The 60948-nt window shown below is 46.9% G+C and overlaps 1 protein-coding gene across 3 annotated transcripts; it reads right to left on the bottom strand.

Moving 5' to 3' along the window:
- Positions 1-26295: 26295 nt before the first annotated feature.
- Positions 26296-59818, bottom strand: PMP22 (peripheral myelin protein 22). Of its 3 annotated transcripts, none has more exons than XM_084760931.1 (5): positions 59634-59818; positions 55596-55705; positions 54177-54276; positions 35736-35876; positions 26296-27591 (listed from the first exon to the last, which is right to left on the bottom strand). In XM_084760931.1, exons 2-5 carry the CDS (start codon positions 55671-55673, stop codon positions 27428-27430), a joined length of 483 nt encoding a protein of 160 aa, XP_084617057.1. In that variant the 5' UTR covers positions 55674-55705; positions 59634-59818; the 3' UTR covers positions 26296-27427. The 3 variants fall into 3 exon arrangements, with proteins under 3 accessions (XP_084617057.1, XP_084617056.1, XP_084617058.1); XM_084760930.1 differs by lacking the exon at positions 59634-59818 and adding an exon at positions 57239-57396; XM_084760932.1 differs by lacking the exon at positions 59634-59818 and adding an exon at positions 56423-56445.
- Positions 59819-60948: the final 1130 nt, after the last annotated feature.

Here is a 60948-nt window from a genome sequence, read left to right on the forward strand (position 1 = left end):
CTGTCTGACTTTCAGCCAAATGTGTATTTCTGGGCACATTCCATAGTTAAATGCCCTGGCACCACCGAGTACTCTTATATTATTAGCTCACATTAACATCAGCATTGCTTTAAATCACAGCCTTTATGGATCTCACTTGATTCTCCCTGTTCTGTGAAAGGAACACATTTGATTGCTCTCCTTTCTCCATCCTCTAACTTGGAGTAGACCCTCTGACTACTCAATAGACACTGCAATTCGGAGATGGTGTGTGTGTGTGTGTGTGTGTGTGTGTGTGTGTGTGTGTGTGTGTGTGTGTGTGTGTTGCCCTGGGTCACTCTTGGCAATAAAAACAGAATCTGTTTTCTGGTGCCTGGCTAGAGTGCCTTGCCTAAAGACAGCATGCATGGCCAGAGCTGCTGGTTGTCCTGGCAAAAGATCAAAATGAAGCCAAGGTGAATAGTCGAAGACTCCGATGGAGAAGCAGGCTAGTCCTTTTTCAAATCCCAGCCCTTGGTGGAGTCTTGGGTAGGGGGTGTGGCTTGGAAGATGTTCAGCCAGCTTGCCAGGCTGGTGGTAAAAGGGCAGAAGTCTCAGCTCTTGATCTTCTGGGTGATGACCCTTTTAATTTACATGGGCACAAGACTGCGCCCCGAACCAGAAGGGTTTTGCCTAATTCATCATGCTCCGAGGCCGCACAATGGGACCCCTGACAAGCAGAACAGTGCAGAGTGAAAGGAAGAGACAGAGTGAGTGCTCATGAATTGCAAATACCTCATCATTAAAGGTTGCTCCCTTGCTTGGGACCATCTGCTGGATATGCCCGGGCCCAGGACCTCGGGCTAGAAACATCTGCTGCTTTAATAATTTTACCTCTTAATTAAAGCACACGAGAAGGGCAGCCCAACATCGTTATGACCCTGGACAAATCACAGTTTAGCCGTATAGATCGGAGACCGCATCCGCCTTGGTCGGGCGCGAATGAGGATACACAGGTGTGCTGCTCACCCAACACATGAGCTCCCCGCTGAGATAAAGTAAATGTGGGTTCATGCATCCCCCTCCCGTTGACATGATGGACCATTTTGGAAACACTTTGTTTTTGCAGTTTTATTGATCCTCCTCTGATGCAGCTTCCTTTAAGCTTTTGTACCCTGAGGCATTGTTGGTCAAGCAGTTAATGACCTATAAATAAACACTTTAGGGCACTAGGGGAGATGCTTTTTAAAGGCACCCCACTGGTAATCCTTTTGTACTGCAAAGAACCCTTTTGTAATGGCAACAGAGATCCTTTAATTGAACCACTTGGTAAATTCAGGTTCTTATTTCACTTTTCACACACAATATCAAAGCCACGGTGTATGGAAATGTCTACTCAACATGTAAACAGTAAGCACTAAATGAACAGTAGGCGATGCTATTATTTTTTTCATTCACAGTGCCCCCACATTTTGTTTTGGACTCAGATCACTTGTACTGCTTGCCCAGCCATTCTGGATTTGAGTCTCCATCTCCTTCCCTTCAGCCTCTAATCTCTCCTGAGTCTAGCATGCTTTATATTTCTTTGACTTGGCTGTCCACATAGCTGTCTTAAATTGGGTTCTGCACCTCAGGAAGCTGCCATGACACTGAATGTAGAAGCAAGACTCATCATCTTTGTTTGTTTGTTTGTTTGCTTGCTTGCTTGCTTGTTTACACAACCAGTTCTTATAAGTATCATTGTTCACCGGGAAAGCACAGCCGTTCTGGGGGGTGAACGGCACTGCACAAGGCACTTCCCTTTCTTCAAGGAGAGTGGAGGCAAGTAAAAGTGTATTTAAGTATCAGGCTCAATAAAATGTTATTATTAAATACTATCCATGCAGTAGAATAAAGCTGGGAACTGGCATGGGGAAGCCATATGAAGTAGTGTCAGTGAGAGCAGCATCTCCAATGGCCCGAGTCAGATCCTTGGGACACACAGGATAAGAGGAAGTAATTAGCTCTCATGAGTTGTCCCATGGCCTCCACATATGCACAGTGGCATGTGCACACATGCACAGATATGTTTAAAGGTAATGTTATCATTATCACCAGTAATAATAATAGATTGATCCCTACTCTTAGACTCTTAGTTTATGGGTATATTTGCTACTAACGTGTGCTTATTAAAGACAACATATTTAGTTTTTAGATGCAGTTAGTCTGAGTTTCTTTGCTGATGAATCAAGGCCATTTATATTTAAGGTTATTTTTGAGAGGTGTTTAGTAATCCCTGTGACTTTGTTGCATGTGTTTTCTGGCTAATTGGATTCTTCATTGTTTGTTTCTTTAGTTTTGGATATTTATTGTCTTGGGAACAATGGATTTCTTCCTTCTCTCTCTCTCTCTCTCTCTCTCTCTCTCTCTCTCTCTCTCTCTCTCTCTCTCTCCTCTCATCCATTCCTCTTGTGAATTGCTTTATTTCCTGATACTTTTTCTTGCCTCTCCATGAATAGTATTCCTTTAAGTGTCTTCTGCAGCATGCTGGCGTGGTGGTCAAGAACTGTTTCAGCCTAGCTTATCCTGAAACTTTCCATGCTTTCCTAATCTTAGAATTACAGATAAGAAATCTGATGTATTTTTCTTTGTAAGTGAGTTGGTATTTTCCCTCTTATATTCCCTCTCTCTCTCTCTCTCTCTCTCTCTCTCTCTCTCTCTCTCTCCTTCTCTCCCTCCCTCCCTCCCTCCCTACCCCTCCCTTCCTCCCTTTCTTTCTTTCATCATGGTCTCTCTATGTACCCCTGGTTGGCCTGAAATTCACTCTGTAGACCAGGTTAGCCTCAAACTCACATGATTCTCCTGCCTCTACCTCCCAAGTGCTGGGATTAAAAACGTGTGTCACCACACCCAGCTTATTATTATTTCTTTGCTTTGTGTTTTTGGTATCTTGACTATAATAATGAAGAGGGGTTTTTTTTTGGTTAGTTTTGGGTTTTTTGTTTGTTTGTTTGTTTGTTTGAACATACCTATGTGAGGTTCCAAACACCTCTTGCACCTAGATGCCTTTGTCTTTGTCTTTCTCTTCATTTGGGAACATTTACACTGTAATTTCTTTTTTTTTTTTAATTATTTTTAAAAATTATTAAATTTCACTCCTGCCAACTCTGTAGCAGAACACCTGCTGTGGTCTATCTTTCCTCTCTGACCCCATCTCCAATTGACAACGAAGATCCTCTCCTTCAGCCTTCCTTCCCCCAACTCATTGCAGTATCCCAGCCTCCAACACCAGGAGGCATTCCCCATGAACACAGAAGCAGAGCAGGCCAGGGAAACAGGGAAGCTAACTGAAGGCCTTGGCCACGCCCTCCTCTCCTCCAGACCCAACCCTCCACTCTCATCCCAACCTCAGCCACAGGACACCTGCTGCAGCCTCCCTTCCCCCTCTGCCTACATCTCCTGAGGATCTCACAGAACCTCCCTTCCTAACTTTTCCTTTTCCCTCCCTGCCAACACACAGGCTACTCTTAGACCTTCTAGCATTCAGAAAACTCTTTCTTAGGCCTCCAACATTTATAACTTGCATGTATCAACCTTGAAACACCTTGGAACGCTTTCTCAGCCCTTCTAACTTGCATGTATCAACCTTAAAACACCATCTTTGACGCTTTAAGCAATAGATGAAATTGCTGTAAGCAGTCACTGTCATTTAGCTAAAAGAATGGGAAGCCTGTTTACCTGAGGTCTGTGAGTAAGGCAAACCTGTTTGTCCTTCTAAATAAGAGGTCTAGTATCTAGTAGTTTAACTAGCTAATGAGTTGGCCAATGGACTAATACGGTAGATTACTTTAGGCTAAGGAGCTAATGGTCTGTTTTCTAGTTATCAAGCTAACATTATCTTAGCCACCAATGTGATCAGAGGCCTGAGAAGGATAAATTGCAACCTAAAGGGATCTATGTGTTAATAAAAATGACAGAGATGACTAGTTAGCCACATACCCGCAAATAGACAGTGTCCCCGTTGTCTCCTGTAGCAGCATGGCGCCATGGACAGAGACAGTCTGGTCTCAGGCACAGAGGACAGGAGGCTGTTTCTGTGGAAGGTGAATGTGGAAGAGACTGACTTCACCTTGTGTTCAGCAACATGAGACAATGACTCTCCAGGTGTCCAGTTTGTCCACAGGCTGGGCCATAGCAGAGAGTGAAAGTGGCCAGAAAACACAATACAGGCTTGAAGTCACCTACCATTGTGTCCAAGTCTTCTGAGACCGTGGGAACTACTGTTATGATCTGGGAATCTCTGTTTTTTATAATACATTTACACATGTTAAATGTCCTATTCAGCAGATCTCTGACAAGTTTGAGTGTTAGCATATTTGAGTTAAGCGATCCTTGTGTCTAGTTATCTGTTCTAAATTATACTTTGTAAACATAAAATAGAATGTTATGATCTCATTCTATGTTTGACTTCGAAATGTAATTGATCACATATCATGACTGAAAATACATTTTTGAACATGTTAAAGGGTTTGATCATTTATAATACCTTAATAATTAAAGCTAGGAGTTTAGGTTTTGTCCTTGTTAAGTTCAAGCCTTAAAAACATAAACACAGAGAGCAGAACAGTTTCCTGTATAATTAATAACATCACATTTAGAATTTCAGCTAAACATATTTTAAGACAGTGATTTACATTTTAACATTGTAAACAAATGAATGTTAATACAGTGGAACATTATAGAAAATTTAAAAACCTATTACCCAGATATGGTTGAATCCAGGTTAGCTGGTGGCAGGAGGAATTGCATTTATTTACTTGTCTATGAATTAGTACAGACATAAGTTAGAAGCGAAAGCACTTGGATCAGGATAAAAACATACCCAGTAAACAATCGTATACCCGATAAGCAATTGTAAGTTTGTTTGTTTGTTTGTTTCGAGAGAAGAAAAGAAATCAGAGACAATTTTTATTTTTAGGAGTTGGAAACAATAGATGTAGAGAAAAGAAGTCAGGTATATTTGGTTCTGTCAGCCCACGAGTAACCAAGTTAGCAAAGCTGATAGTCGCTGGTCACCAAGTGGAGGTTAACTCTGCCCTTGGCCTTCCCTGGCCCACCTTTAGGCAAGGGGGGCTCAAGCAGTAGGGGCTGCGTGCATGTGCATATCCACTGAATCGATGGCATACCTGTGGTGAGAAAGGGGAGGGGTCAGGGCAGCAGTGGGGAACTTGTGGTCTCCTTGGAACAGTGCAAATGCACAAGCTAGCCATGAAGCAGGGAGTGGCATGGGGACAGCAGTGTATGTGAGAATGTGCTTATTAGGGCAGCAGCTAGATCTTGGCATCAGTAATTAGTATCAGAATACATAGCACCAGACCAACCCCCCCTCCAACATAGATTAGACAAGAAAACAAAGTCCTCTTGTCACGTAATAATCAAAATCACTGAATGAACAGAACAGAGAATGAATATTCAAAGCTGCAAGGGAAAAGACCATGTAAAAAATAAAGGTAGACCTATTAGAATTACACCTGACCTCACAAAAGAGATGCTAAAAGCCAAAAGGCCTAGAGGGATGTGCTGAAGATGATAAGAGACCACAGCTGCCAGCCCACACTACTATACCCAGAAAATTTTTCAATCAACATCAGTGGAGAAAGTAAGATATTCTATGATAACTTCAAATTTAAACAATATCTATCTATAAATCCAACCCTACAGAAAGTTCTATAATAAAAACTACATATATATATATATATATATATATATATATATATATATATATATACACACACACACACACACACACACACACACACACACACAGGAAAATATGGGAAATAAATAATCTCACACCAGCAAATTCAAAACACACACACAAACTCATATACCAACAACATACTCAACACAATAACAGGAATCAACAATCACTGGTCATTGATATCTCTCAATATTAATGGTCTTGATTCTCAAAAAAAAAAAAGCCAATATCAGCTTAAATGGAGAGAAACTCAAAGCAATTCCACTAAAAACAGGAACAAGACAAGGTTGTCCATCTCCTCATAACAGAATAACAGAATGGATGCCAAAACAGGATCCATCCTTCTGCTCCATCTAAGAAACACTCCGCAACACCAAGAATAGACATTAACTTAGGGTGAAGGTTTAGGAAAAGATATTCCAAGAAAATAGGCCTAAGAAGCAAGCTGATATAGCCATTTTAATAACTAACAAAATAGACTTCAAACCAAAACTAATAAAGAGATATTCATCAAGGGGAAATCCACCAACATGACATTTCAATTCCTAATATCTATGCCCCAAACACAAGAGCACCCAGGTTTCAAAACAAAATAAAAAAAAAACTCTACAAGAGCTTAAGTCACACATTGACCCTCACACACTGATAGTGGGAGATTTTAATACCCCACTATCACCAATGGACATGTCTTCCAGACAAAACCAAATAGAGAAATGCTATAGCTAACAGATGTTATGACTCAAATAGACCTAACATATATTTACAGAACATTTCACCTTAACACAAATGAATATGCCTTTTTCTCAGCACCTCATGGAGATATTTCCAAAATTTACCACATACTCAAACACAAAGTCAGTCTCAACATAAAAGAAAATTGAAATAGCATCCCACATCCTGTCTGACCACCATGGATTAAAGCTGGATATCAACAACATCAGAAACAACTCATGGAAACTGAACAACTCTCTATTGAATGAAAAATGAGTCAAAAAGAAATAAAGAAAGAAATTAAAGATTTTCTAGAATACATAGTATACTCAAAATTATTAAATACTATGAAAGCTGTTCTAAGAGGCAAGTTCATAGCACTAAGTATCTACATTTAAAAAATAATAATCTGGATCAATCTCATATTAGCAACTTGACAAGCAGCACACTTAAAAGCTGTGGAACAAAAACACTGGGGGAAAAAAACAGCAAAACCAAAAACTTACACCTAAGAGGATTAGACCATAAGAAATAAACTCAGGGCTGCAATCAATAATATAGAAACAAAGGGAACAGTACAAAGAATCAATGAAACAAAGAGTAGGTTCTTTGAGAAAATCAAAAGGTAGTCAAATCCTTATCTAAACTAACTAAAAGGTGTAGAGAAAATGTCTAAATTAACAAAACCATAAGCGAAAAAGGGACATAACAACAGATACTGAGGAAATCCAGAGAACCCAAAAACATACCACCAAAGTGGTAAATCTAAAAGAAATGGATGTTTCTCTATATATACTACTTATCTAAGTTAAATCAAGATCAAGTAGGCATTTTTAAACAGACCTATAACCCCTAGTGAAATAGAACTGGTCATTAAAACCTCCCAAGCAAAACAACAATACCACCACCACCACCACCCAGCTCAAAGCCAGGTGATTTTAGCACAGAATTCTAGCAAACTTTCAAAAAAGAGCTAATGCCAACATTCCTCAAATTGTTCCACAAGATAGAAACAGAAGAAACATTGCCCAATTCATTTTATGAGGCCGCAGTTACCCTGATACCCAAACCACGTAAAAAGCCAAGAAAGAGAATTACAGACTGATTTCCCTTATGAACATAAATGCAAAAATACTCAATAAAATACTTGTGAACTGAATCTAAGAACACATCAAAAAGATCATCCACCATGATCAATAGGCTTCATCCCAGAGATACAGAGATGGCTCAATATAAAAAAAAAATCAATAAACACATAAACTCCATATAAGTAAACTGAAGGAAAAAACACAGATCATCTCATTAGATGCAGAAAAGAAAGGCCTTTGACAAAATCTAATACTACTTCATGATAAAAGTCCTAGAGATTAGGGATACAAAGGATTTATCTAAACATAATAAAAGCAGGTTATAGTAGCCTATGACCAATATCAAGTTAAATGCTTCTTCCCTTAGCCTGAGGTGGTGGAGAGCAGAAGGGGTGAGGGAGTAGATTGTGTCTCGATATTGCTAAGGCTGAAGGGCTGGGAATTCCTCATTTGCTTGGAGAAGAATTCCAGGTGCTAGCTGGACATGTCCTGGTCACCAGGCTATGTGACTTCCTTGAGAATAGCAGAGGTGGGGTCTCAAGACTTTGTGCACTGGGGTATGCAGGCACAGAACAAGGACTCCTACTGGTCTCAAGATTGATATTTTGGAGGTTTGGACACATCCTAACTTCACTCTAGCTCCAGGCCAGTTCCAGAAATTCAAAGCAATTCCACTAGAATCAGGAGGAAGACAAGGCTGCCCACTCTCTCCACACCTACTCAGTATAGTACTTGAAGTCTTAATGAAAACAATCAGACAACTAAAAGAGATCAAGGGGATACAGATTGGAAAGGAAGAAGTTCATGTATCTTTATTTGCAAATGATTTGATAGTATATATAAGTGACCCTAAAATTTCTACCAGGGATCTCGAGCAGCTGGAAATTGTCTATGCTGAGATCACACACAGGGTATTGAATGCTATAACCACTTCAGGAAATAGCCTGACAGTTTCCTCCAAAGTCAAGCTTACAAGTGTTAGAGCAGTGGTTCTCAACCTTCCTAATGCTGCAGCCCTTCAGTGAGTCCCTCATGTGGTGGCCCCCACCCATAAAATCATTTTCATTGCTACTGATAGCTGTAATCCTGCCACTGTTATGAATTGTAGTGTAAACATTTAATATGCAGGATATCTGATATAAGACCCCCCCCAAATGGGTCATTCCCTACAGACTGAGAAACACTGTGCTAACATACAGATGAATTATCTCACACTTCGCTTCACCTACAAAGGCTTATACATAATGTTCATGGCAGGTTTACTGTAAGTAACTCCACACCGAAACACACTGAGATGACCACATATTACAGATGAATGGGTAACGCAATATGTGACTAACAGGATGGAATACCACTCAGTAATTAGATAGACTGAACTACTGATAACCTCCAAAAAATGTACCTTCATGGCTGTATAACATTTATTTCAAGAAAATGCTTAGCCCCAAAGAACTTTCATTTTCACACACAACAAATACACAAACTACTGCTATTAAGCTGAAGGGGAATTAATTATGACTAAAGTTCAATTCCTGCTCCTCAGTCATGTGAGCCACCTTTCCCAACAGTTCACACATGGCTCGTGGCTACTGTGTGAGAGAACACAAATCTAAACCACCATAGAACACTCTGGAATCACAGTGCCATCTGTATTGATGTGAAAACAAGGCCCAGTCAGTTCCTTCACCACCTGCCCAGATGACTGAAGCGAAAAGCTCGGGGGCCACATCTTTTCTCTTCTCTGTGTCTTAGCGCATCATTTTTAGGAAGTTTGAAGCAGGCACCTGGGGAACAGCTGGTCCTGGTTCTTGACTCGCCCACCCTCACCACTGGAACATGCCTTGTATATGTTGTTGCTATTTCCTTAGATTAGGGGATGAGATGAGCGCTGTACCCAAACTTTACAGATAGATGGCTCGGGTTTAGACCACAGTGTTCCTATCTAACTCTCCCTAGGCCTAGGCCTGGAAGCTTCTAGCCTCCGTAAAATCTAGTCTTCTGCAAGCCCAGACCTTAAAGGATTCAGCTTCCAGCCTCCATCTGCTAATCTAAGCCTAGAATGTTTTCAGTCTCCAAGACCTACTGCTGACTAAGCTCACCTTTTCTAGTTCTTTCTGAAGTCTGGCTGTCTACTTCAACTTAGCTGTTCTGCCTCAAAACTCCTCTCCAAGATGACTGATTGAATCTGGCTTCTCTCTGCTTCTCACTGAATTGCTCTGCTTGGGGAAAAAAACTGCCTCTAAACTCCAAAAGCTGAACTGCACGAACTGAACTGTACTCAACTGAACTGCATCAGACTACACCAAACTGTACTGTGCTCCCAAACTCTACTGTGCTGTCTCAGTGAACTCCTCTCTATTCCCCCTACACTGCTTGTAAGTAGCTTCGATTTCCTGTCTGTTCTCCTGAGAGTTGGGTGTATCATGCCTGACTCATTCTGTCAAAACTTCTCTGATTTGTCACTTTGCCTCCCCTCAATTAGGTGTCATTGCTCGGGATTAAATGTGTGCCATGTATATATTCCAGCCAGGGAGATTAAAGGTGTGTGCTAAGTGTGTGTCTGTACTCCAGATGGATCACTCAGACCTAGGTCTTTGGATGTGATCCCTTTCCACAGCGCAGTCATGTTGCTAGGTTTAAATTCCTCTGCACCCCCCACCCCAGCTCCCTGAGAATGACCATGTATGTCTGTCAGTTGGTTCCCCAAGCTCAGTCTAAAGCGAAGCGCCCATGTTTAGAGGTGCTTTACAATCCTGCACAGGTTTTCTCTCTCCCACTTCAGGGAAGTTGTTACAGGACAAACTACCCCTTTGGAGCTCTTTTTGTTATTACGTTTTGAATGTAGCCAACTAACTAGTGGTTTCCACAAGACTTTTTCATACCCTTAGTTTTGCCTAGTCCACCCACCCATTATACCCCCTCTTTCCCTCACCCACAATAGCGGTATGACTTTTAAGGGTTAACTAACTGCTTTCTGTTTGGACTTGAGGCCTGTTTCACAGAAAAGACTTTTCATCCCCGGTACTATAATTTTGGTCAAGAACCTGCTATTGTTATTTTTCTAAATGGCCATGCTGCCAAAATGCCTTCTAAATATGTGTGTTTATACACATAGACCTGAGCTACTCACAGCCATGGTCAGAGAAGCTTCTTTACGCCATGGGCATATGTCAATGGAGAGATGAATAAACTGGTCAAGGTTCTGAGAACACGAGACAGAGTGGTCATCCCTAAACAGGGCAGCTATACCAGCCACCCGCCAAGGCTGAGGGAGGGGATGTGGCAGAAGAGGAGGCAAGAAGAACCTAAGCTCTGAAGGATGGGAAAGAATGATGTAAATACCTGTCTTATAAACATGACACGTGCTTCAAACGATGACATCACAGCAGCTGTGGTGGCCTACGCCAGCCCTGCACAACATCAAGCCAGCCAAAAGCCTGACGTAAGTTGTAAAATAATCTCCAGGCCCCACCCCTACGGAGACGCTATTAGCAGTGGATACTTCCTGAGGGAAAGAATGAGAATCGTTCTTGTTTGGGAATGTGGTGGCTTTTCCATGTTCCAGTTGCTGATGGGATGATGTGCCAAAGCGGGGTTGCATAGAAAAATGACAATGGTGTCGTGATGGCCTCAGTGACTGCACACACTGAATCAAGGGCGTTAAGACACACATTTGATGTCCTGTTTTTCCACCTGTTAGTAGGCTTTAAAAAAAAAATAAGCAAATCTAGAACATGTTAGCACAGACTTGAATGACAAGACAAACTGCAGTTTTGACGATAGATGGCAAAATTCCAGGAATGTCATTAAATCAGAATAAGCCTTGTTGTTCTTACCCAAGACAGCGTCCCCTGCAATGAACCTTTACTATAGCAACCACGTTATCTGGAGGCTTGTTGTGTGGATGGACAATCTGTAGACAAAGTTCAGATATTTCTGGTTTTAAGGCATGCCTATGGTGATAAAACTTTTTTTTTTTTTTTGGTGCTGGAGAGATGGTTCAAAGATCTCTAGCTGCTCTTCCAGAAAATCAGGGTTCGATCCCCAGCTCCTATATGACAACTCAAAATTATCTTTAACTCTAGTTCAAGGGGATCTGACACTCTCTTCTAGACTCCTTCTAGACTCTGTGGGCATTGTAGGTATGTGTTGCCCAGACATATATGCAGGCAAAACACCCATGCACACAAAATAATAGAATAAAACCAATTTTAAACCCTCTTAGTTATACCAATACATTCTCAATAAACAAGCCTTACCTACATGCTCACAAACTCCTTTACAGTTCTAGCCTCTAACTGCCACAACATCCATCTCCAGCCCCTTGGTGGGACCCCTCCCAGATTTATCCTAATTTTGGGTGAAAAGCCTGAACAAAAACCCACCAATCCCTAAGCTTCCCTCAAGCTCAGGACTTGAAATCCCACCAATCCTCACTCTGGCAATCTCTGCCCTAGAAAGTCCCACCCCCTAAAAATCCTATATAAAGGGCTATTTTTGCCCAGTTCTCTGCCATCTTCACCTGAGAGCAGAGACAGCCACACCTGTATTCATCCCTCCAATAAATCTCTTTTAAGAGATTTACTGCCTAGTGTGACTCTATTATTGGAAGAAGCTAAGAAGCCCAGAAGAGAGGAAGTGAAGGAGCCCATTAGAGGTTAGGGTAAGCCTCCCCTCCCCTAGGAGCTGCAACCTCTCTGCTGAGGAGGCCTCCTCTCAGAGCTATGCGCTCCCCAGGCTCCCATGTCTCAGGATACCCTTCCCTTGGGACACAGTCCCACCTCAGTGCTGGGATACCTTCCCAGGCCTTGGAGTTGTGGGTTTCCTGGACACCTTCCCACTGGAGCAGGTGCTGACAGTGGCTAGGTTGTGTGCACTTGTTACATCACTTAATGCTCAGCCCTGGGATGCAGGTCCCAGGCTGAACACATTCGAGTTGTAAAGTTAGTGAGTGAATGCTGGATTACTGAACCCTAGGTTCTGGCTCCGCCTGGGGCCACCTCCTGATTCTATGTTGACTTTTCATTGCAAGTTAGATCTATTTCTAAAATGAAACAATTCAGGAATGAAAAAAAAATAGATATTTTAATCATCATTGTTTGTCAATGGAGAAAATGACAGAATTAAACACACAAATACTAACAATGTTTATTCCTCAGTCTAGTGAACCCACTAAGAAAATATTTCCTTTTCTTTTGAAGACAGGTCTCTGAGAGTCCACCCCTCCGAGGACTAGATGAGGCCAGCACGTGTACACGTTCACCCAGTCCCTCGCTCTGCCCATCTGCATCTTCTAAACTGCAGGAGGGGTGGAGATACTTTGTGACAAAGAAACACAGAGCTTGCTCCAGACACTCACTAAACTTTTCAGCCTGTGAATAGATAGACACACATCTTAACTGCAAAATATATGCAGTGGAGCAAAGACCCTAGGACAGATTAAAGACAGCAACATTTACTAAGTGCTTTCCAGTCAGTTACCAGCCACCAGGGGGAGCCCTTCGGAATGTTTCTGCCTTGAGATCTAGAAACACAGGCAGAAATCAGATCATCTCCATGCTGGGGCCTGAGAGCTAGCTCAGTTAGGAGCTGTGTGGCTGCTCTTCCAGAGGCCCCACATGTGATTCCAGGATCCACATGGCAGCTCACAACCATCTGTAACCCCAGTCCAAGGGATCTGATGCCCTTCCCTGATTTCTGCAGGCACCAGGCTTATCATACAGTCACACATGCTAGCAAAACAGGCATATACACAAAATGGAATATGATAACATGTTAAGTACCATATTTTTCGAATCATAAGATGCAACCCCCACAAAAAGTAGGAAGATAATTAGGGTGAGTCTTATGGTCTGATTGCTGTCCATTGGGCATCAACAAAGAGGTCACTTACCAACGTATTCAGTGTGCCAGCTGAGGAATGCGCCCATACAGGGTTCAATGTGTCTATGAGAACAGAAAGAGGTGTGGGCAGTACCACCAAAATTCCTTCTCACGCAGAGCTTGGTCTCCTATGTCCGCCGCCCCCCACCCCCATCTCACTGATCTGAGCTGAATGCCGATCTTAGCCTGCTGGGTAAGCAGGTGCATGTCAGCTTGCTGCAGGGAGCAGGGCAGGGGGTGGGGGGTGGGGGGTGAGGTGCAGTAAAATGTGTAGCAATCAGGAAGCTCTAGCTACCATTTGTCCTCCTTGACTCCACTGGGGCCACATTGCTATACAGAAATCATTACTGGGCATACGCGAGAAGACGAATTGTTCATTCTGCATATATGAGAGGACAGATGGATTGAAAAAATGTGGTCCAAACGTCCTGGAGGGCTTCAGAAAAAAATTTGCTTTATTAGAGCTTGACCAGTTCAGAGCACATATTTAAAAAAAAAAAAAAAAAAAAAACAACCAAAAACCAGATTTAAAGAGCTGAAGACTCATCTAGCTGCAATTCCTGGAGGTCTTAACAGCCAGTTGCAACCTCTCCATGTTTCAATCAACAAACCATTTAAAGTCTTTATGAGAGAGGGTGGCACAGATGGCTGGCTGCTGGGAACCATGATCTGACTCCAACAGGACAAATGAAGAGGCCTGCTATCACTCAAGTGTGTGAAAGGGTTAAAACATCATGGCGGTCAGTGAAGGAGGAAATCATTGTACGATCATTCAAAAAAAAATGTGGCATGAGCAATGCCTTAGATGGAACTGAAGATAATATCATATCTGAAGATAGCAAAGAAAGTAATACAAGTGATTGTCAGCAACCGAGCTTCCTAAATTCTGACACTACCGATGAAGAGTTTTGGGGGTTTTCGGAAAACTAGAAAGGGGCTTGAGTCGCTAAGTCTTTCCTCTTGATGAGTTAATACTGTTTAATGTTACCATATTTTGTTATATTTTAATAAATATTTATAAATAAATATTATACTAGTACTGACTTGGCTCAGAATTTTTTCCCCTTGTTTTACTGCTCTAAAAACTGGGTGCATCTTATGGGCAGGTGCGTCTTATGGTCCAAAAAAACACAGTATCTTGTGTTTAGTACAGCTAAGAGGAAACACTTTGGAAGTGAATTCTACTCAAAACCCTTTACTTGTGAGCTCAAACACAAACAACAAGAACAAGGAAGTAAATGATCCTTCCGCTCTCTCACCCGTAGACACTCCATCTGGAGACCAGTCACAAATTCCGTAAATTGTAGGTGGCACCTTCCTGAGCATTTTACTTGGTAGTGGAACAAGTAAAGCACTCACAGCTGCCCCTCTCTGTGACCTAGAGAAAGATTCACCATGCTGGAGTGGGAGGCGCTCAAATCTGCTCTTGGATGAATAGGGTTAATACAGACAGTGCTGTGTCTGTATTACAGACAGTGCTGTAAAGTCACAAAAAAATGTTTTCAGGGGACGTGTTTGTGGTGGCAGAGCAATAGATTCAACCCTGGAACATGGAAAAGAACTCAAAAGAGCAAGAACATGAAGGAAGTGGTCTTCACTCGGCACAATGGCAAGGTGACTGCCGTGCCTCTCTACCCCAAACCTGATCCCAATAAACATGGACAATTATTACGTAAAAAAAATAAATTTGAAAGTGAAATGCTTTTAATAGCCAGCCTTTATCATTTCATGAGGTACTGTGATTACATCACCAACTGGACAATTATTCTTTTATAACAGCTTACTTTAATTCTATCTATCTATAGATTGTGTGTGTGTGTGTGTGTGTGTGTGTGTGTGTGTGTGTGTGTGTGCACGCACACATGGGAGTCTGCCACAGTTCATGGTGCATATGTGGAGGTCAGAGGAAAACTTGAGAAAATCAGTTTGCTCCTCCCACCAAGGTCATCAGGCTTGGTGGCCAGTGCCTTACTCACTGAGTCTTCTCACGAGTTCTTTTTACGATACTTTCAAAGTGCTGCTTGGTATCATTTTATGGATGCATCATCACACGCATACGAATACACATCATTTCTTTAAAAATGTTTTCATTGGGTTATTTGGTTTGGTGGCATTTAATTTCTTGAGTTCTTTATAAAGTTTGGATATTAGACCTTTGTCAGATGCAGGGTTGGTGAAGATCTTTTCCCAGTTTGTAGGCTGTCGCTTTGTTCTTTTGACAGTGTCTCCAGCCTTACAGAAGCTTCTCAGCCTCATGAGGTCCCATTTATTAATTGTTGACCTTAAGGCCTGGGCTGTTGGTGTTCTGTTCAGGAAGTTGTCTCCTGTGCCGATGTGTTCCAGGCTCTTCCCCACCTTTTCTTCTAACTGATTTAGTGTCTCTGGTTTTATATTGAGGTCTTTAATCCATTTGGACTTGAGTTTTGTGCATGGTGACAAGTATGGGTCCAATTGCATTTTTCTACATGTAGAAATCCAGTTAGACCAGCACCATTTGTTGAAGATGCTATCCTTTTTCCATTGAATAGATGTGGCTTCTGTCCCTTTGTGGGGGAGGCTCAATGGCACTCGGAAAAAGGATAGAGGACTACCAAGAAAAGACTTGATACCCTAGCACCATATTCAGGGGGAGGAGGTCCCCCACAGCCACAGTCATAGGGAAGGGGGATTGGGGTGAAAGTGGGAGGGAGGGAGGAATGGGAGGATGCATGGGATGGGATAGAAAATGAGATGTAATAGGAATTATTTTTAATTTTCAATAAAAATGTGTTAAAAAATGTTTTCATTATAGTTTCCAGGCTTCCATCTAAACAGGAAGCAATAAGTATCTTTGACTCAGCTAAGTCTTTGCTTACTGTGTCTTTACTTCCTTAGAAGAAAACCACAAAGGTAGGCTTTCCGGACCTGAGGATATGTTTGTATGTAATAATTTTGATACATTCCTGACTTGCCCTTCAGATACACGGTATCTGTTTATAATCCCATACTGACATCTCTTTTCCAGTTGAGTACATATTAATGTATGGTTGAATACATGGTCCTCGGTAAAAGGAGAAGCATCTGCCTTTTATTTGTATTCTTGGTCTTCTTACTGCCTTTCTTAATTCTCTACTTGCAAAGTGCCTGGTTACATTTATCCTTTTTTTTTTTTAAGTGACAGAGTGCTCATTATTTGGTACTTATATACAATATTAAAATAAACCTGGGGGCTGGTAAGGTGGCTCAGCGGTTAAGAGCACTTGCTGCTTCTTCCAGACCATGGGTGTGGCTGCCAGCACCCATGTTGTGTGTCATAGTTGGGTTTCTATTGCTATGATAAAATACTATGACCATAAAAAGCTTAGGGAGGAAAGGGGTTTTTTCCTATTTACAGCTCCCAGGTCATACTCCAACACTGAGAGAGCTTAGGAAAGGAACCTGGAGGCAGGAGCTGATGCAGAGGCTGTGGTGTGTGTGTGTGTGTGTGTGTGTGTGTGTGTGTGTGTGTGTGTGTGTGTGTGTTGCTCCTCATGGCTTGCTCAGCCTGCTTTCTTATACACCTCAGTACCATTTGCCAGAGGTGGCCCCACCTGTAGTGGGCTGAGCCCTCCCACATCAAGCACTTACCTGTAGGACATTTATTATGAAGACATTTTCTCAATGTTCCATGCTCCCACCCCCCCCCACCCCCACCCCCGGAAAACAGAAACTTTTCAAAATGAAAAGTCCTCTGTGAAGCCCTAATGGCAGATAGATTCATCTACCTAAAACTATACCTAAAATCTGGATTTAAAATGGAAAACAAAGAAAGAACAAAACCTCACTTGAAAACATGGGGGCAGACGTGAACATCAGACAATGCTGTGGAAAAGCTATGCTAAGGGCAGAAAAGCTAGGCAAAGAATTAAGCTCCTAAAGAAAAAAAAAGGAGGAAAATGTATCTCACAGCTACTAGGCTAGGAAGTGTGCCCCAAAGGGCTGTAGCAGGGGATGTGTTTGCCAGTCTGTAGAATATCCTCCCACAGTCCCAAGCAGAGTGGAATGCAACCGCTAAAAGGGCAGTTTCTAATCAAGACCGCCCTGCTGTAAATGTCTACAGTTGAAGTATTTCTCAGAAGCACGCGGGGTGGAAAGAAAATGTCACGAAACAATCCCCTGGGAAGACTCAAAATTCTGTTGCTAAAGACATGTGCTAACTGCTCGTCTCCGAAATTCGGTTTGGCTTCCTACTGCTCTTTCAGAAGGAAGAAGGATGCCAAAAACAAAACAAAACACAAACAAACAAACAAAATAAAACAAATTGAGAGCTGGAGAGTCAGCTCAGCGGCTAAGAACACTTGCTTTTTCTGTAGAAGATCTAACTTTGGTTCCCAGCGTCCTTGTCAGGGGTCTCACAGCACCTGTACCTCCAGCTTCGGGAAAACCAACCCTTTCTCCTGACCTCTGTGGGCACCACACCGGTGTGTAGGAACCCACACTCAGGCACAACATATTTAAAAAAACAAAAACAAAAATAAAGTCCTTTTAAAAAATAATAAACCCACAGAAGTCAGAGATATTATATACTTTTTTAATGAACAGGCTCAATGAGACAAGGAGGAACAGCTGCGCTCACAGCTGCATCCCACTGTGACATTAGTGTGAGCTTTCGCCCCACAGAAGTGACCTGGTGTGTATACAAGATTCATTGGGTTTTAATACGTTCAGTGTTGCAAAGTAAGTGTGTAACCAGTGCTACCCTCAATCATAGACCACTGTCAGCACTTCAGAAGGAAGCATTTTGCCCTTCACCAACCTTTTATCTTTATCCGCCTTCTCTAGCCCTACACAACTACTAACCCACTTTCTGTGTGTACTGTTCTCCTGCTCGCAACCTCACTACAAACAGTATCACACATTAGGCGGGCTTTTGTGACTAGTTCTTTTCACTTAACACCATGTGCTCAAGGCTCACCCATTTGGTAGCGTGTATTGCTGTGTCACATCTTTTTACAGATAAACAATGTTTGATGGCACGAATAGACCATAACTTACCCATTTCTTGGTGGCCATTTGAGTTGCTCCCACTTTGGGGCTGTTACAACATCCTTGTGTAAGTTTCAGTACAGACTTTTTGTTTCTCTTGGGATTATAGAAAGACAGGATCTGTGAGGCCAAATAGTAACCATCCTTAATCCTTTGAGGAACTGCAAATATACCTTTCAAAGCAGATACAGTGTTTACCTATCCAGTAGTTGGCAGCCTCTCCTGCATCCTTGCTAACCTGGCAGGTATAAAATATCACCTCACTGTGCAACTAGCATTTCCCTATGACTGAGGTTATTTGTGTGCTTCTGGGCCAATTCTGTATCCTTGGATAAATATTTAATCGAGGATTTTTTTTTCCGCTAGGGGGAGGAGAGATTGAGGCAGGAGCTTGCTATATAGGTCAGGCTGCCACCAAACTTAACCCAGTCCTCATGTCTCACCCTCCTGAGTGTGATGAAAATAGATGTGAATAGGTCTTTTGACAATTTTTAATTGAGTTATATCTTTTTAATCACATTGTAGGAGTTCGTTATCTTTTGAGATGGGGGAGGGGGCGTCTCATGATGTAGCTCAGGCTGGCTTCAGATTTACAGTGCTTCTGATCCACTTGTGTGCTGGGATTCCAGGCGCGGTCCACCAGACCCACATCGACATGCGGGCTTCTCCTCAGTCTGTCTAGCCTGTCAGCACCTCACTCCCTTCATCACCACTGCTTTCGAGTGAGTTTTGAAATCAGGCAGTTTGAATGTCAGTACTTCATTTTAGGCTGCCCTGTGGCCCTTGTCATTCACTATGATTTTATAATCAGCTTGCTGCTGGTGGTCGGGTTTCCTTTCTGTTGCTGTGATAAGACATTCTGACCAAGAGCAACTCAGGGGATGAAAGGGTTTGTCTCCGCCCAAGGATACAGGTCACATCACTTAGAGAAGTCAGAGCCTGAAGGCCAGCCAGCTTGCTATTCTACACAGGATCTCCTCCCTACAAAGCACTTCCGGCCAAGGAATCACAGCAGAAGCCATGACGGCTCACACAGGTCATGCTGAGCCAGACGCAGCACAGAACCACCTGCATGGTAGCAGCCACCGTGGGCGGGCCCACCTACACCAAATAACAACCCAAAGGGTCCACCTCATCTGGTCAGTGCTCAGTAGAGACACACCCTTCTCAGATTAGTCTGGGTTGTGCTAAGTTAACAACTAAAGCTAAACACCACCTGATAACTGAGTTTTTACCTTACAGATTCCAGCTCTTCCCCCTTGGTCCTGTTGAGCTGCCTTTCGGAGTGCTGCGTTTGGGGGGGGGTTCTTCTTGTGTTTATCATGCTTAGTTTGCTCAGCTTCCAGGAGGTTTAGAATGTATTGACTTAGCGGCTGGGAAAATATTTTATTAGCATTATATTTTCAACAAAACAATATCTATTTGGTTCTCTTTCGTAGCTTCGGTCTCTGTATTGATAGTTTCTACTTAATGCCTTCCTTTCTCAATTATGCTTAATTTTGTTCTGTGACATCTTCATGATGGCTGCTTAGAAGTCGTGTGTGTGTGTGTGTGTGTGTGTGTGTGTGTGTGTGTGTGTGCGTGTATGTGTGTGTGTGTTGGTGTATTCTCTTAGATATAGAGTGGGAAGCTCCTGTCTGGTTTCCCTTTGTGTAATTTCAGTTACTTGTCAATAGCAGTCTGAAAATATTAAATGGAAAATTCCAGAAATGAAAATTTTATGCATTTTTAGTTATATGCCACCCAGAGTCATATCATGAAATCTACCAGCGTATAGGTCCATCTCTTCTGGGAAACAAATCTGTCTTTTGTCCAGCGTATCCACCCTGTGTATCCTACCCACCTGCAAGTCACTTGGCATCCTCTTCCCTGTTGCTTCATTCATCCCAGTGTCACAGAACTTATTTTCACGTTCCCTTACACATGTGGCATGACTCTACCTCACAGTCAGTTACTGTGTCTGACCATGTAGGCATCATAGCACACCATTAAGGAAAGCTGAATAGGGTACACTATTTTGATACAGGGCTTAAATTCATGTAACTTTTATTATAGTACATTATTATTGTTGTTTAATTATATTGTTATTAATACCATAAGATGCATTATTTATAATATAAATTTTGTTGGGTGTATATATTTACAGAAGAGACTAGCATAGTATGCAATAGTCTGGTAATGCCTTCTATTGTCCACTAGGGGTATTGGGGCAATAGTCCCCACAGGTAAGAGGAGACCGCCATATACACATCAGCTTTTTCTTTTTACATCTCATAATTTTTTGTGTGTGAGAAAGTAGATTTCACTTTATGGCAACTTTATGTAGAGAGTCTATTCTCTTACCACTTAAAGCGTTTGGTCATTATTTGTGTGTGTGTGTCTGTGTGTGTGTGTGTGTGTGTGTGTGTGTGTGTGTGTGTGTCTGTGTCTGTGTGTGTGTGTCTGTGTGTGTCCGGCTGAATTATTTTGGTGAGTCTGTTTCTTTGCTACTGTAGTTTGGATATAAAGTGTCATCCTTCCCCACTCCTCAAGCCTCATGTATGGAAGCCTCAGTTCCCCGTTAGCACCGCTGGAGGGTGATTGAGCCATATGGATGCTAACTCATCAATAGATTAACATACAAACACAGCCAACTGGACTATAAGAAAGCAGGGCCTGATTTCAGGAAGAAGGTCACTGGTGCTGTGGCTTTAAAAGATCTGTCTTGTCCCTCGTCCCTTATTCCTCCCTCTTTGCTCCCTGTGGCAAAAGGGCAGAGAAGGGGGAGAAACCTCTATCAAGATTCACATGTGTGGTTCACATAGTGAGGTGGGTGCTATGGAGGGATCCTACACAGGAGCGTGTGGCTTGGGGCCCAGAACTTTTGGGCTTTCCTCTCAGCTCCTTAGGCCACACCCATTCTCAAGAATGCTCTCCTTTTCTTTTTTTTTTTTTTTTTAAGATTTATTTATTTATTTATTATGTATACAGCATTCTGCCTGCACACCAGAAGAGAGCACCAGATCTCGTTACAGATGGTTGTGAGTCACCATGTGGTTGCTGGGACTTGAACTCATAACCTTTGGAAGAGCAGTCGGTGCTCTTAACCTCTGAGCCATCTCTCCAGCCCTGCTCTCCTTTTCGTAATCAACTGTCTTTACCCATCTTTCTAACCACGTGTCCCTGGTCCAGCTCTTTTCTGACGGTCAAAAGGACCTGGTTCCTTCATCAGGTGACCAAGACTCAAGCCCACACCTGTAACACACTTGCATGTGCTGTGCTGTCCTGATGTTCTACCTCAGCACAGGCCTGGCCTAGTCACAATGGATGCAGCCAACTGGAAACAGAAACCTCTGAAATGGGGCCCAAACAAGCCATTGCTTTTTTTTTCCCCCCTACAGTGACAGAAAGTTAACACCTCAGTGTTCCATCTCTAGTGTTCTTCGGAGGCACGTGTGGGTGTGTCCATAGGCACCCATGTTGACAGTGGCTTGGGAGGACCCTCTTATGTCCCTTACCCCACCCAGTTGTTAAACTCTACTCATTACCAAATGAGTCCTCTGCTGTTTCCAACAATGTCCCAGGTCATAAATCGCTCTAAAAAGAACTCGCCCAGGTTCTGACTCCTTTAAAAGAATACTTTCCATGGTCGGTGTTGGTGCAGGCCCACAGCCTTCTTCCTCCTTGTCCGAGTGCCTGGCTCTCTCTCACACACCAGGATGCCTGTGCTCTAGTTTGCATCTTGGATTCTTCCCAAACGTCTTTGCCATAACCTTCATTTCCCTTGACAGTGCCTTTGGTCTTTAACTTCCTTCACTCTGGGGCAAACACAACCAATTCCTTGGGGAGAGACTAAGAGCTGTTTGCTCTGTGGCCCACTTTTTTCTCCCTGCTGGCACCCCTGGAGGCAAGGCTCTGGCATCTGGAGTAGGAGCAGCAGCAGGCTTTCCTTAGATGTCGCTGCATCTTTGTTGATGCACGCGCCTTGAAGGGCGCACTCCTTCACGTTTAATATCTTCACGTGACTTCTCTCTTATTTTCAGCTGAATCCTCATGACATGGGCTGAGCTACTCAGAGGCATTCCTGCCCACCATTGCAGTCTCTTCAACAGCGCTCTATGACCCTGAGCTAAATAAGACAAGATAAAACAGAGTCATGCTCTATCTTCCTAAATTAACACCTTTAAGATGAAAGTGAGCTACGATGCACTCCTTAACTGAGCATGCTCAGAAACATGCCTGCCGCCAGCACGGTTTCAGCGTGAATAAGATTTCAATGCTTCATTTCTGGAAGGCGCTGCTTTGGAAACGGCTCCCAAGATCTTATTCGCTGCAGGGAACCCACAATTCCCTACTTTCATGCCTTGGTCACGCTCCATTCAGCTTTTCTCTCACCAAAGTGTGAGCCCACGGCTCTCAGTTAGAGTCTTGTTCCTTCAAGGATCCAAGCGTTGTGAAAGGCAGGAGGCCCTGTCTTCCTGCTTGAAACAGGGCATGAAGGAGCAAGACCCAGTAATCATAGCACAGAGCTCCCGTGCTTCTACCTCAAAAGTGAGTCCGTGTAAGGAAAAAGAAGGCTCATCTCACACTGCACTCAGCTGGGGCTGGATCTCAGGAGTAGGTAGGAGGGTAGGGTGAGAGATGCCAAGGACCAGCTAGTTCCCTAGGGGAAACCGTTCTTTGGCTAGATGCTGGGGAGACAGAGCTTTGTGCTTGGCTCTTGCAGTTCAGTGTACTCTCAGCCTCAGGGAACTGGGATGAGGGAATACAAGAGTGCAATCTTGGTTTGAACAGCAAACTCTCTCAACTTTGTCACCAAAATTCCACGAGTGTTGGCTTGCTATCTGCTTGATTCCATCGGCAGAGCACTGTTTTTTTCTGGTTTGACTGAGGTGTGAGTTGGTGGGGCTCCTTGCCCTGCAGGTCGGAAGCCAGTATCTGCTCTTCCCAAATATAATACTACTGAAGTTAAAGGAAGAATAATTCTGAGATTACAGCCAGACTGTTCTCAGGGTGATCGCTGAGCAGATGGTAAGGAGGTTTGTGGCCCCAGAACGTCAATGCTGGGAGTGGCAGAGCCTTATATGGTAGAGCCCGGTGGAAGGTGATTGTGTCTCTGATGGTATCACTATGTCAACAGCTTATTAGATGCTAGCCATGATCAAGGAGTCAGCCCTCAGACAGCAGGTTGCCATAAAGTAAAGCCACGCTACACAGTCACCCCCTTCTTATGCTGCCATTTGTCTTTCTGCTAGGATGTGGTGGAGCAGCTGTAGAGCCCTGACCAGAGACAGCGTCAATGGGACCACCACATAGTTTTACAGTTCAAACTAAACACATCTCTTTTCCTTGTGCAGTACCTAGGCCCAGGTATTTGTTGCAATCGAAAATGGACTAAGACAACAAAACAAAACCATAATGGCATTTAGTCCTTGGAGTTGGATGCCATGTGCCTCGGTGTCCAGTCCCTTGGCGAGATTCCCTGTCTGCTGCACATCAGATCCTAGATCAGACACAACCTACTGCAGCAGACAGGTTAGCAAGGCAGTAAGACTGCACCAAAATGGGGGAAGAGCATACAGACCTTCCAAGGTAACTGGTGACAGAGAAGCCATTTCTAGCATCTGTTCTTGTTGTTGTTAGCTTTCCTCTTCTTGTTGAAGCCCACGCGTCAAGAGCAGAAAGCAACACTCGACTCCCAAGCACAGTTGGTGTAAGCTTTCTGGGAACGAAACTGGTAATATCAACTAAGCTTCTACAAATACAACTGCACTTTGTCTTGGCACTCTCCCTAGCAAGAATTTAACATGAGGGAAAATGTCAAAAACTCAGCAGCATCCATGAATGAGGATGTGCATTTATTTCATGTAATAATGAAAAGCAGGACGCAGGCTCAGTTCCTATCAATGGGAGGCAATAAATAAAGGTTTGTGCGGCTACTACGTGGTAAAAGACTAAAACATAGCTCATTCAAAGAGATGGAGTGCGTTCTGACATAAGATGAGCTCCAGTTTCATCAGAAACTAAGATGCAGAACACTGTGTTCAGTCTGGCCAAACGTGTCCACTCTACAGTCATCAATGTCCAACATGTTTTGAAATTTTTTTTCTGGAATGAATCATAAGCAAGAATCTAATTTTAGAATTCTCCTGTTATTGGTTTTGTGGCTACTTATGTCAAGAGAGTATGAAGTTGGAAAAAAGTTTTCAAATGTTTTTGTTCTGTCCATATGGATGCTATAATCCTAAATTTAGATGTATCATATAATATACATATATATTAATCAATGAAATTACTCACATGGGGAGAGTTGGAAGCTGTGTTTAGCTTTTTTTCCTTTGTGCGTTATCTACTCCAATTTAAGTAAAACACTTTAACATTTAAGTTGCTCCCTAAGACAAATTTTATAGAATGAGAGTATTTTCAAACTACAAGCTGTGGAGCCAAACTCCTGATTTTCTCAGTCGCTTTCACCTGCATCCCATGGTGGGCTGTAGAAATGTGGCCAACGCCTTTGTGCCAGAAACATGGGTGCAGGTCACCACAGAAGCCACAGAGGGGACTCAAAACTATGCCCCAGGTGTTCAGGGAAAAGTGTCAAGAGGGCTGCAGGTGCCCCAGGTATTGAGGCAGAAATGTCAGGTGGCTGCAGGTGCCACAGGTGTTCAAGAAGAAGTGTCAGGTGGCTTCAGGTGGATGCCTTGTAGGCTCCTGCTACTCAGAACACCAGCCTCACCCAGGCACTAGTTGAAAATTCGTGATCACAGGCCCCCACTCATATGTGGATCTGAATCTGCAACATCCAGGGCTGCCAAGCAGCTCAGGAGCACGTCAAGGTCTGATGAGACCGACGTCACCCTCCCGAGGGACTGATGCTGGTCTTAAACAGAGAACCAGCCTGACAACAGTGAGCTGTCATAAAGTCAGGCCACTTCATACATTTGGTCCCTCCCCTCCTGTGTGCAACTGCTCCCTTTTCTGCCCTTTTATTGTGAGGTGATGTCAACATCCTGGGCACAGTAAATTTAGGTAGGTGTCAGACAAGACCCAGATAAGCCGTCAGAAGACTCTCCTCCCATACTCTGCCAAACACTCCTGTGTGGTGATTTGTGGTAACTAACTCACAGGGTGTTCTCTGCAGTCTCATCACTATGTTCCCATCACATCCTTTTGATTCTCACAACCTACAGCCTTCATACTGGAGTTCCACATCCTCTTAAAGATAAGGGAAGAAGGTGCTTCTGTGGGGAAGCAGCAGGGGGCAGCCTCACACCTGGGCTGCCTACCTCCCAGGCTCTTAACGTCACTCGGGTTTGCCTTTCTCAACCAAAACCCAATGAGGGGAAGCTTCTCATTCTTTCCCAACATTGGGTGCAGCTCAGAATAATGGGACAATAACTGTGGACAATGACTACATAGCCTGACACCCTGCCCCACTGCAAAAGGCTAGGGAGTAACAGGACCCCGGAGCTAAGTAATGAGTATGAGCTTTGCCTTCTCGATGGGGCTAGAAGCTCAGCCATTCCCCACTTCACCATCATCACCACTTAAAACCCCAATCAGAGAATGACTCAGGGGCCCATGATGCTCATGCCAATCTCCCCTGCACGGGCACAACTCCCGTCACGCCCCCGTGCTCCCCACACACGCTATCTGAGAGTGGGAGTAAATGACACTGAAATTCCACCCAGGTGGCTTGCAGCAGGCCCCCTGGCTTCACTTCCCCACTGCGTACAACCAGCAGACATTGCACGGACCCCAAAGGCAGTCACAGGCTCCCTCCAGCTGTGAGCCAGCTATGCACCCCACTCTTGAAGCGCCACAGCACCCAAAGCACCAACTCCCACCTCGCTCTCCTCCAAAGCTCTTCCAGCGCCTTCACTTGTACCTTAAACACATACCCAGGAGTAACAAAAACCCAGGAGAGACAAATGAGTTATTGCGATGTTTATTTTAATGCATCTTAGTCCACACAGTTGGTATAAAATCAGAAAAGGCAAGCATAAAAAGAAGAAGAAGAAAAAAGAAAGGTCTGGAGTCTTAGCATCAGAAGGACACCTTATATACATCTACAGTTGGTGGCCAATACAAGTCATCGCCAGACAGTCCTTGGAGGCACAGAACACTCTAGACCCAGAAAGCCAGGGAACTCACAGTCCCAAGGGTCTAGACACTTGTCCTGATGCTCCGACCGTGAGAAAACTACGGGAGTGACGAAGGCTTTGAGATTTATTTATTGTAGTAATAACAGCAGCCTAGCTAGGTACGAAAGCGGTTATGAACCGTTTATATCACACACAATTATTCAGGCCTCTCTTCTACTGGATGCCATAAAACTGTTAATTGAGTTTCCAGTGAGTGGTTTAAATGATTAGTAATAACGAGGAATGGTAAATCTATAGCACCATTTCACTTGTCTCATTTAAACGTGTGGCCCTAGTGCTCTGCCTACAAGGACACGTGTTCTGGAGCCACCAGCCATTGTTTTTGGAGAGGGCTCCGGTCAGGGCATTTCTTCGTCTGTGAGTGCTTAGGGCTCCACACAGCAATTTGGGCAGGTGGGTATTCCTGCTAAATGTTCCAGGTCACGCACAGTGTGAAGGCTTTTGGCCATTTGGGGTCGTCCCCACACTTTGGTTATCCTATGAGGTTGAGTGGGAGGGAGGTGTCTGCTTTCAGATGAAAGGGGCCACGTGGAGTTTTTATGTCTGAGCCAAACAAAAGATGAAAAACAAAACAAAACAAAGATACTGAGCTTGGTTATAGTGTTAAGATGTAAAGTTCTTTAAGATTCAACACGAGGCTGACGGTCAACATAAAAAGCAAACAGTCCTATGTACATGTATGTAAAAAGTGTTATAAATAGGTTTTATAAACCATAGATACTATATACATCTTAAATCGACAGCAATCCCCACTCAGCTGCATTCTGTTTGGTTTGGCTTGAGTTGGGGTTTGGGGCTAGCTCTTTTTTGGTTTGTCGGGTTTGTTTTCTGGTTTCCTTCCTCCCTCCCTGTGTACCCTATGTGCGCTCAGAGCCAAGACGGACGGTCCGTCAGGCGCTTCATTCGCGCTTCCGAAGGATCACGTAGATAATGCCACTGAGGAGGGCCAGGGGGAAGGCCACCCAGGCCAGGATGTAAGCAAAGCCATAGGAGTAGTCGGTGTTGACATGCCACTCGCTGTGCCTCACCGTGTAGATGGCCGCTGCACTCATCACGCACAGACCTGGGAAGAGAGAGACAGCAGGTCACTAGGGGTTCGACGTCGTGAGGCTGTGGCTCTCCGCCTCCTGAACATCCACAGTGCCAGGCAGGGAGAATGCTCCTAACCTGGGTGGGCCTCCCACATCAGAACTGGGAGGAGATGGCTGGAAAACACACAACTGAAAGGAAAATGAGCAGCTGTCCATATCCAGCATTGGCTACCCAGGCCAAGACCTCCCTCTGAGGGTCCGAAACACATTTCCTGCCTCATTTCTCTTTCTTTCACTGTCACCCTTTCCCGAGCCATTCAAGATGGCCAGTGAGGACTCAGGCTACAAGGTGAGCCTGGCTAGCTTTTCCAGGAAGTGGCTGGGTGTGACTATGCCGAAGTGAAGCTGTGAGCCCTCTCAACAGACAGTGTCGTGCATGACCAGAAACCAGCGGAAGTGGAGTGACACTGGACAACTGGTGCTGTCACTGAACAACCACAGAGGCTTGACTCTCCGCTGACCACAGGGGACCTGGTTCCTTTTGTAATGCTGTGTCCCATGAGTGTAAGTGAGCAGCAGAGCTCACTGTTGGTGATGCAGGGCAGGCAAAGGCTTGCGTGGCACAGGGAAGGGAAGCAAGGAGGAAGTAAGGACACACGAGGACAACAAGGATGATAATAAAGCTGCAGCGAAAGGTGACAGATAAGGGCAGCCCCCTTACACTTGGTGACCCCAAGGCCAGGCCTGAAGCTCAAAGCGGATGAAGGAACACCAGGCACGCAGGTGGCTCAGGCTACCCCGACTCTTTGGTGCTCAAGTTTGGCCACCTATGCCCATGTGACACGGAGCCATGTCCCTCCTCAGAGACATCAGCAACCCAGCCTGGAGCTGGACAAAGCCAGATCTGTTCCCTCCTGAAAACAAAGCTTTTGAAAAGCCTTGCAACTTAATGACAAAGGCGGCAGAGGGCTGTGTGGGATCTGTGCGGTTCCAGGACTCCAGGGCTCCAGTGCCGGAGGGCCACCTACAGCTAACCTCGCTGCTATTTGGGCTGCTGACACGCTGGACAGTTCGACTTTGTTTGAATAAACAGCAGAAGAGGGGTGATGTCACACAGCCCCACCCTGATCAGACTGTCCTTTGGCAACTCAGAGGAGAATACGCCCACTCGGCTTGCCTCCACTGGAAAAGCCACACAATAGCCTGGGGACTGCCGTGGGATGGGCCCTGGGACCCGCTCCTACCTACAGAAAGTGCAGAGACAGCAAAGCTGCCTGTGTCGTGGGAAGCCATAGTCCTGCTGAAGGACAAGTGCAGTTTGGCTGTCCTGGGACAGCCTTGAGGAGCCTTGATCCAGGGTCCTTGGTTATCTCGTTCTGTAGCTCCCTGGACACCCCTTCTTGCTAAGATCTAGCGGGATGGGCGTGGGAGTAGGGATGGTGAATCAGCATGGCACGCTTGCTTAGCAAGTACAAGGCCCACCCCTAGCTCTACAAGCACAAAATGAAAGGAAAAGACAAACTAGGCATTTAAGATACAGGCCTGTGAGTCTCAGCACTTTGCGAGACTGAAACTGGGGGATTTGGGAATTCAAAGCCTGCCTGGATACACTGTGGGATGCCTTCTCAAGACTTAAGGAAACCAGGAAACAAACAAGGAAAGAGAAAGGGACAAAGGGAGAGAGGGAAGGAGGAAGGGAGGGAGGGAGGGAGGGAAGGAGGGAGGGAGGGATGAAAGGGAAGGCAGGAGGAAGACTGGCATTGTCTTTGCCACCTAGCTAATGAGGGTGGGGCCATAACAAGGGAGCATACCACAGCAGAGAGCAAGGCGTGACAGAGAACCCAAAAAAGGAGGAATGACATATGGGACAGGGCTTCTGACTGAGGTGTCTCCTGGCCACAGGCATGAACAGTGCCTCGGCAGCCATGTCAATCAGCTGTCTCCATTCCCTGGCAAAGCGGAAGGTCAGTCTCCATCGCTGACCAAGAGAGGTGTGTCGTTCAGGTACCTAATGGTCAGTGAGGCCCCTGGGAGAGTGCCAGGTCCACCCGCAGGTCAAATTAAACACAAAACCCACATAAGGACACTGAACATTCAAGTCACAGCAGTTGTAGCTGCCTCACGATGACCCTCCGCATGCGCTCCCTAAGACCAGGGAAAGAGACATCCCTTTCAATACTAAAGAGTGTAGAAAGGAGGAATATTCCCCAGTCCCCTGAGAGATCAGATAGCCTGAGCTCCGCAAGGCAGAACAGAAGCTGTGAGGGGTGACTGTAGTTCAGCCAGGTCTCAAGGATGGGGAAGAAGTGGTCAGGCGAAGGCCAGAAGGATGCAAACTCTAGGAAGAGGAGCCAGGTCAAGGCTAAGACTGGAAGAAAGCATCGAAAACTACTAGCAGGTGGTGCCAACAGTCTCACAGGACAGGAGGCTGCGTCTCATCCAGGGCCAGGGTGGCACGGCAATGGGACAGTGAAGGGAAACCTTGTCCCGTCCAGCACTGCAGGAACAAGAGTGGCCTCAGGACCTGGGAAGCTCTTCCCAGGCCAGATGGGATGGCACAGGTCTATCCGGCACTCAGGAGGCTGACACCAAAGATCTCAGGGGTCAGCCTTGGCTACATCATGTTTCAAAAATAAAAACAAAGGCTGGGATGAGATGTCTCCGTGGTTAAGAGCACTTGCTCTTTCAGAGGACCTGGGTTCGATTCCCAGTACCCACAGGACGGTTCCAAGTCATCTTCATCTCCAGTTCCAGAGGGGATCTGGTGTCTTCTTCATAGCATGAGAGTGGGGCAGACATACATACATGCAGGCAAAATTCCCATGCACATATAATAAAATAATAATAAAATTTAATGTAAAACCCCAAAAAGGCAGAAGAGAGAAATGGGATTTAGGAGTGGGCATAGCGCAGGAGGTGAGGAGTTGCAGGGGTAGGTTTGTGCACTGGTACAATGGTGTCAGTGAGGACAGAGAAAATAGGACACCACAGGCACACCACAGAGGACACTACAGGCACACCACAGAGGACACCACAGGCACACCACAGGCACACCACAGAGGACACCACAGGCACACCACAGAGGACACCACAGGCACACCACAGAGGACACCACAGAGGACACCACAGAGGACACCACAGAGGACACCACAGCAGACACCACAGAGGACACCACAGGCACACCACAGAGGACACCACAGGCACACCACAGAGGACACCACAGAGGACACCACAGGCACACCACAGAGGACACCACAGGCACACCACAGAGGACACCACAGGCACACCACAGAGGACACCACAGAGGACACCACAGGCACACCACAGAGGACACCACAGGCACACCACAGAGGACACCACAGGCACACCACAGAGGACACCACAGAGGACACCACAGAGGACACCACAGAGGACACCACAGCAGACACCACAGAGGACACCACAGGCACACCACAGAGGACACCACAGGCACACCACAGAGGACACCACAGAGGACACCACAGGCACACCACAGAGGACACCACAGGCACACCACAGAGGACACCACAGGCACACCACAGAGGACACCACAGGCACACCACAGAGGACACCACAGAGGACACCACAGCAGTAGTAGTCGGTGGACTGGACATGGAAGGGTAGAATAGGGTCACTGGTTGTACGTGCACCTGGGACCTGACATCTCAGCAGCTGAGGAGAGACAGTAGACCTAGTCATCAACAGTCCAGAAAGCAGTGGTGACATCCAGCCAAGATAAGCCTCCCCAAGCCCTGGGAGGCCTAAGCTGAGTATTTGTAACACAGAGGCAGGGGCAGAAACCATGGGGAAGCTGGCTAGAAAGTAGACCCTGGAAGCCCATCCAGTTGATGGTGGAAGGCATAGCCCCTGATCATTTCATGCCCATCATCACCATTAGAGCCACGAGATGCTAAAAGAGCCACGGCTACCCAACAGGCTGGACTCTGGAGCCCGCTCTACACCCTGGCCCCGTACCCAAATGACCACTACTATCCAGAGAGCTGCTCATATGATTCACCGGGAAGGGTTTCTAAATATGGTGGCTGGCATACACTACACCTTTGAAGCAATCACTCAAAAACAAACAGGAATATAGCGAGTATACTAACCTCTCTGTCAATTATTTTATTCTGTGTTAACCCCTCCTCTCTCCCTCCCTTCTTTCTTTTCCCTCTGCTCCAACCCCCCCCCCCGCCCGTGTGTGTGTGTGTGTGTGTGTGTGTGTGTGTGTGTGTGTGTGTGTGTGTGTGTACACGGGCATGCGTGTGCCCTTGACCACAGTAAATGGGACCAGCCTAGCAGAAATTGAAGACATTCTAAAAAGTCACTTGGGTCTTTCAATCTGACTATCAGACTGCTGAAAACAACAGAATCCTCAAAGAAATGGGAATTCCCCCTAGAAATTTCATGCTGGGGGGAAGGAAACCAGCAAGGGGTGAACTTGCCTCCCCAGAAGAGATGTCACAAGGTTCTGTGGACTTGTCAGAACATTTTACAGGATGAGTCTGAAGCCCAGATAATGAAGGGTCAGTGGTGGGTGGGGCCACACCTTGAGGGGGGTGGGCAGGGAGGGCAGCTTAGCTGTGCACATCCATAGCCCGTCATTTACACTTAGGTGTTATTTCCGGACCCTGAAGACAGCCTTGGGGAAAAACGGGCCCTGGATCTCTTTGTGCCTCTTTCCCAGTGTGGCCACACTGAATAAATCTCCTCTTTCTGCTTTTCACTGTTAAAGTGTTTCTTTTTAAATTGGCTTGAACTGACTTGGGACACAAGCTGTGGCTCCCAAGTCTGGTAAGATACCTACATATTTGAGTTGAGTTGCTTTCTGCCACAAGGGACATCATTATCTATGCACCAGCAGGGGTTGAGGGTCTTCGGTGTGCCTGCCCAGAGCAAGCTAGCTACTGGACACTAAAGCCACAGGAGTTACGACACTTTACTTGTGTCTGTGTGGTTTTCTTAATGCTCTCCCACCTAGTGAGCCTGACCCGGCACAGCAAATGTAAGGGTAACAAATGTGTAGGAACAGTGGCACCCAGAGAACAGAAATGACTCTAAAATCAAGGAGCAGGAGCAGAACAGTCTTCTCCTCTTAAGAGGTTTAGGAGACTTCACAACTTGAGAGAGGAGTTTGCTATTAGCAGAAAGGTCCTAGAAGGCCTTACAGCAAGCTGGGGCATATTAATGGATGCACATCAAGTCATCAGGGAGAGTGCTTGACAGAGATGCCGCCTCCCCCTCTGCAGGTTGAAGCTGGCTCGCCTAGACTCAGCTAAGCAGCTGAGGTTGGGCTTTTTGTTATTCCTTTAGAAAACTACCAAAACCAAAGAGTGTGTGATCAAGGGATGTGGTTCACTCAGAGACTTCAGCAATGACGCAGCAAAGCTCTCTGAGAGCTGTGAGGAAGGCACAGGCAGAGGGAGAGCACGCTCAGATGGATGCCTCCAGTCTACCCTCTCGCTCACACCCACGATCCATACAGACCACAGATGCCCATCAAAAGGAAGCTGTAGGGACTAGAGAGATGGCCCACCAGCTTAGAGCACTTGCTGCTCCTGCAGAGGATCCGGGTTCAATTTCCAGCCCAGGCATGGTGGCTCCTGACCCTCTGTAACACTAGTTTCCTCAGCACTAGGCACACACATGGTGTGCATATATACATCCTGGAAAAAAAAACTTCCATGCATGTAAAATAAATAAATCTAAAGAGTGAAAAAAATAAACCCTAACAGCTTAAAAAAGTGAAAATAAATGTTTTAAAAAAGGAAGCAGTAACGATGCCGCAACCTGTAATGGTATCTTATACACTCAACTGATTCTCTATTGGTTCCCACTTCGGTGCTCTGAAGACCTACCTGCCCTTCGTGGAGCGTAGCTGCCCACTGTGGCAGCCACACTCCAGTGTCACATCATCACCACGAGGCTACTTTCCCCTCCTTTCTCCCTTACCTCCTCCCTCTTTCCTTCCCCAGTTGCTTTAGTTCTTCTGACTTCCTCCTTGATGCTAAACTGTCAGTTCCCAAGTCCGCACTAATTCTCACCTCCAACCTCTCCAGCCCTCATCCTCCCTCCAGCTTCTGCCTTCCTCATGAACGCCACCACCCGGGGGGAAGCTGGCAAGGTTGGCCTAGAACTGGCACGCTCTGAATCAGGGCGGGGGCGGGGGTGGGGGGTCTACAGGTAAAGGCCCAGTTCCTGGGTTTTCCACTTGAGTAGAAAGAGCTGCCAGCAATTTCAAATGAACACTCTGGAGCTCCGAGCTTCCCAGGAGACCTCCCTTCGGATCTTTCTGTCTAGAGTTGGCAACTAGGCATAAGAACGCTCTTCGGAAATCACAGCCACGGTTTCACTTTAGCACTTCTAACTCGAGACCACGTATTTAAGGAAGGGCCACTCCGCTGATGACTCACGACTGAAAACAAGTCCCGTGAGAGATGAGCAGCCAGATTCAAAAGGCCTAAGGCAAAACAAACCGTGTGCTTTTAGAGCCAGAGCTATTTGAGGCCGTGTTCCAGGACACTCGCGTTGAGCTCAGAGTTGAAGTAAAGCAAGCAGCACAGTAAACAGACGCTTGAACAGTTTGGGGAGCTCTAAGAACACCTGCATGGACGGAAGGGCCTTAACCCAGGGGCCACAGGGTCACATGGGTCCTTATCTCTGGACTACATGGCTCTTCTCATTGGCCTTGTGGCAAAGACCAGGTGTGGCATCTAGGCTTTGTGAATTTCCACTAAGATGGCGTTGTAAAGGAGGACCTTGGATAATGGAGAGCAGCAATGATGAAGTGGAAGCCGTGCAGAAGCAAATGTACACAGCACAGCTCTGCTCAGTCTTATGGGGTCCGGCTGAGTAGTTCTGTAGCTGCTGCTACTCAGAGCCGACACTCCACAGCTTATGAGTGACTTAAGGGTGTGGATCCGAATTCAACATCCAGCTCAAGTCAGGTGCAAAGCTCGGCGTGGTGGCACGCACCTTTAATCCCAGCACTCAGGAGGCAGAGAGGCTATCAGATCTTCTAGAAAAGGTATCAACAGCCAGCCTAAGGCCATGTTTCTTTGTCCAACCATCCACCAAGGACTTGTGGGCTGTTTCCAAGCCTTGAAGGTCTGTTCCTGGTGATACAGCCCCATTAGCATCTTCACATTGGGCTAAATGTGAGGCTGTAAACATGTGGCTATACAGACCGGGGAGTGTGTCGTGGTACCTAGACATTTTCTGCAGTTTACTCTCCACTTGCCACTCCTCTCCAGTACCCTGCAATCTTGGTTGACTGGCAAATGCCAGGCAGAAAGGTAGGCGGGATGGGGGTGGGGGTGGGGGTGGGGAGAGCCAATGAAGCAAGACACTGAGAATCCAGAAACAAAGCTGTCAGATTTTTTACCTCTGTGACAGAAGTTTCGGGAACCCTACACTCCAAACTTGGGAACAGCTAACAGAAGAGACCACAGGGAGAAGGTGGAAGTCTTTCCTGTATCTGTATGTGTTATCACACATACAGTAGGGAGGAATGCTGGTGACGACAGCAGGGAGCACAGCAGGGAGCACAGCAGGGAGTAGAGCAAGGAGGCAAAGACCCAGGAGTTGGTCAGTGTGACCATCTTCCCTTAGAGGTATGAGACACTTTCCTGAGAACACTCTTTGCCAGCATTCTGACCAGGCCCGTGTCATAAAGCCAAGACGGTTTCTTGGGTAGCACCAAAAAAAGAAAAAGAAAAAGAAAAAGAAACAATCCTGTAGGGTATCCTAGGCTCTGTGGGTAGCCTCAGCCTTTACCTCTAATGAAGTGCACGTATTGCAGTCTGATTCCTGGTGATAGGTCTGGCATACTGGAGGCCTTCCATCTTGAGCCAACAAGATTTTTTCATATGTGTCTCAGTCCAGAGAGTAGTGGAATGCTCCCAAGCTCAAATATATATGCACATGCATGTGCATGCACACATGCACACATGCACAAACACATACACACATGTGCAGGCACATACACTCATGATAGAGTTAAGGACAGACAGACAGACAGACAGACAGACAGACAGACAGACAGACAGACAAAGTTTCACGACAAACACCCAATAGTCCCGTTCACAAATACCCATCGCTCTGCAGCCAAGTCCTTCAAGGCCCACATTCAATATGGACGTCACCTTCCACAACTTACCAGCCAGGATCTGGAAGAATCCGGTGATGTAAAAGCGGCCGCCTTTGGTGAGAGTGAAGAGTTGGCAGAAGAACAGGAATAGAGACAGGACGCTGAAGATGACAGACAGGACCATGGTGGCCTGGACAGACTGCAGCCATTCTGGGGGGAAGGAACAGTTGGTTAGAAAAGCTGGGAGGTCCAGGGAAGACCTGGCATAGGGCATGCAGAGCCAAGGGAGCCTGACTGGCCAGCTGAGCCACCAACCTGGTGGGAGCAGTCACTCCTGCACTTTGTTTTTTTTTTTCCTCCTTTATTAATTTATTCTTGTTACATCTCAATGGTTATCCCATCCCTTGTATCCTCCCATTCTTCCCTCCCTCCCAATTTCCCCTTATTCCCCTCCCCTATGACTGTTCCTGAGGGGGATTACTTCCCCCTCTATATGATCATAGGGTATCAAGTCTCTTCTTGGTAACCTGCTGTCCTTCCTCTGATTGCCCACTCCTGCACTTTGTAAAGGCTATGACCAAGCCACCTGCTCTTGTTGAACCACAGACTTTTCTGGAAAGCACCATTTAAAATATATTGAATTTTTTTTCCAAATGTGCTGCTTAGCTAGCAGACGATTCATGACTTGTATACTCTGACTTGTCATTTTTGACTTTACAACAAAAAAGTAATACACAGCTAATAAATACTGTAGTTCACACTTGGAATTTGGAGCTTTTCCTGGGCTGGGGACAGTAGCAGTGAGTGGCAGTAAGAGGCAGCTCCCAGCCACCCAGCCACCCAGCCACCATCATGAGCAGAAAAGGTCCATATTGTAGTGTGCAGGGGGCTCAGCTGCTGGGTGGCTTATGTGTTGAATGCACCTTTAAATTATATTCATTTTTACTTACAATGTGTTTACTGAGCCATAATCCCATAGTAACCATGAAGCATCTATGTGCATCTATGCTAGAGGGTCTGAGTCATGTCCTTTGTTTCCCAATATTCAAGGACACCCCCCATATGAGTCTCTGAAGGGCTTGTTGGAATCCCTCTACTATAACTCAAAAGTGATAGTTCGTAACCAATATTCAGTAGTACCATCCCCCAGAGATCCCAGGGGTGGCTGGGAGAGGCAGGGGCTCTCTTACAGAAAGCAGGAAGGAAACGCTAAGGATGAAGGGCGTGCCATGTTCTCTGCCAAGTCCATCCTTTTCACGGTCAATCTTGACCATAGTTTTTGGCCTCAGCATGGAGCCGCCTGTGTTCTGCCAATTCACCTGATAGGGTTGTAGCTTCCACATTCTCACTGTTGTCAACCCCCAAGCTTTCTGCAAATCTCTAAACTTCCAACTGAAATTCAGGCAAAGTGGGGAGAGGGGGGGCAGTATCCCCAGCCCAACATCTACTGCAAGGACTTTAGAAGACACAAAGGAGGAAGCAAGCTGAGCTCAGTGCGACAGGGAACACGTACGCTGTCCACCAGATGACTTGTACCATGCCCACCCTACTCTCACCAAAGAAGAAAGCCAAATGTGAGGGTTTGTGTCTTCTTATGCAGTAACTTGTTGGTGTACAATAGCTTAAAAGTACACACATCACCCGGTGATGGCAGACACCTGTAATTCCAACACTGGAGGGGGATCAAAGTGAGTTCATGACCAGCCTGGGCTACACAGAGGAACCCTGTCACCAAAAGAAGCTTGCATCAATGCTTAGCCCATCAGTCAAAGCTATAGGATCTGGATTATGTACAGATATTGAGCACCCCTTATTTAAAAATCTATAAGAAAAATGCTCCAAAATAAGTAAACATTTTTAAGCCAACATATTGCCCCGAGTAGAAAATGTCACACTAGAAAATGCTGTTTTATGCACAAAATTACTAAAGAGTGTATATAAAACAACCTTCAGATTGTATATACCATAGTGCTTATGAAATGAATTCTACATTTAGACTTGGGTTTCATGGCCAACACTGTGTATATGCAAATATTAAAGATTTTGAAAGAAGCCTAAATTTTAAACATTTCTGGTCTCGAGCATTTTGGATAAGGGATACGAAATTTGTGACGACTAACCAAATAAGGTCACGAGCTCCAAGTAGCTCAGGAGAAATCTTTCAGGTGCAGAGTGAGGAAATCGCCTCCAGGGTTTGCAATAAGGCTTTTCCAGACTCACCCTGGCAGTGTCTTCAGGTGGAAGAAACTCTAGCCCAGCTCATTTAGTGTATCTGGTACTGTAAGAGATTTCCAGAGATGCCTGACGAGCCCGGGGTCACATCCCTATCCGATGGGCCCTGACTCCACACTCTTGCTCTTTCGCCATAGCGCCATATGCTGTCTCCAACTTCCTTCTCAGTTGAGGCAAGAAAACATTGCCTGCAGGGCCAGGAGCAGCCACCGTTTCACCTAATGACTGCTACTAGTGTGTGGCTCTTCCTGACAGTGTGGCTTTTCTGGAGGATCATTCTGCAATAAAGCTGATGGCGCAGTGATACATTACAACGCCATCCAGCTCAGTGAGATGAGGCAGAAGACACAAATCTAAGGTCCCAGTCTGAAACGAAGAAGCTGCAACTCACTGTGCTGTCCTGGGGTGCAGGGCTGGAGCAGACCTACACTGGGTCTCACTTCCCAATTCTAAGATCTTCTACTAACACGGTGTAAATTGCCACCAGATCTCACAAATCCAGTGACAACCTGAAATCTTTATGTGTTAAGTCTATGTACATAGGAAAAGCACCCTGGACTTCATGTATTGACAATCAAACCCCCTTATGCCCAAGTGATCTAACCCCAAGTTGGTTCTCAAATGAGAACACAACTGGGGATCAGAGAGATTTTTATTTGGGGAGCTTTTGGTGCACTGGCAGTAGGGATAAGAAGATGAAGAAGGCGGTCTGCACAATAGACAAAACACACAGAGCCGCATAGCATAGTAAGACCGGCTCTACCCTCAGCCATAGGACCTGTGAAGTGACTTCCAATCACTCACTGAACAGCTCTTTAAGTTAACCCATTCTATCCAGTTACCCAAGAGATAGACACAACACAGAACAAACAATAAATGATAATCAAAGTGAAAGATGAGAGACAGCATCCAAACATAAGCTAAAAACATAAGGGGCTCCAAAGAGAAAAATCTATCTTCTTCCAAATATGTAAGCCAGAAACACCAAAACACGGGGGTCAAGGCTACTCCTATAGCAGTGGCTGATTCCATGCAGCAGACACATAAGAAATGTGTGTCCAAATGAAAAAAATTATAAACTATTTTCAAATCCACATGGGACGGTCTGACAAGCTGGCTGAGTATTGGGAGGAAAAAGTCTTGGGAAAGCAGAAATGATCTAAGCATAAAATATAACCAAGACTTAGAAATCCAAAGCTAGCTAGGGCAGAGACCACAGCTCTGGGAACAGCACTTGCCTTACAAAAACACAATGAACACCCAGCATAGACAAACAGAAGCCAAAGTAAATTTGCAAACTTAAAAAAGAGAGAGAGAGAGATTTAAACAATTCCTTAAAGAAACTGAGATGAAAGGTAAATATTTCTTCAGCACGGAACGACACTGACAGCCAAAGCAGCCTTCAGAAGAGATAATGTCTGCCTCCTTAGGCCGTGACTAGAAAAATATTAAAATAGGAGAGTTGATCTGTCAACTCAAAAAGCTAGAGAAAACAAGAGTGTAATAAATCCAAAACTAACTGAGTCAGTATAGTTTAACAAAATTGAAGATATATGACAACATGTACTCATAATAAAATATCTGGTACATGAAGGGCGGTAAACGTCAGTATGGCTGACAGCTTTTACTGAAGAACAAAAAAAAGCAACATTAATGGTGTTTTTGAACAGAAACACTCAAAGCTGTGATGCTTCAAACTATCTAAGATACTGAGCAATAGAACGTTATTCTTCTAAGTATCTCAACTGGAAAAAACTTCACCTAAAATATGACTGGCTCGGTTCGCTGAATGCTTCCCGGCCCACACAGGCTCTTGACTTCCATCCCTAGTATTATATAAGCCAAGCATGGTTAAAACAAAACAAAACAACCCACGCCTTTAATCCCAGCAGCAGCAGGAGGATCTCTGAGAGTTCGAGGCCAGCCTGGTCTACAAAGCAAGTTCCAGGGCCAGCCAGGGCTATTACAGAGAAACCCTGTCTTCAAAACAAAAAAAAGACTAAGGTCATCCTGGGCCACCTAGAAAGTTCAAAGCCAGCCTGGGTTCTATGACACCCTGTCCTAACTTTCTTTTTCTTCAAAAGAGAATAAAAGCAAAAACTAACAGTTAAAAAAATTTGCATCAAGCACAGTGACAACAACAAAAGATCAAAAACAACATAAAAGAAATGGGGAAAAAAAAACAGAAAAATAAACAAAAATGACCAGCTGTTAAACACAGAGCTTCAGTGTGTCTATTACCTCACATGCTACTTAGTAGTGATACAATTGATAAAATGTATCTATAATATATAACTAAAATATTTTACATGCAAAGCCTATAAAGTTTTTGTAAACCAAACCGCATGTTCTAGTCACTGCAGGAAACTGTTAGAGAGTGGCAGAAGGCAGTCTTTGGATGTACAGCTACCATCTTAGTGTACATGAAACACAGTCCACAAACCATAAGGAAGGAAGTGACAAGCGGTCAGCTGAAGTCAGGTCTCCAGCTCTCAGATGCACAAGATTAAGCTGCAGAGGGATTAAAGGGCCAGATGTAAACTTAAAAAGCCACACAGACATATGATGTGTAATTCACAAGTGAAAATCATGGAAGCCTGTGAACATACGCAGACACTCAAGCCCACGCAATAACCAGAGGATGTATGGGAAACTCATGAAGAATGTGATACCAACTCTTAATCTATCCACCTGTCAAAAAGCATTTCTTACAGATAACAGCAGGTCTGGTGAGATGGGTAAAAGCACAAGGAGAGAGCCAGCTCCCAGAAGTTGTCCTCTTACTTCCCACACAAGGACCATGACATGTGAGCACAGACCCTAATTACAATGAGAATTTAAAGCCCATCACATTGCCTGCACCAGAATGATACACTGTTCACAGGAACAGTGGCAACACCATAGCCTTTTATACCTGGAATTCTGAAAGGATATATTTAAATTTTTCAATACTTAAGATATAATGACCTAACAATTTAGCATCTGTACCCAGAAGTAAACACCTGAGCAGACACTCAAAAATATAATTAAAAATTTAATCAGCAAGGAATAACACTGAAAATAAAGGAGTCAGACCCACGAGCTGTGGCGAGTGCAGCCTTCAGAGGGCAATGCCTGCCTCTCATGCCTTTCAGAAGAATACTTAGGAGAAGGGGGGGAGGGCGTTGAACTGTCAACTAAAGAGCAAGAAAAACAAGAATGAAATGAATCCAAAATTAATTTAGTACAGATTAATGATGTCAACCAGGATGTTCACACTGGTGTCACTCCTTTCACTGGGAATGATGAATTAGCCAGTCTCCCTACAGTCTCACTTACAGAATCCTACAACAACAAACTGGGCTATCTCCCCACAATGGACTGGCAGCATGCAAAGTGATGAGTTAGTCCGAGGGACCTCTCTAAGCCCTCAAGGCAAAGATGAGCAAGACGTGCGCACCGCACGAGGCCATTGCGTAAGCACACCAGCAGATCGTACTTGCTCAAGTATATCCTACAGAAAAGAAGCAGAGATCAGGCAGTCTGGTGCCTGGGGGAGCCCCAGGAACTTTGGTCATAAATGAGGAAGAACTTGGCCAAAAATCCTTTTACTGGCTCTGCATCTTCTGATTTCCTTTTAATAAGAAGAGAGGGTGCTCTTCATCTGTCTGATGCTTTCACATCCACAGACTCATCCAGGTAGGCCAAATACATTTTTAAAAGCTGCGCCTGTAGGTGGCCATGCACAGACATTCCTTATCCACGCTCCCCGAGCAGTGCAGTGACAACGATTTACACGGGCTTGTGCAAAGGTTATACATAAACACTACCTCCCACTCAAAGTGAGGAACTTGAGTTCATGAAGATTTGGGCATCGGGCCAGGAACAAATCCATACTCCTCAGCGACCAGCAACTTCGCACATGTTATTTGACCACTCCAACAAGCTTAAAAACCATCACAAGGCAAAGAGGACATGGCAGCGTCAATAGTAAGGGCTGGGTTTCAAAGATGTAGAACTGCAGGAGTCCTGGGCATGGAGAAGAGAGACCCTCTTTTCATCAAGTGCCATGCCATCCATCAGGCATTGCCGGAGGACATCAGAGGCCAAGCAGAGCCGGGGCTTAGGGAAAGCAGCCTCTATGACAGTCCCAAGATGGGCTCGGACAGCTGGCTGCTCAAGGGGAAACTAAAAGTGCCCTAAAGGGGTCGCTCAGCTACCCTAACATTGCTCCCCAGCCAAAATCATCACCAGACTTAGAAGGGAGGGGTGGCCAGGACAGACGGGCAGGTGCTAGATTCTGTATGACAGCTGGCTCAGCCAAGCAAAGCCAGGCTCCCCCTTACTGTCATGTGCATGTGCTCTAGGTGGCCCGGCCCTGAAGTGGCTCTGTTGCATAGTTCTGGGGCTACCTAGTTAACTTGCCACTTGCCTTTTAGAGACTTGTCCTTTGTTAGCCTGACTTACGAACCAAGATCATAGGGTTACAATGATTTGAGCTGCTGTGAAAGCCCTGTTAAAGAGGGTGTGCGGAAGCTGGTGCCAGAGACCCCAGGGGCTCAGTCCCAATGGAAAGAAGAGAGAAGAAGGAAGGAGCAATGGGAGAGAAAGCCAACACCACTCACACAGAGGTGCTGAGCAGCAGAGAATCAGCCCTTTATGTAGTGCCTTGAGGCTCCATTTCTGGGCATCTCCATCCAGGTCACACAAAGCAGTGTTATACCGGGGGGGGGGGGGGGGGGGAAGGGGTAGGGGGGTGCAGGCGGGGACCACAGAGTTCACATAAGCGAAACAATCGTTGTACCAACCAGAACTCCGAAAAGCATTCGACACAACTTTGATTTCACCAGCACAGACTAAAGCACCAGAAGATGAGTATCTGTCTACACAGCAATCTGACTGCAGTCATCAGGCCAACTAATCTTTGGAGGTCTCTGGACTTTAGCAGTGACCACTCAGCTGCCTTTGTAGGACAAAGTCAGGCACAGCCTATTTGGAAAACCAAGGATACGGCTGACTTACCCAATAAGCCCTTACTTAGTCAATCCAATAGTGGCTTTCCTCTGGCCTCTAAGGCTAGAGTTTGCCTACTTTTGCTAGAGCAAAGCAAGAAGCAAGTCATGGCAGTAGCCTGGGAGAATGCTATCAATTTGAAACTTGTTTATGCAAAGTCGGTGACCTGCAAAGGGCAGTATCCCAATGGCGAGCAAGCCCCAGCAGGGTGGTACCCTGCTCCCCACTAATTACAAGCCTCCGACAACTTGGCAGAGCCCAAGAAAAGCCTGCCACTCTCCAGGCCACGCACTCAGTACCGAATGCATAGTGGATGCCTGGGGTACGTCACTAGAATTCTCAGTGCCGGGTCTAAGCCAATCTTAACCCCCGGTGCTGAGTTCCAGAATGAAAAAGCCCTCATGCTCTCGGGCAGGGCTACTGTTCCAATGAGTCTGAGAGGCCCCAGGACTGCATACAGCTTTCTCTTGCAGGCTTTGGCTAGAGATAGGCCATCCTCCAGAGCACCCAGGGGATGGTGGAGCTGGAACAGCCAAGCTTCCCTTCAAGGTCAGATTCCTGGCCAGAGCCAGCTGAACAGAGAAGGGAATGCATCTGCCCCCTCGGCTGTATTATTAGCCCAGGGCCTACAGTCTAGTTGGGTAAGAGCTCAGGAAACACGAACAGTTCATCTGCTTCTGTCAGTATCAGCACGGAGCCATCTCTGTCCCTGACCTCTGGCTCTCTGTGGGAAATCCGTGAATGGTTTCCTGATTCAAGGAAGAGGACACACAGGAGTCTGGAACGTAGCTGAGCAGGCAGGTGACTTGCTTAGCATGCTCAATGATATGGGCTCTATCTCCAGGATCACACAAAAAAAAAAAAAACAGTATAGATAATAAGTAGCTACATGGAAAACATGGGGTAGATTAAGGCAGAACACACATTGCGGCAATAGAAAAAAGCTCTCTGAGAGGTGAATCGCAAAGGCAGGCGTTGGTACCTCCCGTGGGCACAGTGCTGCACTATTTTCAAAGTCACATGACAACCCTGAAAGCAGGACCCTCCCCCACCACCACCACCCCCAAATCCAACCCACCACCGGCACACAAAAATCACCATTTTCCCTTATTTCTCAGTATGAATGTCATTCCAGAAATAGCTGGATCTCTAAGCAGCCTCCACCCTGAACAATGTGGCCTCTGCTTACCCTTCGCCCACCAGCTTGACTGCACAGAGTTCAGTGTGGGGCCTGTCCCAGCTTCTCCAGCCCTCTCCCCACAGACCACATGATAGCTTAAGATGAGAATCAGGCATCGGGCTAACTTTGCCCACGAGCCCTGCAGCAAGCAGATCAGACAGAAAAGCAGACCATGGCCCTGGGACTCAGAGAGACCATGAGGGCCTCTCCCGAGGACTACTCAGCTGGTCAGAAAGGAGGCGTTTTAGTGGAAACAACCTGTGGCTGGGCATCAGGGAACACAAAGTGCCCAAGGTGTCGAAAGAACCCTCATATCTCCAATGACACCCAAAAGCAAGTCGAATGTCACTTAATCCAAAAACCCCAAAAAAGCTCAAGCAATCTGAAACCGACAGTCCCCTGATCCAGGGTGATGGGTACTGAAAATACGGCATCAGGCTATGACTAGAAGCTGTACGTAAATACGTTTCAAGTTTAGACTTGGGTCCCTCACCAAATACAGCTGCTGCCTATGCAAGTGTTCCAACACCAAAAAACCACCCCACATCAGAACCACTTCCAGCTGCAGACATTTTGGATAAGACACTCAACCCACACAAGCATTCAGTTAACGTCACTCCACAGTAAGAGGCTTGCGGAAGACCAGTTTCCTCAGTCTGGGTCTGTGTTCTGACTCCCGTGTCCTTCTGTGTCTTAGACCGAGGCCCCTGGGATTCCCATGTACTCGCTGGGGTCCCTGAATAAACCGAACAGAAGGAACCTTTTTGAGGTTTATTTTGTACCTCGTTAGAAGGCTGCAGAAATAGGAAGCTCTGCAGAAGATAAGACTCAGCCCGCAAGCTAATACCAAAAAGGGGGGTGGGGTGAGCTCCATGCTCAAGCGCATCAGCCTCTCACGCTAGACTCTCACAATATGTACTCAGTTATCACAGGCCGTGAGAAGTCATGCTGTTGTTTTTAGAAAATAAGAAAAGCTTGATTAACTTCTGACTTTAATTTTTTTTCCTCTCTCTCTCCAAAATCTGTGAGTGTGGCATACTGCTTGCAAACATCGAGATCGGCCACAGAAGCAGGCTAGAAGAAGGAGGCTCCATGGCACGTCAGGAGAATGGCCAGGGAGTGGCTGGGTTAGCTCTGAGATCTTTGGGTTTTACAAGATTTCTCCATACAAGAAAAACTGAAGCCCGCCCCCCTCCCCACGCCCACCAGATATAAAAAGGCTACCATGGAAATCAAGAGCTAGAAAGAACACAGTCCCCACACTCGACACCCATGTTTCCTAACGCGCAGAGCCCTTCTGCGCTCCCCAGATCCCCTTGTATTCTATCCAACACCCAAGACCCATGCTCAAGGGCCAGCTACCTCCTTGGGTCCATCTATGCCACAGTTGTCAATGTGCAGAGGCCTTGGAACCCACGCAGTTAGGCGGCCTCACGCTGTATGTCCTACCTCAGCACAGACTACTTGTAGGACATCAGGGCACCTGCCAGTCTGTCCATTGTGCAGAAGGCAAAAGAGGATAGATTTCTGGGAACACCTCAACACCTTCTTCTATGACAGTGCACTAGAAGTGCCAGAAAAGCCAACAGTGTACTTGAAATCAGAGCCAATGCCCTCCCTGCCAACTTTGGATTTAGAATCCACAAAAGGGAGAAAAGGAGGAGGTAGGTGATGTGGCATGGAGAGACAGCTTTTTTTTTTTTTTAAATCACCTGCCAGTCAGCTGAGCCAAACCCACAGCTTCACTCCAGAGAGGCAAGACAACATCACACTTGCTGCTTACCCACACCATACAGCGGGGACTCCAGAACAATCTCACTAGCCCCAGAGAAGCCACAGAAAGGAGGAAAGTGCAGTCCTCTACCATCTGAAGAGTTGTCAACCAGAATAAAGACTGCTGTCACCCTGTGCTGGTTTAAAGGCCACTAGACAGATTTCCACTTCTTAAGGGTGAGCAATCGACATAGCAAGCCCAAGTCCAGAATAATGGCACAGAGGAAGGCAGCCAGGAGTGACTGCCCCAGGCAGCTGAAGCTGTGGGCTGAACAAAGCATAGCTTCTCAAATGACGTCATCCGGTGGGCTTTCTCCCACATCCCAGGCTGCCCCTCTCAATCTCCTCCTTCACAGACCCCCATCAAGGCTCAGCTCATCTTCCCTTCTCTACTTCAGCACCCCCATCCTGATGACACTCCCCCACATATTCAGGATGTCTAAAAGTAGGGATCCAGCAAGACTGGTCCCTGGGGACTGCTAAGTCTAAGAGAGACCTTGCTGACAACTCTGATGAGCAAATCCGATCCTGGTTTCTAGTCACCGATGCCCTGTTTTCCTCCCACCTCTACAAGCTCAGCCCAAGACCCCATTTTATACCTATCTCCTGCCCCCACAAACCTAGACATCATTTCCAACCATGCTTCCCACGAGGCCTACGTGCAATGCAGCAGCAACAGCTCTCGCCAGCCTACCTCTCCCTCCATCCTTGGAACCAGCCAAGCCTCTTCCAACGCCCTACAGTTCTAATGTGGGCTTTAAGAAGAAGGCCTACATGACTGCTTGTATCATCTTTGTCATCAGGGCTGTCACTGTCCATCGCTCCCACCCTTGACCCCTCACTACAGCTCCTCATTGGTCCCCCAAATTAATTTTCAAAACGCCCACCCTTCACTGTGGACAAAGAGGCCTTCTATGGCTTGATCCTTCCTCCCCTACTTTCCACTCTCAAGATTGTTTCCTGATTATAAGCCATGCCCCCGCAATAACTGTGAGCTCCACGGGATGGAGACCCAGTCTTTCTTATGCCACTGTGTGCCCAATTTCTGGAGTAAAGTCTACAGTATAGGACAGCCTCCACATGTGTGAAGATCAGATGGCTGCAACCACTGGTATCTGCTCAGAAATGAAAAGCTTTCATGGAAGCTGGGTGTTCCCTGTCCCTGTCAGGATAAATGCAGGGTGGGTCTATTGCAGAGGTAGAAGGTGACTCTGCCAGACCCACAGGGACAGCGGTGGATAGTGGGAGACTCTTGCACACCAGTGAGCTTGCATACTCAGGTCCTAGGCCCACACAGCCTCCTCTTGGGCCGCCATGCCCTCAGGTCAAGTCATGACCAAGCTCTTCCTACTGTCAAAATGCAAAGGATGCTTTTCTGGGCTCCAATGAAATCGTACATCTTTAGGATTTCGCTCATTTGGTTGTTACGAAGCAAGGTCTCGCTGTGTTATCTATGCAGCTCTTACCCTCTTGGGCTCTGGCAGCCCTCTCTCTTCAGCCTCTCACCTAACATTTTTAAGCAGCAAAGACTGTGAAGGCTCCATATTAACCTGTAGGTACTGACATCTGGTAAGAAAGTCAAGAGTTAAAATACCGCATCCCACCCCCTAGATTCCACTTTTCCCGCCACAGAACCCACGAGATCCTGAAAAATCAAGAGCCATTACTGAAGCAAAGATTATGGGCTGGTATGGGGAGCCACAAAGATTTGAAATTGTGAAACACGAGCCCATAAATGCAGAGGGCCCTTGGGTTTCCTGAATTCTGACCCAAAGCTGAGCCACAGAAAGGAAATGCTCTGATGTCCTTGCCAAAATGACAGTGTCACCAAATGAATGAGATAAAGTCTGGCATCATTTTGGAGACAGAGACAAAGGAGACCACCAAGAGTGTTTGGTGCGGTGCGACCGATGTTCGCGAGATGTGCATTCTCCAGTTTCCAGTCCAGGCAATGCTACCACAACCTACCGACTGCTGGGCGTTCGCTGCCATCGTTTAGAATGGAAAAGAAGGCAAGGAACTCGTGCTGGCTTCTGGTCTGGCTCCCATCCACCCTCTGAGACAGAGAGGTCCTCTCTAGCTGAGGGGTCCAATTTCCCTAGAGAGCCTGCAGGGCATCTCCAAGAACTGCGAATGTAAAATGTGCCTGGTGCACCTGGTTATCCCCTTTGTGGCTTGAGTAGACACTTTCTCTCTAAAATCAAAGATGTCTCAGGAATGGACATATGTTTTGTTGGCATGGCCCCCATCTTCCAACAACAGATCAATTCGTAAGTAGGAATGGGGTCTGAGTCAAGTGTCACCAAAGGCAAGTTCCACTGTGCCTGACCTCAGTTGTGTTCTCTGAAGTCAGTGATGACGAGACCAAAGCCAGGCTGTGCCCTTCTAACTCTCAGACACCCAAGCAGACTGGGATCTGACTGGATCTGACCAGTCTGCTCCAGGCCAGGTCCACACAGATGAAGTCAAGAGTTGCAGATTGCTTCTATATATTAAAAGAAAAAGAAAAGAAACTCAAAATACAAGGCACTGGGTTCACTTTATAGCAAGGCATACATGGTACCCAGACCTCAAACAATAGCTCTCAAAAAATATTAGCACCCACCACCAATGTGACTTTATAGGCCCTACTTATTTGAAAGCCAAGGCCCAGTTAAAGCTATACAACTTCAACTATTCCTCTAATATAAGATCATTTATATAACTATTTTCTGATTGTGAAAATAAAGGTCTTCAGGAAGAAAGTCTGTAAGGCAGAGAGGTTTTTTTTTTAAAGCATTAAGAATCTTACCAGCCAGACATTTTGGGGCTCCTATAGAGGGAGGACTCCAGTAGAGTCTGCCTTCTGGAAGCTTCTACAAGAAAACAGATCCCCCAGAGTCTAGAGCAGACCAGGTTTTGACTGAATGGGGAGAGTAGAAGAGCTTCCAGAGGTGCCAGCTCCTTGCCAGAGTCTGAAAGGGTCTTTGGACGCTCCCTACTCTAGCCGCACAATGCTGTTCTGCTCTGTTCTCTCACTCCTGGGATTTTGTGCTCAGAGGTTTCCCTGCTTAGAGTCTCTCCCAGATGGTCACACAGCACTCCAGGGTCATTCTCCAACTCCAAACAGCCCCCATCCTGACACACATACACACACACACACACACACACACACACACACACACACACACACACACTCCAGCCCCTCATGATCTTAATCCCCTGTTCAGTTCCCTGCAAGGCTCCCAGGGCTGCCCTCACATCACTTGAGCTCCCTAGCTACCTGTAAAAGAATGTTAATTCAGAACATGGCTGTTCTGGCAAGAGATCACATCCAAAGACCTTCTAGGTCTGTGTGATCTAGCTAGAATACAAATATGCCTTTAGTCTAGGAGACAGAGGCAAGCAGATCTGAGTTCAAAGCCAGCTTGGTATAGAGCAAGTATCAGGTAGAGAAAAAGCTTAGATCCAAGCATGGTGGTACATGCCTTTAATCTCAAACAGAGGTAAAATTAGTTTTTTAGTAGAAGGAAGCACCCATGTTTGAAAGTGATGTCTAATTGAGTGGCAAAAAAAGGTGACAGAAGATTTGACAGAATAGGATTCGCCCAACTCTCATAAGAGAGAGGAAAGGGAAGTTACTTAAGAGGCAGTTTTGCAGAGAGAGGAGGCAATTTTTAACAGGACAGTAATTGAGGGGGTAGGGTGGGGTGAGGGGGGGGGACTCAGGTAAAGATGGAACAAGCCAGAAAATGAGAAGAAGCCAGAAGATCAGAGCAGATTGCTGAGTTAGAGGCCAAGCAGAGCAGTTCCTGGCCAAGAGAGAAGCCAGATTGAGTAAATCAGCCGGGAGGAGTTTGAGCAGGAACACCTGAGTTGAACCACTCAGCCCAGAGCTCAGAAAGAACAAGTAAGGGTGATCTTATTAAGCAGTAAGTCTCAGTGGCTAAAACATTCTAGGCCTAGGTTAGATTGTATGGAGGCTAGAAGCTTCCAGCACTAGGCCTAGGTTAGCAGAAGGAGGCAGTGAGCCTCCCAGATAACAACTGAGCCAGGAGAGTAAAAGTTACTTTTACAGCTGTCTGCCCAGCACACCACACACTGTGAGCCCTTCTGCTCTCTTCTCTTCCTGTGCAACAAACAGCTTTGGGTAAAAAATAATGGGCAAAGGCAATGGTAAGGAAGAGAGGCAGGATGTGGAAAGAAGAGGAGAATCCTGAAGTGGGTGTTTACGTCCAAGGAACAAAGGGAATGCTGGAATTCTATGCTGAAAGGAAGAGGCCCATGCAGCTAATCGCCCTGGGCCATGGCAAGGCTGTCACTTGGAAATGAAGGCCAGTGGGGCCTCAGAACACTTGGAAAACTGAGTGATGGAACCAGCTTTTTATTCTTTAAAACTTCATCATGGATTCAGCTTGGAATCTGAATCACAGAGGGACAAGAACAGATAGACGCCATCTAGTCTCTGGCAAGTGAGGGGACTGCGACTGTGGACACTAGAGCCTGGGACTCTGAGTAGGGGGAGAGGTGCACACTGGGAAGGCTCCAGCTGTCTGGCAGGCTAGATGCTGAAGCACTGTTCGCTAAGACGCCAGACAGCAGCAAAACGGTCAAGGAGGAAGGTGCAGGGTGGCTCTGGATGGTGGCTTGGGTGGGGACTCATAAGCCGTCCATCAGAACCGTCTGGCAGGTGGCTGCCAACAGGAGTCTGGAGTTTGAAAAGAGAAAACTGGACTGGAAGAAAGCAAAGATCCAGGAATGGACTTGAAGATTTCACTACACTGGAGGAAGATAGAAAATGGCGGAAGAGCTCATGAGAAGCTGGTGGGGGAGGTGGGGGGGGGGGAGAAAGGGAAGAGAGGAGGAGAGGAGAAAGAAGGCTTTTGACACAATTCTACTCCATTCTTATAAATGAATAAAGCATGATCTTGTAACTAAAGCTGCAATAAAAGGAAGAAACAGATGCATGGTTCCAGACACCTTCCATTAAAAGGGGAAAGAACACATTCTTTCTCTCCTGCTTTGTTCACCCTAACCTGTAGGTTGCAACCCCTTTGTTTGTGTGGGGGGGTCATCTAAGACCATTGGGGAAAAAAAGATATTCACATTACGATTCATAACAGCGGCAAAGTTACAGTTATGAAGCGGCAAAGAGAATGATGTTATATTCGGGGGATCACCACGATGTGAGGAACTGAATTAAAAGGCTGCAGCGTTTGGAAGGTCGAGAACCACTGATTTTAGGCATGGGTGAGACGGCTGGGGCTCTAGCAGACTCTACATTCAGGAGGATGAGAACCAACCCCAAAAGAGACAAAAGAAACGAGCCGGGGAGTACCTGGTTCTCTAAAAATGTCCCGAGCCCCATGCATCTCTTGTGCTGCCACGCCCTGACTTCATTAAAAGAGCTGAACATAGACGAATTTGTGGTACTAACATTTGTAGATGTTCTGCCTGTTCAAGCCTCATACTAACCAGCTAACTGGTCTACCATGCCCTGTCTTCTTGGAGTAGGTCACTGCCCAGACAGAGCATACCTCCCCGCTCGCCTGTATCTACTTAAATCCTGCCTACCCTTTGGAGGATGGATCATATTCTGCCTCCCACTAGAGACTGACCTTCTACTTCCTCCTTGAACTCTGGCACTGTCTGCCTGCCCCCTCTCCTCAGGCACCTGGCCTTCATAACGAGTGACTCATGCAGCCATACGCGTATCCCCCGACTCCTCAGTGAGGTTCGGCATCAGCAAAAGCAAGACCAGTGACTGCCAAGGCCAAGGGCTCCCAAGCCTTGGGGTGGGCCCCACAGAGCCAGGTCAGGGATCAGGCAGGGGCCAGACAAACAACTGAATCAGTTTAGAAAAACTAAGGTGGAAAGAGCCTGGGGACATGCAGAAAACACATAAAACTAGCCCCAGCACAAAGAGATCAGGTCTTTGAGGAAAGCAGTGGCATCAGTGACAACAAAGCAGGCCCCTGGGGAGAGGGTAGAGATTCAGTATCCCTTCAGAGATACAATTGGCTTGAGCTAAAATAGTGGCATACCGCTGTGGCGTCCCAGATACTCAAGGAAGCTGAGGCAGGGGGATTACCTTGAACCCAGGAACCTTGGATGCAGCAAAATCCCACAGAAGATAGGGGAGCCCATCACGTACATGGAGATACACACATGATAACATATTCTTTACAGACACTATCAATAACTACTCCTAATAGTAAAAGTATGCTTCCAGCATTCAAAGAACAAACAGCCTGTCTAATTCTAAGCACTAAACACAGCTCGCTCAAGAAGGTGACTTTAAAGGTCCTGTACTTTGTAACCATATTGTTGCACAACTCGTTGTTGAACACCATGGAACAGGCAAGACAGACCCAGGAGACTGATGCTCAGCACTTAGGTCGTAACATGCTCACACACTGGGAAGACGTCAGCAGAGGTAATTACTACTCAGGTGACTTAAGTAGAAACTCCTAATTTAGAATAAGCCTAAGTGGAAGCAAGCCCAGCTTTTTAGGGGCCTTTCCTGTGTGTCTCAGAAGCCCATTATTGTCAGAGCTATGACCTGGGGTTGCCAGGAAAAAAAAAGCCACCCAAGCACACTTGGAATCACACTAACAAACTGAGCAAAGTCACTGTTGGCTAAGGCCAGGTAGATGAGTTTACAAGGCATGGAGAAATTGTGAGGCATGTTTCCTATTTAAAATAGCACTAGTGTCTCTTTAAGATTCGCTTCTGGCATCAAGGGACAGCTATTTACTAAGCAGGAAGATGCAGAGTTTGGGCCCTTTAACAGGTTACCCAGCTGTATCTTCCATTCTCTCTTTGCTGACAGTTTGTGCACAACTTAGCAGTTCCTCTGCCTCCTCGTTTTGGCTGAAACTCAGGCAGTTTTAATATGCCTGCCAAAACTGCTCCCTTCCGGGCCTAAGAGTCTTGAATTCCGTGCCAACACCACGTGGTCAGATGCCACTTGGGGACAGCGCCTGCCTGTAGACACCAGGCCCAAAGCCCCAGAGAAAGTTGACTTTTGCTGGCGGCCTTGCCACTTATGGTCACTAGGTGGCAGTGGAGAGCCAGGAGATGCACATCATGGATGGGCAGGGCACTTCTGCCAGACCCTAGGGCTGTAGGTTGAAACCTAATGCTGTGGCTTTGGGCAGGGGGGTGTGTGGGGGGGGGCAGTGGGGACCGAAAGCACTCTTGTCACATTCTTAGGCGCTCATGAACAGTGCTTGGCTGCCAATTTACCCGTGTCAACTTCTAGGATGGTTTCAATTTAGAGTGCCCCACACACTCATATGAAGAACTACCAGTTTCAAAAGGACCAGGGTCTTTTGCCCTGTCCCCAGCCCCAGAATGGTGGAACTTAAAACAACATTTTACTCGTCCCCAATACAAATATGTTACCAGTTCCCGTTGCTACTGAGTCTAAGGTCCTTCATTTGCCACGTTTCAATGATACTCCTGTAGAGTCTATAGTAAGCAAAACTCAACCAAGGAAATGGCATGCGCAGAGCTGTGAAATCACTTCACTGCCTGCTATGTGGGGCTCGGTATGAACTGGTGGTTCCTCTTCTTCAACCAAACATAAGAGAGCAGTTTACAGTAAGATTGGAAGCTGTGCCTGGATGGCCTTTCAAAGCCAGAATTCCAGGCCCCTCTGGGTCCAGGACACAACCTTGGGAACACAAGACCAAGTCTTGGTGGAAATCTTGTTTCTGCGTACCCACCAGAACATCCTAGGCTCTGCTGAGCGCTCTTAGTGTTCCCTCAATTTCATCCTCAGCCTGGTTTCCAGCATCCCATAGCCAAAGATGCTGAGCGCAAAGGGAAAACACAGTCTATGAAGAAGGGGCCATAGGCCCAGCTTATGATGCTAAGTGGTACCACTGAGGCCCAAGATCCTATTCTGGTAACCAGGAGGTCCAAACCTGGCCAGGCCATCTTTAGGAAGGCCCAACTGCCTGCTGCTACAGTGGGAAGGTGCAGGACACCCACCAAACCAAAAATGGCCCCAATATCACCTGTAGTCATGGGGTCTGCTTTCAGTGACCTGGCATGTCACCTTCTCTGCTTACCTGTGTCCATATTTCTTTACCCACAAAGAATATTACACAAATGGCTGAGGCAGGCTGACAGCATGGCTCAGGTAGAGTCATGGCGAAACTGAAGTCTCCCCCACAAGACAACTTTCCCCTACCTCTCATGTTGGCTTCCTGGCTCGGTGGCACATTAGAGTCCACCCAGTAGGGGCTTTCTAGACTAGAGCCTCAAGAATTGATGTCTTCAGGTGCAAAAAAAGAACCCCCCACCTCCAGGACCCATCTGCCCAGAGCACAGATCTAGTCTCTCACCGCTGACTGATGAGGAATAACAGTGCTGGACGGCTCCCGAGGCGGACGTGGTACAGTTCTGCCAGAGATCAGTCGTGTGTCCATTGCCCACAAGCCATTGCTGGAAACAAACAGACATAGCCCCCGGTCAATGAAGCAGTGAGGAGCCAAAGAAGCAAAGGAGCACGGTGAGGGAAGGCAGAACAGCCTCCTCATCTGGGGGCCTGCCCCTCCCCTCCTTCCTGCCCAGGGAGAGCAGCACAGGACATTCCCCAGCCTAGTCACCTGGAGGCCTGACCCTTCCCCTCTGCCCTCAGCACAGGCCACTCCCTGGTAAAGTTGACAGTTGTGACCTTGTGATCCGGAAATGAGAGGTGATAGTCTCTTACAGACATCACGTGCTCTGCGTGCATGTACCCCTGCAGGCCAGAGGAGGGCATCAGATCACATTATAGATGGTTGTGAGCCACCATATGGTTGCTGGGAATTGAACTCATGACCTCTGGAAGAGCAGTCAGTGCTCTTAATCTCTGAGCCATCCAAGAATAATCCAAGAACGATCATGCTTTTAATCCTTCTGCTCCCACCTCAGGAAGAGCTGAAATCGCAGGCACGCATTACCACTCACAGGTTCACGCCCTGCCAGGCACTGAACCCAGGTTTTCATGCATGCTAACCAACCAGGTGCCACCTTCTTTCCTACTGCTATCAAGATTAGCATCTGCCACAGTCATAACTAAGATGCTGCAAGTAATAAAGCAAGTAACCAATCCCAAACATATTTCTCAAAAAAAAAAAAAAAAACACAAAAAACCCCACTTCCAACCTGCCTCACACTGGGACATTAAAGCCAGAAGCATACAATCTTCGTTGGCAAGAAAGTACATTTTAGGTGAATTAGCCCACTGTGTCTGACAGCTCCACACCCAGTTCCTTCCCTGCCCAGCTCCTGTCAGTGGAAGGCAGTCCTGCTGCCACAAGTGGCCTGAGATTTGCAAACTTTTTTTTCCCCAGAGAAGTCGGGGTTAACTTGATAATTCCAAGTCCTAAAAAGTTTTTATAAAGAAAACAACTCGTCTGAGCTAAGATTTGAGGGAAGACGACTTTTCATAAATTACCTACTGAGTTCCTCAAGGAAGCTAAGTCATGGCAGAGAATGTAGCCCCAGAACCATGGCTCTGCCCTGCAATCCTTTGGCTCAGGGGCCTGAGAAGCTAAGTTCTTCCAGGCCTGGTTCCTCTTCCCATCCCTGATGGGAAGTTAGGCCCCCCGCTTGGCCTAGCTTTGTCAAAGAAGTCAAGAGAAGTCCCTGGGACCTCCGGAATGTCCAGCTGTCTGTAAATGTCATTCCAGTTTGGCACCTGGGGAAGCACCAGCTAGGAACCCGGAGCTAGGATAGCTGCTGCCCAGCACGGAGCCTCCCGGCCCGCCCACACTCACGCTGACGATGGTGGAGACGAACAGCAACACTAGCACAGCGACGTGGAGGAACAGGATCCCCAACAAGAGTAGGAGCATGGTGGCTGGGCTCGGGATCCGTGGAGCGTTGCCTGCGAGGAGAGGGAGGCGGGTGTGAGGCCGCTGGCCCTGGCCCGGGGGGCCCAGTTGGCCAGGAGGGGGCGGCAGCCTCCATCCATATCCCCGCCCAGTGCCCGCCCGCCATCGAATATCTTTTGCCTTTGGAACAAAACAAGTTAGCAGTACGCACGTCTCGATCACCCCGGGAGGCGCGCGGAGGAGAGGAGTTTCCAGAATGATGAGTAGAGGCCACAGCAAGCCTCCGCCCAGCCTGGGCGCCTCTCGGGGCCCGTGGGACTCAGGGGGCCACAGAGGCCACCTCCCTGCCCGAGTCACAGGGCGGATCCCCCCACACACACCCCCACCCCCACCCCCCGGAGCGGCGCCAGGATTGCAGTCAGTGGCCAGGGGTCGCCCGCCGCCCAAGGCTGGTTTCCCAGACCCCAGTGCGCCCCGCGTTCCGTTACTTGCTTCCAAGTTTCCATGGGGTTTTGCCAGCGGAGGGGAGCCGCCCCCTCCCCCTCCCCCTCCCGGCTTAGCCTAGACGAGGGCGGCGGAGAGCTGGAGAGCAGGCGGGCTGGAGGACTGCCCGGCTCCCGAGCTTCCCGCGCGCCGGGTTCCGCGCCTTCCCTGCGCCCCCCCGGGGGGGGGTTAAGGACTTTCAGCCCTGCTAGCTCCGTGTGCGCCCCCCTAGACGGCCCCACGGACAGCTAGGCTAAGCCAGCCGCACCCAGGGCCCCCACGCGGACCTGGTCCAGTGCCCCATCCCGAGTGGATGCGCCAGGAGCCCTATTCCCGGGGTGCCGCTGACTGGCGAGGAGGAGACAGTGCATAAAGGAGTTGGTTGGGTTTGAGAAGTCTTGCAAGTCAGAACTGGCAAGACACGTTTCCGGAGGAGATCCTATCACCACCCACCCCCAAACCCCCACACTCCCACACCCCCACGCCCCAACACGCTCACTCACTCACTCTTCACAAAGTTTAGGAAGCTAAACCTTAAGTGACCTGGTAGTGAATGTGTACAGCTGTGAAAGACTGGCTCCAGCTGCGTGGACCAGTTACGGTTAGAACCTTGGGCCAAAGAGACTTCTAAATTAGTTTCGCCATGTATTCTATCCCACACACCTCCAGTTTTCTCCCAAGGAATGCATCAAAAGCAAAAACTCAGGAATGCACAGAAGATATCATCAGGATTTCGCCATCATTTCCAGAAATTTAAAATTATTATATCGGACAGCTTCAAGTAGCAGGGAGCCAAGAGCGCGATGCTGTGACTAGGACCTAGAGGCTCGAGGCACTATCCTAGGTGTTTTAACAAGCGCATCATCTGGGAAGAATTTCAAGGCCGACCCCGCGGCCCTGAGGTCTGAACGCAGTGGAAGTAATCCTAGGGGTGTCCCTCCAGTAGGCTAGGAAGGAAACAGACAGGGGTCTCAGCGATCCTGCCACAAGGCGGCCCTATGAAGGGTTGGAGCCGGTCCCGACTCTAGGCGCACCATCTCCAAATGATGCCCAGGTTTATCCACCCCCCGCCCTTCCTTCACTTTCCCTACCAATTTACTTACAGTTCAAATGGACAGCTGTCTCAGAGCAGAGTGGCCTCAGGCACAAACTCGGGTGCGAACTCTGGGTTGCTGGCGTTCCCAAAGACAGCTGTGCTGCGGGGCTGCGCGCGCGCAAAGCAAGGGGGCAGAGGGAGGCACCCGGCGTTCCCCTTTAACGGGAACTACGCCCTGTTTGCGTAGCTGCAGAAGGGTGTGTCCCGGGGTCAGCGTGTGCGGGAGGGCGGGCCTCCCCGAGGAGAGGGGGCTGGCGGGCGGGGCGCCGACTGCCAGAGACAGTTACTCGGACTTAAAGACACCTCCGGGGGAGAAAAAAAAAAGCAGACCTCTGCAAAACCTCGACTTTTACCCCTGGGCTTTTTCACCTTCCACCTCCCCTAGCTCTGTGGTACTTGGGCTCTCTTGACCAATAAATTGTACCTTCGACATTCGCCCCCATCAACCTACAAGGATAAAGCTTGCCCCCTACTCCCCAAGCCTTGCGTGCAGTGAAGCGGACTGCGCCCGCCTGGCACACCCTCTTGCCCTGGCTTCTTAACTAGCCTGGTCCTCTAAAGAGCTATTCCGGGAATCCTTGTTTGTACCTAGAAAGTGTGTGCTAGCTTCCTGGGATTCAGAGGACATATCTAGAGGGCCCTGCTGGGACCTGAATCCGGAGGTAAAGGGGGTGGGGGGAGGAAAAGCCAGGCTGACAGGGAGTCCTAGGATCCGGCTTCTCCTAGGCTTGGCAAAACCAGATTACAACTGCATATATGCTCCAAAGGAAGTTTGCCTGAGGCCCTCTGGCCTGGCTCCCAGCCTTGGCTGGAGTCCTGGCCACGGGGTAGGGGGTGAGGGAAGTGGCCATCTGAGGTGCTGGAAGAGCAGCAGGGAGAAACTAGCTGATTCATAGCCGCCTGAGTGTGGCCCGCCCAGAGTTAAGGAGGGAGAGGCTAGCCAGCTCCTCTTGGAAATGTGCCCAAATGGCCATCAGGTCACCTGTATCGGCTGACTGAGCAAGGAGGCAGTGTGCTAAAAGTCTCTATCCGCACATCCACACCCTCCCTACCTGTGTGTCATGAAGCCCTAAATGACTCAGACAGTTCCATATTATTTTGCTATTGGAAAGTAGCCGCTATGTGAACTAATGGTATGTAGTTGCTCATCAAATTAAAAATATATATATATATTTGAAGAATTCATCAGACAACGATCTTTTACAGTTTCTCATCAGATTAAAAAGAATACTTGTGACATTTTTATCCAATGCCCTGTGGGTGCCAGGTGTTTTACCTGGTCTATGGCACCCAGGAGGAGGAGAGGCAGTGTGGTGCAGTGGTTGAAGCGTTGGCTCTGCTTCACTCAGGGGCACACCTAATCAGCCAGGTTCCTCCTGCTGACAGCTTCAGTGGTTTTTATCTGGGAAGAGCACCGCTGCCTGTGTGGCATGGTGTGACAATCCTTAAAGATAAGCCCAGAGCCATTCGTGGTGTGTCTGGAACAAAATACAGGCCCAAGCACACCACTATTACGAGAATACCACCTCTAATGCTCAAAACCCTTCAAGGCAGGGTTTGTCCATTTCTAATAGGGTAGAAAATACCCAGAGTTATACAGCTACGTAAGAGTGCATGTGGCCCGAGAGTGACCAAGGAAATGGAACTATGTCTTCTGTTTTATGGGTTGTTTTTGTAAGTTGGATATGTCCTAAAAGTCATTGCTGTGCCCTTACTTAAAGTCGTGTCTGTTCCCAGCATTTCTTGGTGACACCGTGTCTAACTCTGGATTCTCTTTCCTTTCTGTCTTCTAAGTAAACTTCCCCTGGGGAGGATTCTAATCTACACCTTGAAGAGCGCAAGGCTACAGCTGCATTCACAGCCTGCTCCTCTCCTTTTTTTTTTTTAAACTCGGCACTTCGGTCCACAGTCACCTAGGTCATAGCCATACCACAAGCTGCCAGAAAGGTGCCATTCCCCCCTCCACACACACACACACACACACACACACACACACACACACACACACACACTCTGTCGCTCGATGCCTCTTGCTTCCTGGCCAGCTCCCAGTGCTAGAAAGGAAATGCTACTGAGGGAATGCTGAGCAAGCTTGGCCACACCCAGAGCCTGCCGGCCACAGGTGGAATTGGCTGGTGTACCCGCTCCACTAGCCAGCTGGGTGGACCTTGTTGCTTCCCGCTAGGGTAGGGCCGTCTAGGCCCCCCTTTCTCTTCCAAGCTTCATCTATTCAGCTTCTGGATGCTCTCAGATCGCATCCCCAGCCAAACACACACCCAGGTTTAAAGCAAGATCTTAAGAACCGAGTCCCTGCTCCTCTTTTTCAGGTTGCAATGGATGGGAACTGAGCCTCTCTATAAAGTACACACTACCCAGAGGCACCATCTGCCAATACAACTCACCAGACCAACGGTGTAACCCCCTTCCTCCGCACGGATTTCTTTGCAGTCAAGTGCAAAGGACGGAAGGCAAGCCCTCCCCGCAGGACAGCAGAGGCTCACAGCAGACAAGACTCTGAGCTCGGCTGCTTCCAGCCAGGCTCCCTGAGATGTTCCCTGGTGGAGATCCCTGTAACTGAAGCTGGACTAGGCGTCTTTCCAGTTTATTCAGGGGCTGGTCCAATGCTGGGATATGTCATGGTGGCCTGAGAGGTTCTCAGCCTCTACTATTTAAAGAGACAGTGTCCAGCTTGTGCATCCTCCAGGATTGAGTGATTCCCCAAAGAGGCCCTTCAGGAAATGAAGAACTTGAAATGGATTTGGGGTATTCCTGAACCCAAGAGACTAAGGATGTTCTCCCTGGGAATGCTAGCCTATGTACAAGCAAAGAGGTCCAGCCTATTCTCAGTAGGCTCGCAGCAACTCTCTGTGGATTCTGCAGGATTGAAATCTACTGCGTAATGGATCTATACACACAGTGTTACATGGTGGGGGGGGGGGGGGGACCAGCATCCTTGTACAGCATTCCAACAAATTACCCCCTCAGCATTATACTAGGGAACCAAATATCTCAGTGTATTACCCAAGTCAGGTCCATTTTGCTGTGCACCCGGTTAGCAAGGGTCCGAGCTATCTGCTCGTTCTGCCTTGACGCCCCTCTGCCCCAGCATACCACGCTGGCAGGGTGTTAGAATGGGGGTTAGGATAACGTGTCTCCAGGCTCTGTCTTTAATGCAGCCTTCCTCAGATCACTATTAAGTGTTGGCCTTTGTGAGGTCATTCATTTCAAGCAAACAGCCCTCTGCAGGTTCTGACCTATCAGGCTGGGTAGACTGGGGGCGCGATCGGGAAGTCACGAGCTTGGCAAATGATTCTCATTGCATTGTCTTAATTTACTCTATCCCTCCCAACTCATTAGACAGGTCCTCATCACTAACGACCATAGATGCTCATCTAAGGGAAGAGGTCTAATAGAATACGTTTCCTGGAATCCTGGCAACTCCCCAATCTCTTATGTCTGGAACTCCCACTCCAATCAACCTAAAGAGTTGGAGGAAGTCCTCGTCTGCCACAGAGACCTTACAGCTTGCTGGCTCCCTGGTCAGGAGAAAGGCTGAATGCTCGGCTCACAGCCAATGTTTTTCAAGCTCCCCCCAAAATCACTTCTTTCTCCCACTGCTTAGCCGTTTCTGCTTTCCCAGCACCTGGCCTTAGCTCTGACTGCTGTGCTTAGAAGCTTCTGAGAACTTGGCCAATCATCTCACTGAGGCCCATGCCA

The sequence above is a fragment of the Acomys minous genome (assembly GCF_964271855.1).
Source record: "Acomys minous genome assembly, chromosome: 16".
NCBI classification, from domain to species: Eukaryota; Metazoa; Chordata; class Mammalia; order Rodentia; family Muridae; genus Acomys; species Acomys minous.

Excerpts from the sequence above, each read along its gene's own strand:
- PMP22 (XM_084760931.1), bottom strand. The coding sequence starts at position 55,673 with ATGCTCCTACTCTTGTTGGGGATCCTGTTCCTCCACGTCGCTGTGCTA. Across the intron at positions 54,277-55,595 it reads TCGTCTCCACCATCGTCAGC|CAATGGCTTGTGGGCAATGG; the intron begins GTGAGTGTGGGC and ends GTTTGTTTCCAG. Across the intron at positions 35,877-54,176 it reads TTATTCCTCATCAGTCAGCG|AATGGCTGCAGTCTGTCCAG; the intron begins GTGAGAGACTAG and ends CCTTCCCCCCAG.